We start from the raw sequence: 69,044 nt of genomic DNA, 5'->3' as shown, positions 1-69,044 counted from the left end.
CTCCCTTACTCTTAATACCACTGCCATCCTGGTTCGTAGCCTCGTCACCTCCTGCCTGGGCTACTGCAACTCCCTCCTCCTTGGCCTCACCCACAAATCTCTCCATAAGCTCCAACTGGTCCAGAATTCAGATGCCCGCATCATCACCAGAACCGCATCACTCCTGTCCTGCAACAGCTCCACTGGCTCACGCTCAAACCCAATTACAAAATCCTTCTGCTCACATTCAAAGCCATCCATAATCTTGCATCACCACATCTCTCGGATCTTCTCCATGTTGCTGCTCCCCCCTCGCTCCCTCAGATCTTCCTCCTTCATTCACCCGATTGTCCCCTCCTTCAAGTCCACACTCAAAACCCACCTGTTTAAAATAGACTTGCCTTTTCCATCTGATTCAATTGCACTGTCCTATTTTAACCTGTTTTATGTTGTATTCTTGTAATTGTATATACTTTTATGGTTCTTTTTGTTTGTTTTTGTTATTTGGTGTCTACTTTTATTTATTATAAGGTGTCCTTGGGTGACAGAAAGGCACCTATGAAATAAACGTATTATTGTTATTTCTATGAAGGCTCCACCTCACAACTTACAGGACTTAACAGACCTGCTGCTATTGCCAGATATAATGGCACTCCTTCAGAGGTCTAGTGGAGTCCATGCCTGGGCGGGTCAGGACTATGGTCATAATGTTATGGCTGTGTACAAAACTTTTAGAAAGTATAATTCGATGGTTTTTATGATTGCAGAGCAGAGGCAGAATCCCAAAAACAGTCCATGTCAACATGGTTTTTATTAGCCAGCTATTAACAAAAAACTACATATATGTGATTCAATATGATGCCCAATTAACATACAAACAACGTACAGAGAACGTTCTGATAAAGAGCACTGAGAGTCGTGTTCGAGCAAATCATGCAGATTAATGACAGCATGCACAGTCGACGATCCTGCAGTTGATCAAAGAAGTTACATGACATAGGCGTACAAAGCGTTACACCAATTATATATAAATACACAAAAACAAGAAGAGGTTAATATAAGTTTCCTGTATAAAATATAAATATTAAGTCTGCTCATTTCATACGGTTTAAAAAATTACACCATCCGATATGCTGCTTCCAAGCGTTTCCGTGCTACAGTGATGACAATAATAACATTTCTACATCTCTAACTTTGTAACGTGGTGGTAAAGGGGAATCCCGCTGCTGTATATAACCGACTGGAGGACAGTTGTTCCATCCAGATCTGTTTGCATCACTGATCCAGATAGTTGCTGTCGGGGCTGCCGGGCCGATAGTGGCGCTGGCAGAACTCCCTGATCCGACTGCAAGCCTCCAGCATCATCTCCTCTGGCACCGTCACCACAATGCGAAAGAAGTTGGGATACTCGAACGCCTGGGAGAGGACAGAGGTATTTAGTTTATTTTGAAGTTAACCATGTAGACAGATGTTGAGACTAATGGGTAAATGAGACGGTGTCTTACTGAAGCAGGAAGACAGAAGACGGACTGCTCGGTCACCAGGCTCTCAGTGAAGTCCACGTCGTTCTTATAGTCTGGGAAGTGATCTATGTCAATACCCACCTGGACATGGATGAAGAAGGCAAAGATTAGAGGCAGCTTCAATTTGTTTTATAACATCAAAAAGATTTTATTAATGTGGCAATGAACTTTGGCCGTTGGACTTTTGGCCAATGGACATTGGCTGATCAGGTTTCAGCTCAGTTTCTAACACCAGCATGCAGTAAATGGCTGATACTTGGTTACCATCTAAAGTAGTCATGAAACGACTCTTGTCCAATCAGATTATCGGTCTGAACTAACTGTTGTATGAAGACATATACATAAACAACGACTACACTGCAGTATATTGAGTATTTATTGGAATTAATCAATGATGCCCTGAGAATTAAAGTGTCCATCAACCGAATCTAAAATCTCTCGCAACTTAATAGCACCTTTCAGTGGAGCCTCAAAATAAACTACACACACACACACACACACACACTTCTTGTACTCACCATGAGGTACATGGCCCCTGAAGGCATGACGGGGTTCAGGCCGGGGATGGTGGACAGCTCGTTGAAACAAATCTCTGAGTTGGACTGAAGAAGAAAGAGATAAACCCTCCGATCAGTCTCATGTGATTCAGAATACAAGTACATAAAACAAGTAAGAGATGTTAGAGAAGAGAACTGAAGACACATCATGAAATAGTAAAATAAAAAGACAGTAAGAAGATATATATATATATATATATGTCATCATCCTCCCGTTTACCTTGAGAAAGCTGATCGTTTTGTTGTAAAAGCTTTGAGGTGTGTTGTTGAGGATGCTCTCCAGGGCTCCCTGGATGATGCTGCAGGCTCCAAGAATACGTTGGCTCAGTTTCACCAGACCCTGTCGAATCTTCAGAGGACATTAGGTAAATGTAACAGTGATCTATCAGAGTCTCTGTTAAAAGAATGCACAAAAGAAAAAAAACAAAAAAAGAACATACCTCAGATCCAAATAAATCATTCCTGTCATGGATGAGGATCCACCCCATCCTCCAGCCGGGGACCAGCCAGCGTTTAGCCAAGCCGCCGCAGGAAAGGATGGGAACATCAGTGCTGAGAGACGCCATGGATGGACAACTGCAACCTGGGAAAACCTGAAACACAGGAGCAGGAACGAAATGAAGTCCAGATGACAGAATGGTCACGGCTAAAGCAAGTTTTTGCTGCCTTTGAATGGAACTCACATTCAACTGGAGGCAATATTTACAACATGGAAAGTGGAGTACTGTATAATAATCAAGTCTAAAAGGTCGAGAGCAGACAACAAAAAAATCCAACTGTGTAGTGCCAAGTTTATGTCACAAGAACGGCATTAAATCACTTTTCAGCAGAACAAACTGTGAACGCAACATCATCATGCCACTCTTCATGTCTATCTTCAGCTGTTACTGAAATAAACATCAAAAACATTACATTTACTGACGGTTTTGCAGAGAAACACTTTTATTTTACAGATGTTCTTGTAATTATAACGATCAAACACCTTCGATAAAGTGACTTCGACTGATCTCGGGGAAAGAAAGTTTCAACCTCAAGAGAGCAGCTTTGCAAAAAAACAAAACGCTGCATTATGTTTGATGTCATGACAAAAGTTTGATAAGTTTGTATCCAGAATTACAATTAGAATATAAAACTAAAAAGATTTACATTAAAACCACAAAGAAAAATGTGTTTATATATAAATATAACAAGCTACATAGTTAATTACAGAGTATCATTGTCCGTTTACATAAATGTGTATGTAATTTAAGAAAGCAGATAATATACTATATAAATAATATCATAAATTTTCATTATGTTCTCATTTAATACTGATCGTGTTCTCAGTCTTTATCGAATTTCCGTGACAATTACAAAAACGAGAAATAGCTGACAGGCATAATGCTAAAAACAACTGTTAATTTACAGATTAAAATGAGTTTTGTAAACAATTTTAAATAACCGAAAAACGCCTTTAATAGTTAAATAAAGTTCTGACTAAAGCAGATGGAAGGTTCACTTCCCATCATGAGTATCAGACCTTTTAAGTACCTTAACAAATGTGATTTACGGGTTATCGCTTTTATAATAAATAACCCCAAAGGAAGCCTGGATGATTTATCCTGGAGATGAGGTGGAAACCATTGTAAAGAACATGAGTAGAGACAGGGGTAGCTTGGGGGGGGGAGGCGGGCCAGGCGCATAAAGGAGAGGCTGATCGTACAGTAACCACAGTTCGATACGCTCCACCCACAGAAAGCTGGTTCAAATTAAAATGACACATTATCTTTGACGATGGAGGGAGCTGCCCCGCTTCCCATTGGCCAGACGGTACAGTATGTCTGCATGGCATTCCAATATTTTTTTGTGGCTGACTCCACCACCACTCCGAGTAGGATTGCAGAAGTTCAGAGAAAATGTATATGTAAATTATATATGTAAATTATATTATATGAAGTTTGTTGTTTAATAGTGTTTCATGATACTTAAAATTTTACTTTACAGCTCAGGTCATCTGTGCTGACGCGCTATAAAAACTTGATTTACAGCTGAGGGTGTTCTGGAGGCGAGGGACAGGGGATAACGCCCCAACGACTGTGCCCCCACACCTCTCCAGACATGGCCCCTTCTAAAAGAAAGGCCTCCCTACCACACCCCTCCAATCCGAGCTCTCCAACCACCTCAACACGCCCCCCTCATTCCTCCAGTTTCAACTGCCAGAACCCGACATCTGCATTAATTGCAAACACATGTACGCAAGACAAAAAAGTGCAAAGTCATTCTGGTCTGCTTGTGCTTAATGTGAAGTGGTCAGATGATGGTGGTGCTGCTGCTGCTGGTGGTGGTTGGGAAGGGGAGGGTGGATGCACCCAATAACCCCCAGAACTTTTCCACTCAAGCCTTCCATCGTCGCTCTTCGTCTTTCTCGTCTTAATAAACCTCATACTTTGATAAATTTGTCAAGTTTAAAGAAGAAGAAAGACTGAGATGATGATAGTGATGATGATGCTTCACCATGATCTGTGTTTAACGCCTTACCATGTGGAAAACTACTGCACAAGACGATTCAACTCTTACCTTATTGGCACTGACAAACAACATTCAGGCCGCCTGTGAGTGTGTGTGTGTGTGTGTCTGCCTACATGTTTGCATGACCTTCAACTAAAGTTTGACCAGTTCAGACTCCATCAAGGCCGACAATGATGCCAACGCTTTAGAAAAGTGCTGCCAAAGCTGTTCTGGTGATGGTCAACATTTGAATTCTTTCTTATTTGTTTGTTTAAAGGGTCGACTCGCCAACTGTCTCTCACTTCTGCCTCTGATTTCAGTCTCCATCTCGATCTTAGATGGAGATAAAATATGGTTCTCTCTAGAACCTAGAAAATGACTCCAGTATCTGGACCAACGATGACAAAAAGTCACTTTTGAGGTATTTATTTAGAGTCTGCACAGCTTCAGAGACCAACAGGGATTAATGTTACACTACCAAGGTGATTTACAGACTTTCCTGATGGAAAGATTGCCAAGTAGCGAACCTAAGTAGCTCTGCCAATGGTGTACTGTAGCTATTGACAGCTCCGGGATGTCAGGAGCCAAACCCGGCATGAAAACTGCCTCGGTAAACTACTGCATTCCCTGCAAGACTGGCCACCGCTGGTTTCAGAGGTTGTGTTTGGTCATTGGTCAATCAGCTTACTCACAAAACTTCACATGAATAATGGGCATGAAGTTGCTGCAGAGCTCAGGAGATGCACCAATCTAACTTCCCATCGCTGCATGATGCTCCTTTTAGATAATTGTAATATTTTGAGAAATAAGTCAGAATATTAGAAGAAAGTCTTGATATTAGAATCATAAAATCATCTCATGTGACAAAACTCATGTCCACTGCTTCCAGTTGCTACACTTTCCTGGTTCTAGGTCCTCAGTCAGGCCTGAATATTGGATGGTGTCCACCCACCATCCAGAACCAGGGCGAATACCAAATAAAACAAAACCTCTGCTGTTACAGACGGCCAAGAGCACCTGCCAACTTTTGCTACACGACTTGTGTTGCCGTGTAATTGAACTCACCATGTCGCTGTAGATTTCATCAGCCAGAATGGGAACGCAGTGTCTGGAGGCCACTGAGAAAAACGAGAACAAGATGAGGCAAAATGAGTTTATGTAATTGTCCAGATGTTTGCCTGCAAACCCGAAGCTTCTGAGGAGTTTAACTCTTTGTCCAACTAAAAGCTGCAGCTCACCCTTGATGATCTTCTGGAGGTGTTCCTTGCTGTAGACGGAGCCACACGGGTTGGACGGGTTGGTAACGATAAGACAGGATGTCCTCTCGTCAATCAGGCTCTCCAGGTGTTGCAGGTCAACCTCCCATGACTTCTCCGGCTGTGAATCAAAGATGTAAGATGATTAATATCATGATTAATATGTGCACCACTAAAGAAAATATAATCATTTCCATCTTACAAGTCCTCTGAACAATCCTCCTTTATTCTTTGAAATGATGTTGAAACCTTTCCTTTGTACTGTCTGCGTCATTCCACTGACCTGTGGTCAGTTGAATATGTGAAACGCATCTTTATTCAGGAGAGAGATGATCTCGTTTTTATTAAAATGACAACGCTCATCATACTGATGTACCAGACTGTGCTTAGCTTTGTTTGTATTGATTGTTGCAGAAACGTTTGCGATCTGCTTTCAATCTGCGGCGCTGTGGAGCTCATCCTGAACCAATAACTGCAAATAGCTACACTCCTGCTGCTCTAATGACACTTTTCAAAGGTCCGGTGTGAAGGATTTAGTGACATCTAGAGGTGAGGCTGCAGATTGCAAGCAACTGTAACCAACCCTCGCCTCACCTTCTCTTTACTGGAGTGAAGGAGAAACTACGATGGCTGCAAAACTCATGAAAAATGTGAAAATCCCTATATAGTTTGTCTATTCTGGGCTACTGTAGAAGCAGCAGACTCAGTAGAAGAACATATATGATGTTTGTGGGTAACAAAAACATAAATAGTCTTATTTTCATGTGATTATACACTAATGGAAACATAATATTCAATCTTCTGTTGTTACACACCTGGGTTAATTCCAAATGCACAACATGAGGAGGAGAAATCTTGAACATGAAACATTTTACACTTGGAGAACTTTCCAAGAGCCAAGCAGTCCATGGACAAGGAAACAGACACCATGTGAAGTGGGTTAAGGTTAGACCTGGATGCCATGTTCTAAGACGGTGCAAAGACCTTCTAGGTTCCCAAGACTTTTGCATTTTTGATGATAAAATAACCATTGATGCTTAGTTATCTTTGCAGTGAACACTCAGAAATCAATTTTTTTAGCAAGGATTCAGTTTGAAAGGTTAATTTCTGTGTTTAGTGGTGGCGGCACCCCTTTCTTCTTACCAGCAAGTTGTAGAGTTTGACCTCGATGCCCATGGAGACAGCCAGGGTCTTATATAAAGAGAAGCCCGGGCACGGGACCAGGATGTTGTCCCCTGGGTTGCACAGAACACTGATAGCCAGGTCAATGGCCTGACTGCAGCCACTGGTCAAAATCACATCCTGGAAGGGAGCAAGGGTGGACTTCAGTTCAGAGATGCCTAAAACATACATCCATGCTAACCCTACAGTTTGATCTAACAGATACATAAAAACATATACTTAAAGGTAGCACTGCAGGCATTGCACCAATGAAATAGTGTATGAAGAATGAGCACCTCTGCCTCCAGTGGAGCCTCGGGGCAGCTGTAAAAGTTGGCGACCGCCTGCCGACTCTTCAGGTAACCTGCAAATGACCACCAAAACATCTCACCTTAATGCGTCTTTTAAAAGCTGACATGAAATGACATCTCTATCCTTTATCCTGGTTTGTGTGACTCACCGACAGACGGAGCGTAGCCGTTGAATTTTTGCGAGTCTATGGCATCTTTCATGGCCTGAAGCACGGTATTGTCTGTAGGCAGGTTTCCAAACACAGTGGGATCCCCTGAGGAACAAACGTCATCCAAATGAACGAACCATTGATCAAACAGTGTGAAAAAAGCTAATATTTAATGAATTTAACTCTATGCAGACGTGAACATATAGAAGGAAGACTGTCATGCTGCTTGTTGTTTATGGTTTAATGAATCTAAGTTGTCTCACCGATGGAGAGGGCGATCATGGGTTTATCGGGGTTCGGGGTGAGCTTCATCCCATCCACGATGGCCCTGATGGGATTAAGCGTGTTCTTGGACATCTCTGATGGCTTCACCTCCCACCTCTGCCTGCGGCTCTTGGCTTTGGCCGGATACAAACTGCCATTCACGCTGACGTGGTGGATGCTGTTCCCGTGTACTCCCTTCCCATTGGTACTATTCAGGGTTTTGGCATTGACGGTGGTTTTCCCGTGGACTCCATTCCCGTTCATCTGCACCAAGTACGACTTGTTATCCATCCTGGAACTGATGAGGATGACGGACAGAAAGTTTCAGAGCAGAAATATCTTTCCACTGATGGAAAGTATATTTACTCAATACTGCAACAATTCAGTGGGAAATGTATTTATTTATTTTTTTACTCATCTTATAAACATAATTAATTATTAAAGATTACAGGCATGCAACACTAAACAAAATACTCAAAGTTAGATCCCTGACGACCACCTACAACTTTAGCATGTTAATCCATGTTAATAAAACATGATTAAAAGACACACACATCCCAGTTCACTCACAGAGTGCTGGTTCAAAAAAACAAAACATAGTCAGACTTGAAGAAAGAGCTTCAAACATCGAGAGAGAAATACATTTTGTTCCAACACGAGCTGAGACAATAACAGCCTATAAAACGTCAAGGTGGTCATTCTGCATAATGAGTACTTTTACTTTTGACACCTTCGAGGTACAGTACTTGATGTACTTTTAGTACTTTAAAGTAAAATCCTTGTAAATTTTTCTATAGTACAGTAATGCTTCTTTTACTTAAGTAAACATTGTAACACTGTTTTTTTAGAGTACAATATTGCTACTTTTACATCAATAAATATTTTTGTGTTCTTTTTTTTTTTTTACAGTGCAGGATTGCTACTTTTACTTTAGTAGTTGATTTAAAATGTGTCTTTCAACAGTGTAAATACCGGCCTCAACTGCAACTGCAAAAATAAAAACTGCATCACAATTGTTTGGGGGTTTTTTTCTACATAAAAAGTAAAACTGAAAATACTTGTTTAATAATTCTGATAAATTCTCTAAATGTTTAATTTTATTTTGAAACTTTGAACAGACAGACGAAATTCAACGGAGTCTGTCAATACATGATTTTAGAAAGAAAAAAAAGACTAAAATTTAAACTCATTAACATAAATAATGACGTGCAAAAAATATATAATATAATATAATATCCAAAACATCAATAAAACAGATGAAAAACGTCTTAAATATCACGTTAAATATCAGATCATTAATTGAAATGATAAAACTTTAAATATATGTGTTTGCATACTTACCTCCTTAAATATTCAACAGAGAGTCTGTGTCCAAAAAGCTGCAGCGCAGGTTAATAACTTACATAAACTGGACAGTTTGAGATGCTTTATGCAGGTTTTATAGCAGGACTGCCAAAAATGGGTGTTGAGCCCAGCCCATATTTCCATTGGTGGAGGATGAGGGTCGTGCCATGACTCCATTCTTACATCACTAACCAGAACCAGACCACCGCAAAGCATGAACAGAGGAGATCACCGGCGGGACGTGTCACGCGTCACATGAGCAGACAGGTTAACGCAGCTGCAGGGACGAGGTTACATAAACATTTAACTAGTATGTGCAAATTTCCTTTGCTTAACACAATTACATATAGATTACACAGAGAAGATGCAAATACTTCTTGTACTTCAGTATTTATACTTCACTAACTACAATGTACACACAGGCACAGCAGGGAAACATATGATGAACCCCACAGCTCCTCCACATAAAACTCCATACTATACATTTTATACTTTATTTTTATTGTTCTTGTCCACGTGCACCATGAGCTGCTGTAACAATACATTTCCTCAGTGTGGATCAATGAATCTTGTCTGATGATGCCATGTTCAGCTCTCAACTACATTTAATTAGTTCCACTTCAATCAAATCACTGACAGTATGAATGAACCTCAAAATGTACGGGGCTTAATCCTGCATAACTTTAAGCCTTAATATAATGTGAACAGGTGAGTTGTATATAAATTCACCCTTATATATATTCACAGTTGTCATGAACGGGGAAATTAGCTACAGAGACCAAAACTGTTTTTTGTACCAGGCTGTAAACATGTTTATTTCTGCTGTGAAGTTGGACATTTGGACATGGGGACTTATGGAGACTGGCTCACTTCTGGAGCCAGCCTCAAGTGGACGTTAGAGGAACTGCAGTTTTTGGCATTTTGGCATTGGCTTCACTTTACAGACACTGAGGTTGCCTCATAGGCATAGAGCTAAGTAGCTATGTGAGCCATTAAAGGGTCACATAGGAATTACAGAATCTAATATTCATAACTCTGTTTTCATTACCTTTGAATGAGAGAGAGGGAACAAATGAATGGACAAACTAAACTCCAGAGAGAGAGAGAGAGAGACTGATTATAGCTGCTTTAATGTTTTTGTTACGTCAGCTATGAAAAAAAAAAGATTAAACTCTATTAACATATTTTATAAAATCAGATTTTGTCTTAAATAACTGGATGTAAAAATCAAAACAAGTGAAAAGTGACGTCACAAAATCGGAACAAAACAAAAAGTTACTCATTCATGAATCGTGTGTGTAGTGTATGTAATAACTGGGCCAACAAAACATGTTGTGATTTCAAGTGTTTAAGCAGACTGTTCAGCCACGTTGCGTAAAATCAATATGTCACATGGAGTAAAATAAAAAACAAAAAACAAAAAACTGGAAACGTCAAACGTTTCCCATTTCCTTCAGTTTGTGATAATGTGCAGCTCGACCGGCAGGCAGTGACGGCGGGGGGCAGGGGGGTCTGTCAAATATTTGTGAAAAACTACTACTTACATAAGGACCAGTCAGTTACTTCATTTTACGACCCCTTTGAAAGAAATAATGCCAGTGAAGGAGGGAGGAAGTTTTCTGAGAGCGACTCAGAGAAAACGGAGCAAGCATGAAAGTCGGAAAAAAAAGATGGACTTTGGTATAAAATGTAAGAAATCAAACAAAAATTTAAAAACAACAACAATAGATTTACTCGATAACATTGTTTATATCATGCACAGAAAATTACTTTTAAAAGGACAAATAAATTGCTTGTTTTTTTCCTAATTAAGAAGACAAAGAAGATGAAGAACAAAAGAGCTTTAAATTGTTGTGAGAAGATGTTTTAGATGCTTGTTGACCTCAACTTTCCTCCAAAAAACTGCTGAGTCATTGTCTGGTGCTCCATCAGAGAGGGTGGGAGGCCACTCGGATTCATAAATCTGCTCGTTGGGGGAGTGAACATGCATGCTCTGCAGAAAAGAAGTCAAAGCTTCGACTTTGACGTTGTAGACAAATGATCTGCTTTTTACTGATTGTAATCTGGAGGTTTAATGAGCTGCTGTTGTCAGATCACCTACTGTCAAACATGGCATTGAGCAAGAACCACCAACAACACTAGTGGAGTTCAGAGAGCCAGCAGGGCGGCACCCAGTCTGAGAATGGGACGCATGTATAGAAACAAAGAAATCAAGCCAATCATCTGAAACATAAAAACAATATTTGATGTTATATTACAGGTGAAGTCATGACGATAATGTTCTTGAAAGCCGGTTCACGGTGACGATGCTGAGATGCTGATGTTTACAGGGTAGTGTTTAACTGCACATAAGTAATGTCCACCAACTGCATTACTTGTACTAATACTCACGCTGTGTACACACTTAGAACTACTGTGTATATCTCGAACTGATTATCTCGTTATCATAGATCCCGTCAGTCTGTGGGATATATTAGGCAGCAAGTGAACATTTTGTTCTTAAAGTTGATGTTAGGAGCAGAAAAAAATGGGCAAACGTCATGTGACTGGGTCAGAACATCTTGAAAAACTGCAGCTCTCGTGGGGTCAGTACCTATCTTAAGTGGTCCAAGGAAAGCAGTGAACCGGTGTTAGGATCATGTGTGGCCGAGGCTCATTGATTCACATGGGTGAAGGTGGGCCTCAGTGCTGTTTTGATAGAGAGGCGTCAGAACACACAGTACATCACAGTTTGTTTGCGTATAGGGTTGCATAGCGGTAGACCAGACAGGGTGTCCGTGTTCTCCGTGTGAGCATCTGAACTGGACCACAGAGCGATGGAAGAAACACACACATGACACCAGGTTGCACTATGGGAAGAAGGCAAGCCGACAATGTGATACTGGGTGATGTTCTGCTTAGAAGACCTCTGGTTCTGCCATTCATGTTGACGCTACTTTGACACGTACTGACCTAAGCACTGTTGGAGATCTTGGAAACAGTATTCCTTGATTACCTCGTTCGGCATAATGCGCCCTGCCACAAAGCAAAAAATGGTTCAGGAATAGTTTGAGGAACACAACAACAAGTTTGAAGACTTGGCCTCCAAATTCCCTAGATCTCGATCCAATCGAGTATCTGTAGCATGTGCTGGACAAACATGGTCTTTGGAGTCCTACCTCCCAACTTACAGGGCCTAACGGATCTGCCGCTAACATCTAAACATCTACAGATAGAGTTAAATGTTAAGTGTCACTAAAAAAATCTTCACAGCGGATTTAAAAACAAACGAGAAAACAAACAGTGTTACTTCATGAGCACATGCAACATCACATGCATCTAATACGAGGAAAAACATTCACAGCCAGGTACAATAAATAGACATGACCCTTCAAAGGAAACTCCACCATAAAACAGAATAACCAGTATAATTAATAGCAAGTAATATTAATTATAGACTGTTGGATGTAATGTCTCAAATAGAAATGTTCCCACAGAGCCACTTATCACTATTATTGATTCAAGCTCAACGCCATGACTTGTTGCTGGTTTATTAGCTTTATTGTCTTAAATACTGCAAATGTCTTCATATAAATTCAGTTTTTGGGTGGATTTTCTTTTAATAGACTTATATAATGACTCAGAATACACTTTGACACTTTGTACTCTGCCTTTTAAACAGCGCTGTATCTCCGTGCCAAGAGCCATGGTCATTCTGTCTCTCTGCAAACTGATGACATCTGTGTACAAACAAATTACCCGTGACACGGACGCCATGAATGAATCACAAGGAAGCACGTTAAATAAATACGAGGAAAGAACACAACAGCCCCTGTGAAGTGAAGCCAATGCTGAATGCTAAAAACTGCAGTTCCTCAAACGTCCACTTGAGGCTGGCTCCAGAAGTGAGTCAGTCTCCATAAGTCCCCATGTTAAAAACTTCACAGCAGAAATAAACATGTTTACAGCCTGGTACAAAAAACAGTTTTGGTCTCTGTAGCTAATTTCCCCGTTCATGACAACTGTACTGAGGGTGAATTTATATACAACTCACCTGTTCACATTATGTTAAGGCTTAAAGTTATGCAGGATTAAGAGCGTGGATGCTTTGATTGACGGGTATGTGTCGTTACTGTAATGTGTTTGTGCCCAACCTCCCCCTTTCTAACACAAGATATCAGATATCAGATATCTTTTGTGTTTAAAATTGTAATGTCCAGACTTAACTTTGCACCTAGATACAAGACCCTGCAGGATACCCCAGGTGTAAAACGCATCCGATCAGAACCAGAGCTGGGTGAGCGGGCAATGTAACAGGGCTCAGCAGCCTCTAAGGACTTTAAGTAGTTGGTGAGATCTTGGTGAAATAAAAGGCTGTTGTTGACCTTGCTTGATGTTTGGCTGTTAGCAAAGTTTTTAATCATAAGTAATCTAATTATAACAAATACTTGTGTACAGTTGACTATATTTACCACAGTGGGATTACACTCTTAAACTACGGGCAACAAATCACAACAAATACTGATTTATACGTGATGCTGCAGAGCCGGGGTCCCCTGTAGTTTGCACCCTGTATTTCAGCATCTTTCTATCACAGTAATGTAACAAAAACATAGGTTTGGATCGAAGATTGGGTTCTGAAAGTCTTTCAGAACCCAATCTGGTATCTGGTAACTGATTAATTCCAATCAGTTTGGGTTACAGTCCTTCCATTGAACACCAGTGTACTGTTGCTTTACGTTCTCAAACCTTCTAATACACCGAAAAAATGTTTGGAGGCAGAATATACACAGTGATTCCTCATGTATAGAGCTACTGTACTATGTAGAAGTAGAAAGATCTAGGCTACGGTCATGTGAGGTTATCTTCAACAACTTCATCTCTCGACTGCAGGAATCTTGTTTCAACGCCAGGTTCCATTTTTCATGATCATGGACGCAATGTGGAGCTCATTACACTACTTTCACAGGAGAGGGAGGAATTCATTTCAAACTACTAAACTCACTTGAAACTCAATCACGCCCCAGATCTCCATTTGTCTGATAAGAAAACCTTTAAAAGGTGAAACAAAAATAATAAAATTTAAGCTCCTAGTCAAGTCTGTTATAACACCCAGAAGCTTTCTGTCCAGGATATATCATTCAAGGTCACAGTTACTGATCAATCCTCAGGTCAACAGCCAGTAACCTGACTGGCCAGTGTCCTCATTTTACCTCATCTACAAAGGCCCCATCTACTATTCCCCCCAACATCACTGTGTAAATACACAAATGCAAACAGCGGGGGGTTACTGCAGACCCCGATGCTGACCCTTAGTGATAACGAATGCTTGACCATCATGCAGACGGTTGGTGCCGGGTCATGCCACTGGACATCCTGCAAGCTGAATTAAACTGGTTGACTCAGGGGACAGTGGGCAGCCCATCGGTTGTGGGTCCATGTATGCCTAACATCATATGACAATTTAATTTTGCTTTACACAAACTCACAACACAACTTTGATTTGGAAAAAACTACAAAATAAACGTCTCTTTATAACACTGTTAAATGGTTTTCTGAGCTTGTAGCACAGCTGATCTGATTTTGGTGTTTCTCAAGACTCAGAAAATATGAAGTTGGACATTTTAACATGGTGGCTTATAAAAACGGACTCATTCTGGAGCCAGCCTCACGTGGAGGTTTGAGGAACTGCAGCTTTTGGCTTCACCTCACAGTTCACAGAGATTGCTGCTTGCAGTTGCTCTTGGAAGGTGGTGAAAAGTTTCATCCTCTGGATACGAATGCCTGCATAAAAATTCATAACATATCACGGCTCTGTTGAGAACTCCACCGGGTTATTTATTTATTCTGATTCGTCATACAGAAACCAGTTACAAAGCTGAGACTGAGAACAGATGTGCGTCAAAGACCTTTCTACATTCACAAACTGCGGTTTTATCTGTGTATTTCCAATGAAAACAGTTGACTGTTGCAACTGGGAAGTTGTTGGAAGATGCTAAAATGCTTCGTAGAGCGAGTAGAGCCATCGGTTTGCCGACCCCTTACACATTACACAAAGTGATTCGACCAATTAAAATATTTAGGAGTGCAGCTACACATTGCGACCGGTAAAACCTCCACAGTCAGCCTGAAATATCTCTGAAACTGATCTAAATCTAAACTCTGATACTCCAAATCTGAATCTAGCTCACAATTTAAGCTGCAAAATAGAGACACGAATATAAGAGTAGTTTATTTTGGATTGTGTCCGATGGTTTGAGAGAGAAAGCTTTAGTTGAGAAACACAGAGAGTGAATGAGAGTGAGCGAGCGATGACCTCGATAAAGTCGTTTAATCAGTTAAACTCTTAGCTGCCTCATGTATGCCTTAGTGGCTGCTACGAAAACCTGAATGTAGCAACAATAAATACACCTGTATTAAAAACAGACAGATAAAATGGGCAGGCCGATAGATCAGACCGATATTATTATAGATAGGTCATAAGATCATGTATTTATCAGGCTCCTTGCAGCTTCATACTCTAAAAGAAGTCTTTTCTTTGTAAACCACGGTTTATAGTTAGGATCGCAAACGAGCGAGTCCTCGCTGTCGCCGCTTGAAGAATGACTGGAGTAAAGAGCGTTCAGATCAAAAGACGAGTCTCCTTCGTCGTTCTCCTTCCCGTCATCGTTGTTGTCATCAGGCTCTACATATCTGGCTGAACATCTCCCGTTGCTCATTCGGAAACACTCCTGAACACTGAGCCTGGTGAGACTCACGCAAGGCTGTAGCAGCTTGGACTGCAGCAGCAGAGTCTGACAAGGTGTCGATAACCTCATTCGGGTTCTTCGGGCCCTGCTGGTCTCAGACCTGACAGCCGTGCAATTAGAGTTTGAGGTGAAGGAGATGATGGTGGAGTATGGCTGATCAGTTTGAGGACTGATGGAGCTCTGAGGGACAACTTGTTGAGATGATTTAACAGTAGTCAGATTAGTAGTCCAGATTGAAGATACAGTAGAGGTAGAAACATCCTGTGTAGGAGGCCCAAAGATGTTGAGGTCATCGGGCATGGGCGAACAACTTGTCTGGAAGGTAGTTGGGGCTGTTTTGAACTGCTCAGCTGATGGGAATCCATCCAGAGCCTGTGACTGTCTGGTGGAAGTACAACCCCGTCTGAACTTCCTTGACAGTCTGGATATACACTTTGGTGCTGGTGGCTGACAGCTGGTAGAGGCAGATTCACCCTGATCTAAAGGAGCTGTTTGCAGTTGGTGTGTTGCGTTTGGGGGATTTGTCGGGACGGTGGTTTCTGGTTGATCGAATGTGGAGTCTTTCAGCATTGCCGGCAGTATGGCATTGTTTGTTGAGGTACGGTGGTGTGGAGAGACTTGAGGTGTGGAAGCAGAAGCTGCTGGTTTCTTACTAGTGAAGTTATTTGGAGATGCTTGATGATACATCCCACCGATGGAGCGAATGTCTATCAGTCGGACCAGAGGCGACAACACGGCTGGCAGTGGAGTGTCTTGGGCTGAAGAGGGTTGAGGTAGTGGTTCCTGTTGTGAGGTACTGCTTGTTAATCCAGATGATCCAGAGCTCAGTTTATCTTCAGGGTCTTCTTGTTGTTCACATCCTTTGGGTGCATTTTGCTGGGCAGATAAAGATGGAATGAGGTCAGAAGGGGTGATGTCCTGGGATGATGAAGTAATGGATGAGGACGACTGGAACAGCAGTGGAGATGAAGAAACAGTGGCCTGAAGCAGCAACTCTTCAGAGCACTCGTCAGGACATTCCTGCAGGATGGTCTTCACCCAACGTTGGTGTTTAGAGCAGAACTGAGGAGATGAAGTCACCTCGTCAACACTTTCACTGCTTCTCCGACTGACTTCCTCCTTTTCTCTGTCGTCCTCCTCCATTTGTTGAGGTCTCCGAACATCTGAGTCACTCTCCAACAAAACGTCTCTGTCAGCCTCCTCTTGTCTTCTAAAAACCGTTGGCTGAAGCTCTCGAGGAGCTTCTGTTGACTTAAAGAGAGCTTTAGAAGAGCTGCTGTGCACAACAGACTTTGAGGATGACTGAGGAACTCTGCCCAGACTACAGGAAGCAACATCTGGAGGCACAAAAAGACGTTTCGATTAACAAATGTGTAATACACGATGGGCTAGATGAAAACATTGCCGCCTTTGGTGTAAAGAAGAGAGTTACTATTTGATCTCAGTCTGTACTACGTTACGTTCACCAGAATCCTTTAACTGCCAGAAAGACCATCACTGTCTTATTGAACGTTCATACTAAACTGTACCGAATGTCTTTGTGTTAAAAAATATAAAAAATAGTTGCTAATGTGTGTGTTGGGATGTGTTTCTTACCACAGTGCAGCAGTTTCTTCAGAGTCATCATTACGGTCATGGGATCTTTGGTTATTACCCCCAACAACAGCTTCTCTTCTTCAGTCACAGGAGATCCTTTCTTTAGTATCTAGTTGGTGTATCACAAAAATACAATCAGTTTCTTTATACATGAAATGTGTCTCCTCCATCTACAGTCAGCATTTAGAGTCTCATTGACCAATGAAGAGATCTTTTGTGACATCATGTATGCAGGATGGATAGTTCCTTGAAATACAAGACAAGCCTGAATACAGTAAAGTTTTCATTTTTGATACAACTGAGAGATTTGACTAAAATCATGTTTCAAGAGAAGTGCAGGAGCATCAAACACACCTCATCAATGCAGGTATCTCCCGGTAAGACAGTCTCCAGCTTGTACAGATACTGAAGGAGCCGATCTTCAACTTTCTGGGCATAATGTTCACCGTACTGCTCCTCCATGTGATTCTGAAAGACAGCAAACATTTAATATTCCACCTGGAAACAAACCCTCAGCCAGATCTTCTTGAAATGTGCATACAGTGGTCGTAAATTTTGAGTTTAATTAAAGCAAAGCACATTATGAAACAGAGCCTGAGGTTGTGTGTTTAGTGTAATCAAAGATCAATTGTGGATCAGCTTTCCAGAAAAGCATGTTTTCTTTTTCCACAGCGCCGCTCTCCCTTTGTCTGTTTGCAAACTTTAATACCCAGAGCTGCGGACGTTTCTAGGAAAAAGTTTTTGCCAAATTCCACTAGAGCACGCTCAAAACTGCTTTGAACAATTTTTTACTGCCCGCAGAGATTTGGGTTAATTCCATCTGGCTATAGGTCACAAGAGGACGAAATAATGCAATCATCATATCATGTTTTTGGTGGTCTTAGACAGAGCTACATTTCTTTGGGTGTGTAGATCTATAGTGTCCCCTGCTGGATAGAAAAGGGCAAAACAGTGTGCAGCCTACACGCATGTAATAGCATCATCCTCTTACAATCACAGTTAAATTACACAGTCAAGAGCTGCTCCCCTGCTCACTAAGGTCGGCAGATTCAAAACTTTTGAGGAGGAAAGATTGAAGACAGTTTTCCGTGATAAAACTCAACACAGACCTGCAATCAATCATCTGGAGCACAAATTTTGTCCCAAAAGATTGTGAGCTCAGAGCACCGGTTAGTGTTTGCACCACAGGTGTTTCAGACCACTGGTAAGAAGAAGAAGAGGAGGATTACAGGAAAGCTGATGGGGGGCTAAACTGGGTGCTCGTGTAGGACAACTGGCAGTTTCTCCGACTCTTATAAGACAACACGGTGAAGTAAACTAACCGTAATGTAATCTTGAAGTTTGTCCTTGTCCATAGCAAGTCTTTGTGCCAGAGCTTTGAAGTCCAGATGGTTTTTCCTCATTAAGAACATTTCATGTTGGTTCTGTGCAAAAGAGAAACATCAGTAAGATTTTTATGTTTCAAAGTTTTAAAAAATAGGAGATGGACACATGTTGGACGCTTACACAGTGGTCTTGGTACTGAGGGAGTTTACTTGGGAAGAACTGGTTGATTTTAAACACAGTATCAATCATTCCTCTGCCCTGCTTCAGCATCCACATAATGACCTGGAAGGAGAGAGCGACGATTAGAGAAACAGAGAGCGGAAGATAAACAATAAAAACATCATATTCACGTGATACACCACTCGTTTCCATACCATGGTCTTGAGGCCAAACATGATCTTCATGTGTTTGATGGGAGCCACCAGTCTGGGCAGAAGTCTGTAAGTGTTTTCCAAAAAGACCAGCGCTGCCTCAAAGCGCTCCATATCTCTGTTCTTCACGGTGGAATAAACCCGAGCTGAGGCCACGCGCAGCCTCCACGACTCTTCAAGGCTCAGAGGCTGGGAGTCCATTTCAGGCCAAGAGGAAAGGTCCGCAACTGTAAAGAACCACAAAGTTATCAAAAAGGTTGGGATGATACTACATGCCTCAAACTGAGTTTATATTAAAAAAGGCATTCATAAAGCTTTGAGCTCAATATTCACTGAAGATGGAGACATTTTGCTTTTGAAACAGAGGAAGGATACAAAGCTGCTGCAGACCTTTAGAGGGACAAGTAAAAGAACTAATCACTAGAAAGTGAAAGTGGTTAAGTCCAGTACGACCAACACTGGTCTTTGGTATGATCTTCTTTGAGGACTTAAAGGGAAAAATTCTACCAAATTTGGAATAAATGGATCAAACTTATAATCCCTACATGAGCAGACTTTCTATAACTCCACGCTATATATAATAGAAATGTAAGCTCTCTTTGGTTCTATTGTATATAGTTACTCTTTAATATACTTGTGTGATGGATATAAATGTGAGAAAGATGAAGCTGGAAACTATGAGTAGATTTAAGTACATGTAAATAAATAAATGTACATGTATGCATATAAAATTTGGGAAAGGAGTTTATGTATAAATAGCAAGAGTTGCTGTATATTTTGTATACTTGCCATTTTCTGATAAAAAATACAACATAATAATAATAAAATAAACATCAATAAAATTGAGCTTGCAGTCTGCAAAAGCTCGACAGTTTGCATTTGAATGATACAAAATAACTTTAACTTAATGTTAAAATACAAAAGGTAAAGCACAGAGTAGTTATAGCAAAGTCATAAAAATATATTGATTATTATTAACTGCAAAACGTCTTAGTATAAGTGACCTGTCTGTCACCACAATAAGAGCATATTAATGAATTAATCACATATATTCGTATGCACTCTGAGCATGTATATTAGTACACAATTAAACTTTGTTGTGTCATTTTAGCACAATAAAATACACACAAAAAAATGATTTTCTACAATTTAATCACAGCTAAAATGAGTTCAACTCAAATAAGATTTTTAAAAAAGTTGTTGAGTAAACTAACCTGTGTGAATCTCCATCAGTCTGTGCGCCCACACATGCTCAATGATCCACAGAGGTAACTTTGGGAAGCTTTGTAAACACCGATGCAGCTGCAGCTCGTCTCCCTCCATCCGGCGCTCGGTGCTCGGGTCACTGCAGGCCGACAGCACCGAGCATCAAGCCGGCTGGAACTTTTTAAACTCCCGGGCCACCTACCTACATACCCGGCTCAGCTGGACATGTACCGGCTTGTTCCGGAAGTTTTGACAGAAACTACTTCCATGTCAAACTCATTGGTTGTCTTCAAAAGAAACTATACTTTACTATACTAACACGTGTATGCTTTTATTGTGAAAATCCCCGTGCAGCCTGACTTTGTTGACCCTGGAAGTAGTTTGTCAGAGGCGTCTCTTTCCTTCTGTTTTCACCTTGTTTGGTCCTTTTCCGTTAGTATGGAGACGTACACTTTACCATAAGGTAACCGACACGTCTTTAAATGTAAATCATACACTTAATCAGCATAATTAGTCACGTATTTTTAATATAAATGCAGCTACATGCCGCCGACCTCTCTTTGTACCATGCTGTGGTAGCTATTGAATGTGCGCGCATGTTGTGTATCACCTGCCCGGCCCGTCGGCGGGCGGTGTTTGCTGTGCTACTCAGATTAAACACATATGTATATATTATGTTAAACAACAACGATACATCTGATTTAAAAAAAATGAATTAAATATACTGATGGAGTCTCCAGTTAAAATGTTTAGACTGTCTCGGACACGGAGAGTCTAACAGCAGCTACTTGTGGGAAGTTAAGTTATTTTTAGGGAGTCGGATTATTCGACTCACCAAGAAGAGTCGACTCTTTCGGCTCTCAAACGGCTCTTCATGTTACCACTTAATAATAATTCAGCCACATTCAGCCCTGTTTTGATTTGTATGTGTACACATATATCATGTATATATTCAATACATCCTTTTTGTACTAAAGTCAGCTGCTACTGGTCGCCGCTAAAACAAAACTGAAAACCAAAGGTGACCGAGACTCTGTAGCGGCGGCCGCAAGGCTCTGGAATAACTGATCTGCTGGATCATTTAAGGTTTTTAAATCCTCCCTAAAAACCCACATTTTCTCCCTGGCTTTTAACCAAATTTAAATATCTTAGCATTTATCTTAACCTTTTGTAATTATGGTATTATATGTATTAACCCGTACAGCACACAGTTGTTTTTAAATGTGCTTTATAAATAAAGTTTGAGTTGAGTTGAAAGTACTCAAAACTAAAAACTACATTTTCTAATATCAATAAATTGCATTTACAGACCCTTGTAACTCTCTGAAACCACCCAATGTAAAACCACTCTGCTGCACAAAGCAGATAGAAACACCTATAAAAACTTTTTTAAAAGGACAGCTATTAACTGTTGGATGTATAGTTCTCTTATGTCTGTGAAGGTTGTTTGTGGATCCTGCTTGATACGACAAATGCTGCTTCTTTGTATCTCACGTACCGGAGCCGGCTCTTTGAACCGGCTCGTTCATGACCGACACATCACTAGTTAACAGAGAGCTAGCGGCTTAGAGAGGCAGAGCTAGAGTGTATGAAACCATGGAAGTATCTCTGTGATGTACGTGGCATCGGGTCTTTAAATACTTGCATTAACCAAATGTCCTCTTGTATGATTTTCTTACAGCACAGCGCCCCCTACGTGTGACACATCACCCCAACTGCAGCTCCACCATGATCACAAAATCATGCGTGTCCCTGCTCCAGCTCTCCAGGATGGGGTTCAGGCTTTGTGCCCGTGCCCCCCGCTCTTGCAGTGCCGGGGTCTTAACCTCCTCCACTCGTCCCCCTCATATCTCACCCCTCTGGCCTGTACCCTGCGGTCACTCTTACTCCACTCAAGTCAAGGTGCGCTCCTATCTTCAGTACATGAAACACAAGATCAAACCCCCTCCCAGTCCTCCGTACTGTCATGTATGCCAGGTGGGGGACCCAGTGCTGCGTTCACAGGCAGCCGCTGTTGACCCTGCAGCTATAACAGGCCCCGAGGTCCAAAAGGTCATCGACAATATGGTGAAAGTGATGCGGAAATTTGAGTGCGTGGGAATGAGCGCGCCTCAGGTCGGGGTGCCGCTCCGTATCCTGGCTCTGGAATATCCCCAGAAGATGTTGGAAGAGAGTTCCCCTGCGGCGAGGGAGGTCCGCGGTCTTTCCGTCCAGCCTTTGAGGATCTTTGTCAACCCGCGGCTGAGAGTCCTGGATGGACGGACTGTGCTTTTCCAAGAGGCCTGCGAGAGCATCACGGGATTCTCTGCCACAGTTCCACGCTACCTGTCTGTGGAAGTGTCAGGTACGTAGGTTTTACGTTGTATCATTACAACAGTGCCTTTCAAATGGCGGGGTCAAACTACACAATATTAGTCATACATTTTTCCTGGGTAGTATCCAAGACTACACACCAAATCTTACCGGGAAGGAGGCATTAGGGTTCGAGTATGCTAATAAATTTCTGTATATTTTTCTCACCCCTTCACTCCGCAGGTCTAAACGAGAAGGGCGAAGCAGTCACGTGGCAAGCCAGCGGTTGGCCAGCTCGTATCCTCCAGCACGAGATGGACCACCTGGACGGGGTCCTCTATATCGACCGCATGGACAGCAAGACCTTCATCAACATCAAGTGGCCGTCTTACAACGAATAGAAGATCGTCGGGATGGGCCGAAGGCTTTTACATTTGCTTTGGACACGTAAAAATCTTTGGGAGTTTGGTTTCTGAATCTGAATTTGTGGAATTTGTGATGGGTAATAACCCCAAATACAAGCAAAGTGAATCACCAACGAGTCTGCTCTACTTCGGAAAGGGTGTTATCACTTTTTGTTCAACTCCTGTAAAAACATTTAAACGTAAATTATCTTGAAAATTGTCACTAGTTTTGAAAAAATTGATAAATCCACGTGAACTGAATGAAGTTTGGACTCGAGACGTGTCTGGGACTTGAGCAGACACGACCGGCTCGTCCCCCCTCGTTTGCACTCTGGGTTCATGTTTCTACATGTCAAGCTCTTGAACTTTCACGTCCCGTGACCAATGTTTGTTTGTGTTATTAAAATATGAATCATAATTCTGGATTTTTGTGTCATTTGTTTGGCAGTTTTGTCAGGTAAGATATATTCAAAAACACCAAATGTCTTAAACTAATTGAAGTTCGGTGGTGGGTTTGATCTCAGTACTACCATCGTAAACTTCCAAATTTCAAATTTTATTCAAGATTTTCCAGATTAAAAGTCATAAAAACCGTTTGAGATCATCCACTGCAGTTCTTAAAAAGGCTTTTCTTTTGTGAGAAGGTTAAAGTTTGACACGTTCTCATCTACATGTACATTATTTCTATGTTACTTCACTAAAGAAACCTGGGTAATAGTTGAATTTTCAGAGTAAAAGTCCAGTTTATATAACACTAAATAAATGAATTAATCTATAGTCCCAGTAATGTAAACATGTTTATTTCTGCTGTTTTAACATGGGGACTTATGGAGACTGACTCACATCTGGAGCCAGCCTCAAGTGGACGTTAGAGGAACTGCAGCTTTTGGCACTTTCCTGTGTTGCTTCACTTTATAGCCACGGACGTTGACGCTTGGTTTTAAACTGTTGGTTGGACAAAAACAAACAATTTAAACACGTCAAATTAGCTTCTGAGAAATTGAAATGCCTGTTGTTACCATTTTTTGACATTTCATTCATAATACCAGTAATCAGAAAATACACAAAGAGAATGTCAAATACTCAAAGACAAGTTTAGACGTTGACCTTTTTTTTTTTTTACTCCAGTCTGTGCAGACAACAAATACAGATGGAGACAGACCTCCTTGTGCGTCACGTTAAAACGACGTTTAAGTGACAAACGAGCACAAATATAATCACGACTTCAAGTCTGAACAGTACACAATATTTAAGAAATGTTGTTAATGGTGAACATGGCCACGTACAGAATAACTCGTAATGCTTTCGTCTTAGAAATACGACCAGAATAAAAAAAAAAAACTTGAAGCGCTGTGTGAAGGCAACATTTGAATTTCTCATTCATATTTTTCAATAATGTCAATTCTGTTTTCCGATACGCAGATTATTTAAGGCACTGTCACTTTGCTCGTTGTGCCTCGTTAGTGCAATATTTTCCCCACAACACAAATCACACAGAGGACCCCTGGTCAAAAGTTTTGCCACAGACGCACATGACAGGACTTCTATACCAACAATTCCTACAATACTCGTTTCCGCAATATCTGCACAGAACCAGAGGCTTTCTGGAGCACTTCCTCCCGCATGAGCACACTCCCAGAGGCTTGATGTCGTGGTGGCTTTGGCAGAACTCGATGCCTCTGCAGGAACCGGAGTGGAAGACGCCACAGCTGAGACACGCGACCTGAGGGTCCAGCTGGGTGAGGTCGCAGCAGTCATGGTAGGTGATCGGATGATGAAGAGATGGACTTATTGATTTGGGGTCGTCGTGCAGAACTAAGGAGGACATCGCCGCGCTGCTGCCGCTGGTGAGAGTCGGCGATGTGTTCACGTCGCTCGGCCTGAAGCTTCCAAGCGGCGGCGACACTGCTCGCTCCTCTTCTGTCGTATTGTCATAGCGTACCACATAGTGGTTCTCATAGCAATGGCTGAGCAAGGCACAGGTGATATTGTGCAAAATGTTGCAATCAGTGCAGAGTTTAAGACTAACATGAGGAGTCTGGAGACATCCGCACAAATGATAGGCGTTGGCCTGGAGCCCCAGTGCTTCTTCCTGCAGACTGAGCGTCTGAGAGTCCCCCTGGTCAAACGTGGACTCTTCACAGGCTGACCTGCCTGAGGAGCTCCTGGTGGCCTCCGACTCCAGAGGCGACGTCTTGGTCAGCTGGTAATTGAATGTCGAGATGCAGACGTCCTCTCTGGTGGTCGAGGAGGACAACGAAGTCACTCCGTTGCTGTGCGCTTTGGCGGCTTGGGGTGACGGAGTCCCCCAGGTTAAAGAGCGAGGACCTTCGTCATCATTGGCGACCACCACCTTCTGCCCGCCATTAACCTGGTCGTCTGTGTACAGATCTTCCTCCACGTCTCCATCAAACGGCTTCATCGGTGGCTTGTGAACTTCCAAGGCCTTCTTGGTGTTTTCCAGGGCGACCTGTTGAAATGAACAGGCAGTGAGTTTATCAACCGTTCTTGGTGATGCTTTATTGGTACCGACTGAAATGTGTCTCCTGGACGACATACCTGCAGGCTGCTTCCTCGCTGCCTTTCCCTCACCACGCTCAGCTCCCACTGCGCCTCACCGGCGTGCTTCCCCAGAGCCGTCAGCAGGAGGTGACACTCGCAGCGAGCCAGGAAGAAGGCACACGACAGGCGCAGGAGGTCGCCCGGAGAGGGCGAAGGGCCGGCTCTGGACGACTGGAGGCGAAGCTGCTCTTGGCGAGACGAGCCGGGCTGGTATCCCAGCAGGCCGAACAGTTTCTCGATCTGCGGCATCGACAGCACCGGTTTGATGTAGTGGGTGAACATACCGGAGTACATCTGTGACGAGAGAAGAAACAGTAAAACGAGTGAGCGTTTAACCAGCGTGAGAGAATACAAAAGACAGAAATTCTTTGTCAGCCAACCTTGACAACTTTGTACTCCTCCCTCCAGGGACCGAGGTAAAGGTTCAAGGCCGCTTGCTCGACAACCTCAAAAGCTTTGGCCAGGCCTTGAAGCCCTCCTCTGGCTTTGACTCGTCCGGCGCCGGCTGCTGCAGCTTTGAGCGACTCCTCCATCACCCTCAGTGGATCCAGACCCAGGCAGTGCGTCTCCTGAGCGTCTCCGTCCAACAGCAGCTCCTCCACGTCCTTCCACAGCTCCTCATCTTGACACACCAGGCTGGAGCCTCGTCCCACGATCTGCTGCTCCAAACTGTGATTGTAGGCGGTCACTAGATCTGTGGCTATCTGCCTGGAGAGGCTCATCTCTTTCATTCAGCTGAGAGGGAGACAAACAGGACACGAAATGAAGGACGGGGTTCATGAAAAGCAGAGATGATGACGATGAATTTAATATTTTAAAACAACACTTGACTCCTACTCTAAGACATTTAAAAAAATCTTTAGCTGACACTTATTTACACCCATAAATATCATGTTGGAGGTTTTCATACAGGCAATGAACGACTTTGTACCAGGCTGTAAACACGAACGGTCAAAAATTAAGAAAAACCCCGAGCATGGGGACACCTAAACATTTATATCTGAGGAATATAGGGTATGATTTACATCCCTTTGTCTGCTGCAGGTATCTGCGCCGACGCCCTTGGGTGTGTTTTACACCTGGGGGATCCTGCAGCGTCTTGTATCTAAGTGGCAGAATTGTGACATTCGGACAATTCATTACGTGTCCGTAAAAGCCCATGACAGTGTAAAGAACGGACATCACATGCATGACGAAAAACTGGAAAAGACGGATCATCTACAGGCCGAATGTCTCTCAAACAAGGCATCCGTAACAGCACCTACCTGTCCATGCTCTTAATCCTGCATAACTTTAAGCCTTAATATAATGTGAACAGGTGAGTTGTATATAAATTCACCCTCAGTACAGTTGTCATGAACGGGGAAATTAGCTACAGAGACCAAAACTGTTTTTTGTACCAGGCTGTAAACATGTTTATTTCTGCTGTGAAGTTGGACATTTGAACATGGGGACTTATGGAGACGTGACCGGCTCGTTTGCACTCCGGTTCATGTTTCTACATGTCAAAGCTGTTGAACTTTCACATGTCCCCGTGACCAGAATTTGTTTGCAGTTTTGTCAGGTAAGATATATTTCAAAACACTAAATGTCTTTTCTGTGGCCGGTTTGATCTCAGTGCTACCTACCCGAAATCCGAAAGACTTGAGTAGACACGACCGGCTCGTCCCCCTCGTTTGCACTCTGGGTTCATGTTTCTACATGTCAAAGCTCTTGAATTTTCACGTCTCGTGACCAATATTTGTTTGTGTTATTAAAACGTGAATCATAAATCTGGATTTTTGTGTCATTTGTTTGGCAGTTTTGTCAGATATATTCAAAAACACCAAATGTCTTAAACTAAATGAAGTTCGGTGGTGGGTTTGATCTCAGTGCTACAATCGTAAACGTCCAAATTTCAAGTTTCATTCAAGATTTTTCAGATTAAAAGTCATAAAAACCACTGCAGTTTTTTTAAAAAGGCATATCTTTTGTGAAAAGGTTAAAGTTTGACACGTTCTCATCTACATAAGTCCCCATGTGCTTCCTGTCCTTTATAGAATTGATTTTAAACTTTTAACATTTGTTTTTAAAGCTCTTACCGGCCTCGGCCCTTCATATTTATCTGAGCTTTTAACTGTCCACAATCCTGCTAGAGTTCTGAGGTCTAAAGATCAACTGTCGCTGGAAGTGCCCAGGTCAAAATATAAACACTGGGGTGACCGAGCGTTTTCCGTTGCCGTCCCCAGGCTCTGGAATAACCTCCCCATCGAGATGCGTCTTGTTTCTGACCTGGGCCTTTTTAATTCCAAGCTAAAAAAACACTTATTTAGGATGGCTTTTAACACCCAGTAGTATGATGACACTTTTATCATTTCTTATTCGATTTTGTTGCATTTTATTGTTTTTATTTTTTTTTTTTTTTACCTATTGTTCTCGTTATTTATTATCTACTGTAAAGCACTTTGGTACACCGAAAGGACTGTTGTAAAGGGCTGTATAAATAAAGTACATTTACATTTACATTTACATCTACATGTACAACATTTCTATGTTACTTCACCAAAGAAACTGGGTAATAGTTGAGTTTTCAGAATAAAAGTCCAGTTTATATCACAGTAAATAAATGAATTAATCTATGTTATGTTTATTTCTGCTGTTTTAACATGGAGCCAGCCTTGACAGACAGGTATGTAAATAATATTTTGACCACTACAGGTGATCTCACCTAAAACTACATTTATCTCACACAATCTGCATATTTGATTTGATCAGCTGTAATTTGTTTTTGGGTGTAAACAAGCTTCATTACTGTATAAAACCGAAAGTGAAACTTGTGAACTCAAACATGCATCATACTGAAACTCACTGACAAACTGTGAAATGTTGATTTTAAAACATGAAGTCAGTAAACAAACAGATAGCATTAGCCACTTTAGCTCGGTTACCTGTTACTGTTTTGGTCTTTTTTTTTTAATTCAAACCTTTAAAAATATCATTAACATCAGCTGTTTATAAACTCTGCTGTTATTATTTAAACTAAACAAGAAGTTGTCAGCGTTAAAAAACGTCACGTTAACGGTGAAAACCGCCAACCGGGAGAAACACCAACTTTCAGGCCGTCCGTGGTGGATGTGTGTGCGGGGAAAGCCCCAAGGAAGTGACACCCAAACATCACCAACAGGTTAAAAAACAGGAAGATTTAAGTCGTTTGAGCATGAGCCGATTTAAAGAGGGGCTCTTTGAGATTCGGAAAATGTCGTTTGTGTCGTTTGAAGTGTCGCGATATTTAAGAAATCGATGAGTTAGTGTTAAATCAGCTGATTTGTAAATGAGGTTTGGTCGGAGTTAAAAAGAAAGCTAGCGTTAGCTCGAAAGTTTGACCCTAAAAACGGGCTTTGGCTGACAAACACTCACCTGTGCCCGTCACTTATTATTCACACGCTTATGGACTGATCGTGTAAAACATCTCCGACCACACAGTCGCCTCCGATAGCCTCCGATAGCCGCCGATAGTCGCCGACAGTCGCCCCGATTGTCCGGGTTAAAGTAAACATTATCACGTGGCACGGGGTTTCCCAGCTCCGGAGCGGGGTGCGCCTGGTTAGGCGTGTCAGGGCGCGCCGCGGGAGAGGAGTCCTGCGGCGGGCAGATTAACTTTAAAATTAAATGTTGCATCGAAAAAAATGCATTAAAGGTGTGTTGAGCCGCATTTTGTAATAAAGCCGCATTTTGTAATAAACTGCCCCAACGCATTTTGTAATAAATTTTGCCGCATTTTGTAATAAGTTATTACATTTTGACAAGATTATTACAAAATGCACATGCAACTTTTTTATTTTCTAGGAAATGTAATAACATGGTGCATTATGTAATAACAATTCTAAAGCATAGTTTATTTGTTTGTTAATTGTATTTTATTTTACTTTAAAGTATTTGTAAAAGCTAGGCCTATTATTAGTATCACTGTATTAGCCCAGTATCAGTACACTATTCAAAGGTTGCATTAACAGAGAATATTATGTGAATTGCAGATTTTTTGCATTTGGTAATGATCTTGTCAAAATGTAATAACTTATTACAAAATGCGGCTTTATTACAAAATGAAATGAAAAAGTTATTACATTTTGGACGTTTATTACAAAATGCGGCTCAACAAGGTGAGATAAAAAAAAAACAGAAACGGTGCTTTGACGACCTGTTTGAGTGAGGGGAGTCTACTTTACAGCCACTAGATGGCACATGGCACACACTTTAACAGCCTCTATTAGCAGATTGTGTTGTTTTAATCACGCACACAATCCTGGGGTGAACCTCTTTTATATACCTGCAAGGCGTGGCTTCGGTGACACCGGCAGAAAAAAGGAGGGGCCCACTTGAGTTCACTTTAAAGCATCCTGTGCCGGCTAAGATGCTGTGCACAAGTGCGCGCAGCTTCACCTCCATCCTCCTTCATCCTTCATCCATCAGCAGCAGCAGCAAGCCAGCATGTCAAACTCGGATAGGGTCGTGTTAGCCCTCGGAGGAGCGGGGACAGTGGGCTCTGGGATAGTTAAAGCTCTGCTGGATAAAGGTAAGCTGCAGGGTGCCACAAGCAAACTTCAGCCAAGAGGAGATATGTGCGTAAAAATGGTTTTACGCACAGGTTTCTGGTGCGCATTTTACGCATTTGGACATATATGAACTATAGAGTAGACATTTTATGTCTATTTTAGTGTTTCATGAGTATTTAATGTTTATTAATCCGAGCTGATGGCGCGTCTGCGTGCGTAATAAGTTTGTACATTTACGCGTTTATCCAGACAGATCCAATAATCTGCACTGTTTGGTCAGAAATGTTTAAGGATCCCGCCAGAAAACAGTTCAGCTGTTCACAACATTATTGTAGCATGAAATCCAAAATAGTTTGATGAAGATATTTTAAGGTTTATCTGAATCTTTAGTTCAGAACTGTTGTGCAGCCTTAAAAATACTTATTATTGCAATATGAGCCAAATCTTTAAAGAAACCTTTGGATGAGGGATACAAAATATATATGAGATGTTTAAAATAAAGTTAAAAAAAAAGTCACATTTTATGTTTGTTTGGACACATTTTATTTGCTTATTTTTTTATTTCTGGTTTTAACTCTGTGAAGCATGTAGGGCTGCATGTTTGCATTAAAGGTGCTATATGAATACATAAAGTTAAGTTTGGAAGTAATATTATGAAGTTAGTTTAGACCTGCTCTGTATGAAAGCATCCTGACATGACTTATGTTGTGATTCGGCAATATAAAAGATGGAATATTATATTAGACAGCAAAAAATTAACCTTAAAAAAAAGTAAATATAAAGTGTTTTATGTGTTGTTTATTGTAAAATTCATAGTCGGAGGCTGCTCTGCATTAACCAGTGAAGAAGAAAGACCAGGACTCTGGATTTCCATCACATTTGAGCTTTGAACATAAAGTCATAAACATAAACCATCTGCTGCTCGGTCACACTTATCCTTCTGATGACCTTGACAGACAGATTAGGACAAGAGTGTGTCTGCGAGTGAATGTTCATTTTCATGTGAGAGGGATTAGTCTGACTGTATCCGTGTTGAAGGTGCCGTTTGTTTGTGGATTAATGTTGTATCTGATGTTTGTGTGTGAAGGTTTTAAAGTCGCAGTGATCTCCAGGGACAACAGCCGGCTGGAGAGACTCAAATCATTCGTCTCCCCCAAAACAAAGGATAACCTCACCACTATAGTGGGGAATGTGGGTGAGTCGGGTTCAGCTTCCATCAAACTCTCCACGGTAAAACAGTAAAAGACCGTAAAATGTGAAAATGTGACTGTTTTTACTGCACATTTAATGGTAAAACCTTAATTTAAACACAGTTTTAAGAGATTTTACATAGAATAAAGTAGCATTTTAAATGACAACAACGTCATTTGATTGCAAAACCTCTATTTTTTACAGCATTCATATGATAATGTGCATGTTATTTATGGACCAACAGAGAAAATCTTGTATTTATATGGTAAAATATGGAATAAAGTGCTAAACTTAAACCATAAAATCAACAGTACTAATATCCTTTTATCGTAATATTAGAAATGGTTGTACTGTATATGTTTTTACCATAAAAACAACATTTTTTTGTTGTTTTTTTACTGAGTCTGAGACTTTATGCAGGCTGTATGTATTGAAAAGAATCTGTAGCAGCCCCTAGAGGCTGTGAAGTTCATTACACTGATACACATTTGATGAATTCAACTGTCCCAGAACAGAAGAAGATGATTTCAATGTTGTTCGCTGAGTCTTACGAGGAGTAAAGTACGTGATCCCAACACTGTGAGGTTTAGCAGGTGTTATGTTCATCATACATACATATTATTTTATCTCTGGTCGTCAGGCGTCGTGATGAGATGAAACTATGAGGAAAATAAAGGATGGAAACAGTCACAGATATTTCTCATTGTGCCATTTTAAAGTCTCTCAAGCTAGTGTCTGTCATCAAATCAAATAAATCACTGAGTTATATCACACTGTCCATGTTAAAACACATCTACAGACATTATACACAATATTAAACAAATTAAAGACAGTAAACACAAGTTACATGCAGAATTAAGATTATTTTGAGTCTTTCCTCTGCGTCCATAGTTGGTTTTCTTACCCATAAAAAATGACGCAAGCTCAAATAATTATGTACTGTACAACAGAAACATAGACAAATAGGTGAAATCTGTCTCAAGGACAGATTTGGTTTGTTAGCATGTTAATATTTGCTAAATACATTGAATGGCGTGCAGAGGAATCTATTTTTAAAAATCAGCCTGCTACATGGTCACGATTATAAATGTAGCACACACATACATCCATGAATAGTTGACCTAAAATGTGCCGGTTAGACAGTAAGTGGAGAAAAATGAATGGTCCAAAAACTCTGTAATCTTGAGAAATATTAGAAACACAGATGTGGATCAGGAGATGTCCTTCAGCACCAAATTAGGTCTGGTTCTGATGGTGATGGTTGTACTTGGAGAGCCTAATGTTTTCTCAGGTGGTACATGGTGTAAAAGGTTTGAGAAACACATTGCAGCAGAGTCTGATGGAAAAGTTCAGCCAGTTTTTGCAGGTTTTTGATGTATTGTTGACCGGATTGTGGTGCTAGATGAAAAGTGAGTTATTAAAATCCATCCGAAAGTTATTGAGGCTGAAACAAAAGTGTAAAGTCATAAGATCAACAATGTCAGCCCTATGAAGGTGAACTGGCACCTTTGAGCCGGGTCCCAACAGATCGAGGATGCTGTCAGGTGGATCTGAGAGCCTTTCCTGTCCTGAATCCGTCTCTCTGTTCCAGGGTCAGAGGAGGGAGCGGAGGAGGCGAAGCAGGCCTTGCTGAAGGAGGTGGGGAAGGTGACAGACATTGTCTCCTCTCTGGGCTTCAGTTGGTGGCAGGGGGGACCCCCGCACACCCAGTCTCTCAAAGACTTGAACTGGGTGAGCACACACACATAAACTAGATAAATATCTATCTAGAGACTTTTCCTCCATTACAAGAATGAAATTCAGATTTTTGTCTGATGATTTCATCTCCTGTCAACTCCCCAGGTAACTGAGACTTTACTCTTCAGCACATTTGTGTCATGGAAGGCCTTCTTCCCCTTGGTGAGGGATGACTCCAGCCGTACCTACACCTTCATAACAGGTGACTTCTTCAGCCTTTTATTTCTACTAATTGCACAGCCTCTGTCAGACGTACATTACATGCTGCCTGTCTTTCAGCCTCTTGTTTTATCAAGTTATCGCCAACGACTAAAAGTCAAGCCCAGATTTACTCGTCTGGCAGCTTCACAAAAAGCGAAGCTGCCAGACTTCTTAGTTTCCTCTGTCAATGTCCTCTTCAGTCTTTTCTCCCCTGCCAAGGCTGATGAGTCCGGTTACATTGCTGGCTTGCACAGCTCCTGTTCTGGCACTACACTAGCTCTGCTCCTAAACAGTATTACCCCAACCCCGGGCCTTAAAACCCCCTCTTCCTGGTGGTCGAAAAACATAGTACACACACAGTAACACTGATTACTGAAACCACACAATCAATTAAACCGGCCATGCTCTTAATTCTGCATAACTTTAAGCCTTAATATAATTTAGTACAGGTGAGTTCAGGTCATGAGCCTGTCATGAACAGGCAAATTAGCTACAGAGACGTGAACGTTCGAGGTACTGCAGTTTTTGGCACTTTTCTTGGTTTCTTTTGGATGTCTCTTGGTGTTTATATAACTCTATAAACTCTGCCACTATGTTCCACAGGAGGAGCAGGTGAGAAGTTGCTGATGCCTGGTACTGGCTTCCTGACAATAGGAGCTGCCAGCACTCTGGCCTTCTGCCAGGTGCTACGAGAGGAGTACCCCGAGGTGCCGTGCAAACTCAACCAGGTAAGACTTCGATGGGATTATACAGCAAGACTTAAGTGAACAAAGCACCAAAGCTGATATAGGATTTCTACCTGACCTCAGTCTCATAGCCTCAGATTGTTCAGCTCAGCTGGAGGTTATAAAAGAGATCCTTCAGGTTATAACAAGATCCTTTCCTGACCTTTTTCTTTTCCAATTCATGTTCTGCTGACCTTCTCCTCTTTGGCTTTGAGAAGAGTTCAATCTAGGGCTTAGTTGTAGATCCACAAAAGTCCAGTTGCCCCTGATTTAACTCTTCTCAAAGAGAGATAGATGACCAACTGTCCTCTTTGGCTGTTTCTCTTCTTGACATTGCAATTACACATTAGCATATGCCAGATTCACATCCCTGTTCCCCATTTACAGAGCTAGGTCTAGCAGACCATGATAAAAGTAGTAACTGAAAGCAGAACCATTTACTTCTTCTACCAACCTCATGGTGATCACTCTCTCTCTTCCTTCATTAATTGATCCTGGCAGGTGAAGATCAACGCAGGTGTAGCTGCTCCAGAGCGCATGGCACCGGGCTTCCTGAGCCACCTGGACCTGGGCGAGGCTGTTGCCACCATTGTGGAGAGACGGAACGCCTCTCACCACGTCTTTACCATCAACAGCCCTGCAGACTTAAAAACTGTCATTCTGGAGAAGAACCTTTAGACATTGGAAACCCTTCCTCCAGTTCTACCAGGGACACATCTATACTCCCTCTGCTACTACTCTTACTGAACACTCCAGAAACACATTTACAATGTCTTTAGTTCGTTTGTTTTCCTCTCCCACAACTCTAAACCCCATCCATGCACAACTTTATGTGAACTGGCTGTTGTTTAAACTAATAGTGTATATTCTGCCGCCTGTTCTCAGACTGCTAGCTACTGTTTTCTTTGCATGTGCTATTGTGTGACATGTCTATAAAAACACAGGATTAGTAACTCTCACCTTTTTATTGTTGCCTGCTTCTGTACAAATATTGTCCCACAGTTTTTGGTCTGTCTTCTACATCATTGGAAGACATGACGCCCAATATAACCCAGAGGTTTGCACATGGATCTGCTTCAAGCTTGGCGTAATGTGCAAAATGGGTAAACAGCAAGGTAGAAAGACGACGTTTAGGACTGAGATATTAGGGATGTAGATGGAAAGGAATTTATATGTTGAGGATTTTTGAGTCCTGAGATGTTGCAGTCTTTAAGAATAGACTTGAGACATTCTAGACTTTGAGATGTTAAGGACCTGACATGTTAGGAGATGCTTATAACCTTCTGTGTTGGGGATACTGAAATGTTACGGAAATCATGTGCCACCTGCCACAGCTAGCTAGCTTCAATCCTGATCCGAATGGCAAGACTTAAAGAGCGAAGCCTCCACTGGCTGCTTTTAAAACCTCTCTACAAGTTGTTGCTTAAGCTGTTGCTTCTGTGGAGACACGGGGGTGAAAATTTCAAATCCTGCATTCATTTCAGATAATCTGACAAGCACTTTGTTGAAGCATACCGACTCCTTAAAGGTCTGGGTATGCTTGAAATTAAGAATTTTACGTTCAAGAAGTTGTGTGAAGAATTATAAAAGAGAGCTCAAATTGTACTTATAAGATCAGTTTGATGGTCGATACAGATAGAAGCACTTTGTTTGAGGCATACTGACCCCTTACAGATGAAGGCCATGGCTCATTGACATGGCGTGATTAGGAAAATGTCTAAACCTGACTGATTATGGATACAGAGGTTATACCACATGGTTTGGTCCATTTTGAATAAAAACTGAAGCTTAAATATGCAGCATTTCGCTTTTAAATAAACAAGATATGTTTTACATTATGGATCCTGTGTGTTCATTGATCTCAGTTCAACCTTTACTGTTGTGTACAGGAAGTATTTGCTGCAGTATTTGTCTTTTTAGCAATGTCAAGGACGAGGTTAATCGCCTCTCAAATAATACAGAGCGGAGTGGGTTGACCTTTGGGGTTGGGCGGGTTTGACACACCCCCCTAGCGTGACTATCTGTCCCGTTCACAAGCATCAGCACCGACCCCCTACAAGCCCCTTTATGTACAACCCATTATTTAGGGCGGCATGTCCCTTAGATAAACTGAACATAAATCTGGAGGCCACAGCAGACTCCACGATTAGAGGGGGGCATTGTTGTTGTGTATCCTGTCTTGTTAACCTAAATGCTCCCACAGTTAATTTGTCATGGCCTATAAAGATGCTCACACTAAAGACCTGGACTACATTTGGCCCCTTGGGACAATGATAGCTGGGACTGGATAAGAAAGCATTGTGGGGAAAGCCAGAGTAGTAGTGCGGGTGGGGGGTGGTCATAGTTTTTTAGCTTTGAACTTGTCGGCTGACAGCTCAATTAGGCCAAATTATAATTAAACCACAAGGGAGAGCCCATTGGGCCCCACTTTCTCTTCCTCTTCCCTCTCCTCCTCTTTCTCCCTTCCTTTCTCTGCGCCTGAAAAGGACAGAAACGGTCAAGCACACCCAAACAAACAGCCATGTTCGCCCTCGACGATGACTCATCTCATTCTAATAGGAAAAGAAAACTGGCTTTTGTTTAAGGGGCCACGGTTTTCTAAATGACTTCCAATAGAACGAGGATCGGTCGGAACAGAAATGTGGGTGGACAGATTCAATGCAATGGAAGAAGGATGAATGAAACATGGGATTTTATGTAGGAACAGAGTCCTGCTAGGAACCTTCTACACCACCATGTACACCACTCTGACTCAACTTGTATCATTCAACAACTACAGGATGGATTGCCATGAAATTTGGTATCAAACATCCACGGTGCCCAGAGGATACATTGCTATGACTATGGTGATCCTCTGATTTTACCTGTAGCGCCACAAGCAGGTCAAAGTACAGCCTGACAGAGCCACTAGTATGTGGACTCTTAAAGGACCAGATTGTGGGATTTAGTAGCATCCAGCAGTGAAGTTGCAGATTGTAACCAACTCCCCATCATGCTTCCATTCCAAGTGTCTAGGAAAAAGTCTCCAGTCCAGTTTTTGTTTGTCGGTTTAGAGCTGCGGTAGAAACCTGGCAGACTCTGTGGAAGAGGAAAACCTGACGAGAGCTGCTCATAGCTGGCAAGTTCGGTTAGTTATGTTTAGTTAGCTCTACCAGCTAGACTACCAGCAACAGAATTTAGGGGTGTAGTTACATTTTAAATCTTTTACACTGGACCTTTAATTCTTGTTTAAACTAGAAGTGACGCATTGTAAGATTTAGTCTACCGTTGTAGAACCAAATAAAAAAACGATCATGGCATTGTGGTAAACCGACCAGAAACCTTCAATCCACTTTGGATGAATACCATATTTCATTTTAGAAAAAAGCAGCACAGGGAAAGTGGTGAGATGAGGGTAATTGCACAGACAGACTGTGGATCAGAGTGGATCAATTTTGGCCCATTTGACCCAAATGATGAAGACATCTGTTGGCGGTTTTAGTCCTGCCCTGTTACCTGATAAGAGCACTGATGGGAGGACGAGGGATGAAGAGCAGCTCAGTTCAGAGGTGGATGTCAAGTCGCTCCTCTGCTTTTGATTAAAAACTGGAGTGGCTGAGACGAGAGGGGATTAAAAAGTTTAAACCAGATGGAAAACACAAGCCATGACTTGGCACTATGGTGCTCTGCATTTCGTGAGAGAGCGGCGGGACCTCACCAAAGCAGCGTCGAAGCTTTTGGTTTGTGAAAAAAGTCACACGGGCTGACTGACAGTTTAGTTCGAGAGGCAGGGCAGCTATGAAGACAGGAGATTGTGTGTGGTCCCCTGTGAAATATCATCTTTCTTTAGTCAGTGCATTGTGGAAAAGACATCTATTTAATAACAGCTGCCTGCATTGCTTGTTGCTTTCGAGATGATTGATATAGGCTTACACACTCCAGAGGCTTGTGTCATATCAGCGGCCAGGTTTGAGGTCAGGGAACCAGAGTCAGAACTCCTCGAGTCACGCTATTTCCGCCAGGGTGTGACCCACCACACTAAACGGGACATATAGTCACTCAGTCACGCATGCTGCAGTAAAACACACTTATAAACACAGACGTGTGCCAGCACGTCACACAGGGTAACTCAATTATGAACTAATTGGTCCAGAATGTTGGTTTGTAAAGTGCCAAAGCGTGACAACAGAGGAGAGTTTTTATGATAGCTGACATGTTTTCTAAAACTTTTGGGGTGATAACTTGGGGTCACATCAGCATCAACAGTTTGTGACAAAGATGAACTGCAAGTAGTTCACAAACATTTACTGCTGTTATGAAAACGATCAGCTGCTGTCAGTAATCAACACGCAACCATTAATCAAACTAACATCTAACAGTCAGACAACCTTATCATACTTAACAGTTATTGGATGTTTCTGTAGCGTTGACAAAACTTTAAAAAATAAACATATTATCATTTTGAATTAAACTAAAGCTCCCTGCACTGAAACCAAACTCGCTCTAAGAAATTTGACGTTCGAACAATTCATTACATGTCCGTAAAAGCCCATGACAGTAAAAAGAAGAGCCTCTTCTGCCTCCTGGCTAATCTAAAAACTGGAAAAGATGGATCATCTACGGGCCGAATGACACCTTGTCTCTCAAACAAGGCTTCCGTAACAGCACCTACCTGTCCACGCTCTTAATCCTGCATAACTTTAAGCCTTAATATAAGAAACAGGTGAGTTGTATATAAATTCACCCTCAGTACAGTTGTCATGAACGGGGAAATTAGCTACAGAGACCAAAACAGTTTTTTGTACCAGGCTGTAAACATGTTTATTTCTGCTGTGAAGTTGGACATTTGGACATGGCGACTTATGGAGACTGACTCACTTCTGGAGCCAGCCTCAAGTGGACGTTTGAGGAACTGCAGTTTTTGGCACTTCAGCATCGGCTTCACTTCACAGCCACGGAGGTAGAAATATGACCAATTGAACAATTCCTTTCGTGTCCGTAGAAACACCCTCGGAATCTCTCTCGAAATACGAGATAAAGGACGTCATATGTCAACAGACTTCTTGTCAATTTGGCAACTCCACAACTCACCACCAGTGTTAATTTAGTGTGAGACGACCGTAGGAATGAGGTCATTAAAATAAGAGCTAGTTGGTGGATCAGATACAAGGTGAATTAAACAAAGTTATTTAGTTTTAGTTTAGGTGTTTTATCAATAAATGGTATAGATGACCTTAAATATTGGGTCAATCTATACCATAAGTATTGGAAAGTAAGGTCTGGACTTAGTGGCATCTTGTAGTTGTTGAGTTTAATCTTGAAGCAGAAGGCGACGACCCCACTGACCCTATCGGTTCAGTTGGTATGGGGGCGCCAAGGTAAGTGAGCCAGAAAGGGACAAGAAGAACAGAGAGACAGAGAAAGAACATTCGCGGAGGGAAAGAGAGAGGCATGCTGGGTGGTGTTGTGGCTTCTGGTCGTGTTCTGACTGATTCAGAGTGGCATGTTGTTTTTTCTTCTGCTGCTATTCAGCCATGTGCCCATCACAGCCTCCTGCATCGACCCGGCATCATCCCCACACAGACACCCAAACAACTGACAGTCCAATAGAAAAACAAAGAAAAACATCAGTTCCTGTTAGTATTTGGTGTCGAGACATTGGGGACTGTTTTTTTCGTTTGTTTGTCTCTGCTGGACATTTGGTGGAAACCAGTTCAAGATTTTTACAGTTCTTTTGTCTCAGTAAAGAAGAGCAGACATCCTGTATGCTATCATATATAGACTTATGGTATAATGGTAATGCTGTGGTAGCAATTTCTCCTCCATGCTTCACGGTGGGAACCACACATGTAGATGCCATTTGTTCAACTTCTCCCCATCTCGCAAAGACAATGGTTTGAACCAACAATCTTAAAAAGTTGGACTCATCAGACCAAAGTCCAGATTTCCACTGGTCTAATGTCAATTCTTTCTCTAGGTCTCACCCCTACAAGAGTAGTGAGAAACTTAGGAGTTACGATGATGACCAACTAACCTTCTTCCATCAGAAAACTCAACATGCTACCCGACTCTTGATACAGGTTGTGGTCATCGCACGTCTCGATTACAGTACCACCCAGCTGATGGACCGCCAAGCCTGCACAGCGAAACCTTTTCAGATGATCCATAACGTGATGGCGCGTCTGATCTCATTACCCCGCCCCCACATTAAATTCAAATCTCTAATGCCGACTACAAGTCTCCGGTTCTGCACCCACCTACTTGAACGTCCTCATACAGACATATGTTACCCGTACGCTCAGGACGATCCAAACTTTTCTCGTCTGTTGTTCCCCGTTGGTGGAACGTCCTACCAGTTCCTACCAGATCAGGGGCGTCACTCTCTACCTTCAAAAACTTCCTGAAGACCTCCAGCTCTGCAGAGAGGACCTCCTCTCCAACACTACCAACAACTGGACATGATACATCTGTCCCCGTCTACAACTGTCACTGTACTTATTGCACCAGCATGTCCCACCATCAGGATACTCCAATGCGCACTGTGACTGACAGTGTGAACCAAAGAAAATCCACGTCACGTTATCAATATTATAGTAATTATTGTGGGTTTATTAAGATTAGATACCTCAGTATGTTGAAACTGCTTCGTCAAACAGACGGCGAGTACCACAACATACATTAAACATCTCTTTATTGACGCATCTTTCAAGCACACAGTTCATCGTTCCAACTTTTCACAGTAAAACTCTTGTAATTCACATTCAGTTCTCAAAAGCTCTGCAAAATATACAATAAGTCATTTACATAGATGTAAAAAGATCATAACATCCTGCCTTTTATTAGATACACATTTAATACAACGACCAATCTGTTTTTGTTGTTAATGTCACAAAATATAAGTAGCAGTAATAAATCAAAAACAGTTCTTTAACCATTTCTTTCACATCTTTTGGACTCACACAGAATAAAAATTAAATTATACATTCAAAAGACAAGTTATAAAATGATACATAAGGTGAGTCTGAGCTCGACACGTCTTCAAAACACAAACCAAAGAATAGTTTTTGCATATTGTAGCACATTTATTATGTCATGTTACCGAAGCAAGGCATGATTAACAATGATTAACAATGCTTTTTATCTTCTGGGAGTCGTCGGTTTTCCATTCAGTCCAGTGCGTCAGAAAAAAATAGACCCAAAGACCCGAGCCCTGCTTGACATTGAGATGTTAATCACATCTCTTTCAGTCAGCACAAGAATGTGCCACAACTGCTCACTTTCAAAGTTTCCAATTGTGACCTAAAAATGCAACAACTTGAATGGGAATTTATAGAATTTTTACACCATGGGAGAAAAAAAAAAAAAAAAAAATCAAATTCCTTTAGGTAAACATCCACTCTGATCTCTGCAAGTATTTAAAACCTTTGTAGAAAAGTATTTTTTTCTTTTAAAAAAACATCAGTAAAGATCCCTTTAATACCTCGCATCTAATATTTTCTAAGCGCCACACAAGTTCAACCACTGCAGAGTCAATCTCTAAACCTGCCGGTCCTGTCCTGCAGTGTTGCGTTCAGAAATGGAGCTTTCCTTTGGAGAGTTTGAAATTTTAAAAAAAAGGGAAGGGAAGTGTATGCAGACAAACGAGGACGCAAGTCGTTAACTTTGTGTCCTAAAAAAAAAAAAAAAAATGCTCACATCTACCTGCAGTCTCCATGGCTTGGCTTAACTCGACACTCACTCACTCACTAACAAACAAACAAAGTACTACAGTATTACTACCTACATTAAGTACTACCTAAGCATGTTCCTGTAAATTAAACGTGGTAACATGCAAACAGTGACACAGCAGTTATTCCTGCCCATTCATCCAGTGTCTAACATTGTCCCTGTCTCCTTCCTGAAGGCAATGAACTCAGCGTAACCTCCCCTCGAACGCGTCAACATCCCAAAGTGCAAAAAGTTTTTTAAAGTCAGTCTGTGGATGGATTCTGCCACCCAAAAAAACCCCCACCCCAGAACCTGAAATGTGATTTACAGAAATATTCTCTCATTAGTAAACCATGCTGCAGGTTTTCTTCCTCGGTGAGCGTTCATACTCATACATCAGTGGCATCACTTTAAAAAGCTCCCCAACACAACTCCACCCTCGATCACATGCAACAGTCCCTTTTTGATGGTCTATCCTCGGAGCTCCGTTTGGCTCCCTGCAGGATCTGGTTAGAAATGACTCGTAGGCACTCGTTCAGTCCTCTGTTGGAAACAGAGCGAAAGGAAGTCCTTCTTCTAAACATACTGTATACGTCTGCATGTGCGTATGAGATAACATGCGTCTGCGCGCTGAGGCAGGAAGCTCGAGCTTCAGCAGGAAATATGGGATGAACCGCCGGGAGTGTCTCTCGTGACCGCAGCAGCAACCTACAACATGAAACGGAGAACGTCATTCCCTGCACGGGTGAAACATTTTAAGAAATGATGTGCTCATGTCTGAGATTTTTTTACCTTAAATTCCACCTGGCGCTCTGATGAGGAGCGTTTCAGAAGCGTTCTGCTGCCAGACTTTCTTAACTTGTTCAGATTTTGTTCCATGAGTAAAGTTTAGTACTTTGTTTAAATGTTTATCTGTTTTAAGGGTCTTTTATTCTGAAAGTCGACCCGTTTCTCTATGCTGCTTGGGTCTGACTTCCTGTCCGTTCCATCTGCTTTGTGCTGTTTGACACGGCGTCCATGTTGCAGCGGTGGGATTTAGGTGTAAAGCTCTAGCAAGGAGCAACCAATTAGACATGAATAAGGTCGCGTAAGGGTGAACACATTTAAAGTCACACATGTAAAACAGCTGTCCACGCTTTGTATAAACCTGACTTGTCTGTCCCTCCAGATGAGCGACAGCCCTGTGGAGCTCAGCGACGTTAAATCTGTCCGTGGGAGTTTTTTGGGGGATGATGCTATTTGAGGATGTCACATTTAATAACCTGCAGTGTCGCCGCGCCTCGTCCTGCCGAGCAGCAGTGGAAACGTTACCGTGGGCGCCAGACGAGCCGTTCAGAGACACATCAGTCTAATTCACTCAGACGGTTTCACGGTTCAGATCCGTAAACTGAGACACGGATCATCACGTCAATCACACCGTTTACTAATAGCTCGGAGTGCTTCCTGTTTGATACAGTCTATGACTGATTACTGTACAAAAGCACAACTTTATTCAGTGATTTTGGTGGAACTGGATCAGATTTTATACACAAAACATTTGCTGCCTTTAACAGGCAACAGAACCGGGTTTAGAAGCCGGACTGGACCGGGTTCAAGCACAGTCTTTGAGACCAACAGGGAATAATGTGACAGTACCGAGATGATTTACAGACTTTCCTGATGGTCAACTGTGTGGCTGACTGAACCGACTCAGCCGCAGGATGCAAGGAGCCAAACCCAACAAGAAAACCACCTCGGTAGGCTACTGTGAAGTTGTGGTCGGTTCTGGGTCTGGCCGTGTTTAAATTTGGGGTTTCTGGCTATGAAACACAAATTCGCTTTCCTCTATTCGGCCTTGACATCATGCAACAGGTTTGCGTACTAAATTCCGCACTTATGTCATTTAAAAAGTTTTAAAGGCTCCAATTTTGGCGCCTGTCCAGTCAAATAGTTTGGTTTCTGTGCGGTCTGAGGTGACATTGTTGTTTTAAATCATTTTAATTTCATATATTAGAGTTTTTATCACAGCCATAAAGATTTTTTTGATTTATATTTTCACAAAAAAACCTAAAACAAAAAGAAAATCAGAGCATCAAGTCTGGACGTTACCTTTTTCATATAACTTTGACTGCAGGGAGTTGAGTTCCTCCTGTGTGCAATGACTCAACGTAGGCCAAGGCGCTCTGCATGGAGGTCAGACAGTAGCCTTCCTCTCCTATCAAATACCTGAAAGAGAGAACACCTGTTAGCCGGAGACATCATGATAAATATGTTGGTGACCTTATTAACTTTAAGGTCAAAGGAAGCGATGAGAAGTCAAATCGGGACACAAACGACTCTGACATAACTGAGCAAAACAGGCGTAACTCCCCACAAAAATCCCAAACATCCAAACAGACCAGAGCTCCAATTTATTAATTTAGCTGAAACCACCACATCAGCTTTAACCCGTCGTGATCTCTGCTCACCCTTGACCACAGCAGTTAGTCAAAGAGATCCGTCTTTATCTTCATGTCTGAGGCCGTCTTTCATTTATTAAAGAGTGGGCAGTGTGAGGAGGGAGGGTGGAGATGGATGGAGGGGCGGTATATGAGAAGGACAGGTGATGAGGGAAGGTCGCTTTAACCAACGAGAGCGAGACACAAAACCCGACTGCAGCCAGGACAGAGTGAGAGGCTGAGAGAGGAAAGGAGATGAGGCTGCTGAGCCCAGTTACATTGCCTACTTGCCCAACTCCTGTTCTGGCACAACACCGGCTCTGCTCACAGTCAGCAGTCCCTGTAAACCTCCTCTTCTTCTTCCTGGTGGTCCAAAACCCCTGTGGTACAAACACCGGGCAGGGCATCCTGACAAACTGAGCTAACAGCAGCTACAGCAGTTTACTTCTCTGACCATCAGGAAACTCTGTAAATCACAGAGAGTTGAGGCAAACATTTTCTCCATAAAATATGATCCAGTGCCGTAAAGCGTTACGTACTTCTCCCGACCCGGAGCCCAAAGTTACATAGTGTGAGAGCCGACGTACGAATAACGGAGACAACACTAGAGCGCCGTAAACAAAATGGATAATGAACCATAAATAACCTTGATCACATGTTTTAAAACCCGACCATAATATCCCATAAATAAATTCTTAAATCGCAAAACGTTCTGTTAAAGGAATATTCCCATCAACAAATTGAACACTGACACGCACATTTTTTTAAACCACTTGTTCAATCAAAGTCTAATTAAAATGTTTTTCACGATATCAAATGAAACCAACCACCAATCATGAATTTAAGACCTCCACAAACTAGAGGGTGATATTTCCTGGAAGGATATCTGGGAAAAACAAAGTCAGCCCAACTGAAGCAATTGGAAATGCTTCACAGATTATATTACAGCCTGTCACAGCTACATAAAATGGACAAAAGTAAATATATAAACTGTGGCGCTGCTGAATGAACCCTGCTCCATCTGTTGTGGCACTGCAATAAAATCAAAAATCTTTGGTTTGGCGTAACGACGCAAGCGATGGGCCACACACAAATGTCGCCAAACAAACAACATCGAAAACATGATCAAATTATTCATGTGTACAGAGGAAGTGGATCAAAATAAAAGCATTGGAGTTAAATGGTCTTCAGCTCACACTTGTTGGGGGTTTGCAGGTGTGCGCCATCTTAAATCAGTGCTCTAAAACACATGCCACTAAGGCTGAATACATGTAGGCAAACACCAAGATAAGCCGTCAAGTAGTTGGGGAGGGCCGGTGGTCTTAAGTTGAGATACGCCATCGTACTGAGTATCATTGCGTGTGAGTTCAGACCACACCCAGGAGGTCTACTATAAAAACAGTGGGCTGTAAAAACCAGCTGGTTAGATCGGCAGTGGCCGAGGAATGTCGGGATATTTGGGATTTGGTTTTTCCTTCTCTATAAAAATACAAATAAAGTCCCAGTTGATGTTTATACAGTTCAGTGGTGTGGAAGGGTTCAAGTGGAGAGAGTGGTGCAGCCAAAAGTGTTTAAAATGATTGGCAGAGTCAGCTGTCAGTCAACGTTTATAAGATCTTAAATCAAAGTATATAATGTCATCACTACAGTCACTGTATAAACCCTCAAAAAAAACACAACAACATTAAGACAGTTCAGTTAAGTAGTATATCAAAATAAAAGCATCTTCTGCTTTCTCCCTGATAAAATATCCTCTGTAGACCGATCTTTATTTTAACAGTCTAACTCCTGTTGATGCTACACTGACTTGTAAAGTACCACGAAGAGTTTTCAGGGTATGCTGATGGGGAGTGGAGCCAGTGTCATGCCAGAACTGGAGCTGGAGTAGTTTATAATAAGTGTGATACCACATTGGTCATATTTCATTCATAATTTCCAGACCATAGTCACGGGATGAACAACTTATCTACTTTCCTCTCTCACTCTGTCTGTTTGTGTTAATTTTGATGTGCAGGACGAGAGATGAACAGGATGGGAGAGGAGGATGGAAAAAAAAGACACACTCAAACTAATGGCAGAGGAATTTAAGAGCTGGAAAGATCGTGAAGAATGCAACGCTGTCACACAATGAATGTACAAAAACCCAGAGAGTCTACAAGGACTTATGTTTGAGCAGGACACTGTGGATTCTCTGGCTGTCGTTTTATTTGAGAAACACTTCTTGTTGTCGCCACCCAATCCAACGGCACCCGAGGCTCAACGTTCTCTGGTTATGTTGTCACTTGGCTGTCGTATCAAACAAAAATGATACTGGTGGAAAGGGAGTGTAACTGTTGCTGATTGTAACAAGACCATTTGCAAACTTCTTCCTCGACATGCGGGGAAGCTGTGCAGGTAGAAAAACCTACTCAAGACAGATGTGTGTGTGTGATCAAAAAGGTCATTCAGCGTCTACTTTTTCCATCACGATGACTCACCCTTCGTGAATGAACTCCTCCAGAGCAGCACATTCAGACACCAGCTGAGGACACTGGCACCGCAGAGCCACGAAGGACAGGATGGGCAACAGGTCGTCTGCACCGCTGTCACACGAGACGAGAGGGGAGAACAAGCAGGAAAGGAAAACAAAAGTAAATAAATAGAGTGACATTTACAGATTACGATGGCATGTGTGCTCCCCGAGGGACTGCAGGGGAAACTAAATCAAAAGTTGCTCTTAACGAGATGTGATTCAGGGATGGAAACGATAAAGCTCAGATCTGTTGGGAGGACAAATTGCAGCCTGGGAGATGATGACAGCCTGATAACATTTTCCTCGTGTGCAGACAGTGACCATTTGTTTATCGGGACTCACACGCAGGCTTAACTGCTTGCTTGCTAGTTTGCGTGAGAAGGTGGGTTGCTGGCCCTTGACTGACCCGGCCGCATGCAACTAGATATTCTCCTCCTTCAGGTTCTGGAAGGTGTGGACAGGCTCATGTAACCACAGAGCTGGACCTCCCACGCACACTCGCAACCCTGGATTGTAATCTTCTGAGTTCAGTACTGTAAACACGCAGATATCGATGGTCTCACATGAAAACTGGCGTCTCTGCATTCCAAGGACACAATGTGATCTTTCCACGTGCAGAAAAAAAAATGATTTCAGCGCAGATTAGGCTCCATTATGGGTTTGAAGTGCATTCCAACAGAACAGCAGAAATGAGGAGAGAGGGGGGAACAAAATCTGAATCGAGGGGATACAGTGGTGACCAATTTAGCAGCACAATAGGAGAGAGAAAAGAAAAGGGATGTGGACAAAAGCACACGAGAGAAACAAACGAGCTCCTGGTTGGTCGAGGACAAAGAACGGAGGGCAGCGAGTACAATAAAGTGTGTTTGTGTGTGTGTGTGAGGAATTAGAAACTCGAGTGTAAGGGGTCGCCGGAAACAATGCGGAGAGCTAAATATGCAACAAATATATATACACAATGGATGAATTCCTGCTGAAATATGATGAGCTTGCAACGTCAGCAGATCATTGCAGTCAGTTAGAAATCCACTGTGTGCGTGTTTCACAGAAAGGCAACCAGTATTTAGACGACTAAGAAAAGCAAGACGAGTACTGAGCTGCAATCAGGACAGAAAAAAAACACTGGCAGGCAGAAAAGTACACGGTCCAGATTTAGTCTCTTCAATCAGCTTTGAGTCACATGAAGTAGAGCTGCCAGTGGACATTTGATAGATCAGCCTGAGGAAGATCTCGAATGTCGAAATGTTGCTGTAAAACTATTTGTTTCTCCCCCTTTTTCTCTGGAGAGATGACGACTGTGAGGCGAGCGGCCATTATTTTCAAAGATGATTACAGAGTTGCACGTCAGGCACGATTGTTTTGTTGGACTTCAAAAGTATAAACAAGGAAAAAAAATTAATCGTCTTCTGAGGTTTGGCCATGTTTGAACTCGTGTTTCCAGGTAACAAAGCGAAGTTGTATATTTTAGCAAACTGAGAGTGAACACAAACATTCTTCAACTTTACAAGTTGTTTTGGGAAGAGTGCAAATATTTGAGAAGTGACTCAGCTCTCTGTGATTTACAGTTTCCTGATGGACAGTGAAGCTGCCAACTGTAGCTGCTGTTAGCTAATGTTTGGTCAGTTGTTTAGTTGGACTGGGAGCAGAGCCAGTGTTGTGCCAGAACAGGAGCTGGGCGAAAGGGCAATGTAAATCAGACTCAGCAGCCTTTATGGACATAATGACTGAGGCGAAGAGGACGTTGATGAAGGAAGCTAAGAAGAGAAAAGGGGAGAATGAACGAGCAAGAGTAAATGTGGGACTGACTTTTAGTGGTTGGTGAGAGCTTGGTGAAATAAAAGGCTGAAAGACAGACGCCGAGCTGGGCTGACTGCTGTTGGACTAGTCAGTGATATTAGCTGGATGCTTGAGTTGTTGACCTAATGAGGACTACACTCTGAAACTGAAGGCAACATCTTCTGTGGTTGTGCTAAGATCCGGGTCAAGTTTCCAGGTAACAAAAGGAAGTTGTATGTTTTAGCAAATTGAGAGTGAACACAAAACTCCGTGGATGTCACAAGTTGTTTTTTGGGGGGGTGGTGCAAAGCTTTGAGAAGTGCTGTGCCCTGGTCAACTCTTCTACTCTGCCGTCTCCGATCACTTCACACAAAACGGCGATACAAGATGACAGATATGGAGCAGAAGACGTCGCCTCAGCCAGTCTAAAAAAAAAAAAAAAACATGAGGGGATCCAGCAAAAGAGAAAACGGGACGAGGGAAAGAGGATGAAAAGATCCAGATAATGAACGTTTGTGGTTTCTACAACACACTAAACAAAGGATTTTTTTACAAGCATTAAAGATGAGCACATTCATTCATGATTTAAAAGCTGGTGACACATCCTGTGGGTTTCATGTCAGCGGCTTCAAGCCCTATTAAGTGTCTAACCAACACCCAGTTAATGCTGCTATTCTCAGACTCCACGCCCATCAGGGCTCCCAGTTTGTTTACTTCTGTGTTCACCGTCTCTGCTTGTACAATATCGCTGTTCAGTCCACTAACTTGCGCCGAGACTTAAATCTAGGCAGTGATGAGGTTGATTCTAAGTTTATTTGACCGTTTCAGTCAAACTTAGTCGACACAGAACAATTTAAAACCACAGTGCGCTGTATGTTCTTCTCTTCCTCGAGCCCCCTGTTGGCTCTGTTTCCAAACCCAGACAGGACGACCCACTTTTTGGGCTGGCCAGGAAGAGACTCTCTATAGGGGGGCAGGAGACCTATGAGAGCCCCCGCTGTGCCAGACTTAGCTGAGCACTGATGAGTCCTGACAGGGCAGAGAGTGCTTAAATGATGCTTGGGTACTTTTCACTGGACTTTCTCTCCCTCCTGATTGAGAAAGGGCTTTTATTTTGAAGTTTAAAGAAAGATCCAACTAAAACACAACCTCTGACAGTGTCTTATTTAGCTGTTTTGACATTTACAGCCTGAAGCGAGTGATGCGAAACTTGTGTCAGCTGATGATTTACTCACATGGCGGCTGTTTTGGGTGGAGAGTCCACCTCGTGCAGACACCTGTAATCCTCAGCGCAGGCACAGATCAGCCGTAACGTCCGAACTGGAACGAAACACAGCGATAACAATGTAATGTTAATGACTATTATAGACATACAAAGATGATGAAAATGATTTGCTTTCCTTTAATGGTGCATTAAATCGGCCGGAGGTTCACGGGATGGATGTTTTTAAAAAGGCAGATACAGCCACAATGAAAAGAGAGCCACAGATTTATCAACAATCCAAACAAACATACATCTCAGTACTGGAAACAAATTCAGATTTCAGGAACTGCAAGAAAATTCTCTAAATGAGATAGTGCAGCCTCAACCATCAGCTGGTGCCAGAAATTATGAGTTTAGGCGTTCCTTCTCGTGTTCTTACAGCCCCATTGTATAACTCTCTCTTCTCTCTTAAGCTAAGGTTTTAGACAATGTTGATGCTACACTGACTCAGGTGAACGGTGTCTCTGTCATTCGTACGTCTGTTCTTACACTATGTAACTTTGGGCTCCGGGTCGGGAGAAGTACTCCTGAAATTTGCGGACAACACCACACTCACTGGACTCGTCTCTGATGGGGAAGGGTCTGCCTACAGGTTGGAGATTGACCATCTGGTGCAGCCAGGACAACTTGGAGCTCAGTTTCTCTAGAGACAGTTGAGATGGTTGTGGACTTCAGAAGGAACCCAGCGCCACCTGCCCCCATCACCCTGTGCGACTCCCCAGTTGACATCGTGTCTTTCTGCTTCCTGGGAACCAGCATCTCCAAGGACCTCAAGTGGGAGCTAAACATCAGGATGTGCACATTTCTGCACATAACTGTACAACTCTTTGTATTGTTTATATCTTTAGTACTTGATATTTAATCCTCTTTATATTCTTATGTTTTACTTAATGTTTGTTATGCACCTAAAACACCTCAACAAATTCCTTTCCTTGGCAATGAACACAATTCTAAATTCAATGCCTTTTAAGAAAAAGTCTCAAGTGGCGAGGATGAGAGTCAGCACCAAGTCTGAGGTCATATAACTCTGCTGGAAAAGGGTGGATTGCCTCCTTCGGGTTGAATGAACACACGCCAAGAGAAGCCAAGTGGAATTAAGAAAAACCATAAAAATCAACACAATCTGACTCACCAATGCATTCCAACTTCCTCTGTGGACAGCTATCTGCAATGAGAAGCTTAAGCTCCTGAACAGCAGACTCGTAAGGGTAGGAACCTTGTAGCGTTTCTGGGTCTTTGGGGAAGAGTTTCATGGGAACACCGACGTCGCCAGGTGAGGCATCCTGGTACAGCTTCATACTCGCCTCAAAGGCCTGCTCCCTTTCCCTGTGGACCTTCCTGAGAAGACAAACACAAAAAGACCAGAGTGAAAACATGTCCAGTCAGTCGAGTAACAAATACAGAAAACAGCTCGACACATTTGTTTGAACTCTAGACGAGCTGGGAAGAGGCTGACATACTCAGAGCAGCACTGCCACACGCTGGTCGGAGAGAGGCTGTGAGCCAAAACCTAACTTTGCCTTCAAACTCAGGATGATTAGCAACTTTAATGATACTAACAATGACACCAATGCAACAATGAAATGATTCCTGGCAGCCCTCTTTGCTCTCTCTCTGACACAAAACAAATTAAACAAATTAAACTTCTGATCAACCGTTACACAGTTGATTAGAACAGTTACACAATGTTTCGTTTTGGTTTAAAATAAAAAGGTGATGATTCAGCTTTGGGATCATTCAAGGCTGTAGTTTGAGTCTGTGTTCCCCACAGTGGGTTTACACTCTGAAACCGGGAGCACTAAATCACAATGAACACACCAAACATAAGGATTTAAGCTGCACTACCTGAAGAGAGCCACAAGGGCGCTCCACAGGGGAGAGAAGAAGGCTTCCTCTATGCTGGCGAGGCACAGGTCTTTAGAGCTGGCTGTGTTTAGACACTCGAAGGAGAGCAAACACAGCGACAGAAGCTGATCTGAAACAAAAAGAAACGCCAACATTCGATATCAGACAGCTTTCGACACTTACAACAGCAGCAAGAAATTGTTCAAAGGTTTTGACACTTTCTACATGTGCAAGCGCAAACACCCTCCGTCATCGTGCTCACCAATTGCAATATGAATGTCCTTGACGACGACCTTCAGGTGTTCGGTTAGTGCTCTCATCTCCAGCTCCTGGATGTTTCCCTCATCCAGTGTCGAGGGATCACTGGTCAGCTCCAAATCCGAGCCTGTATCATCGGCGCTGCCATGGGGCGGGGCCCAATCCAGCTGGGTCAGGAACTGCTCCAGGTCTTCAAACGAGTTCTCCCGATCCGCCATCACCTGTGTGTTAAGCTCCTCCCCTTCCTCGTCATCGTAGTTTGTGTGGAGGTCATGAGAGAGTGAGGGGGAAGAGCCTGTGCTGAAGCTCTGGCCACCGATGCTGCTGCCTCCGGTCCTGGTCCTCCTCAGGGTCTCTGTTTGATCAATGCACAAACGAATAAGAGTTGATAAAGGTGAACCTAGTCTTTTCTTGATCAACCCACCTCACTAGACACCCGGCTGTGGCTCTTTACCTGGATGTAGGAGGTTGTGAGTGCTGCGAGAAGGCCTCAGCGGCAAGGCAGGACTCTGAGGGAGGCCTTTGCTGACGATGGGGTAGAGCCTGTTGTAAACTCGATACTGGTGTTTCCTCAGAAGTTTCACAACAGGGTGGTCAGACCGGCTGAGGAAACAGTGAAAATGTATAAATACATATTTGTGTGTGTGTGCATCTTGCGTCACACTAACTGGAGCAATCTCTGAAGATAACACAAAAGGAAACAAACAGTTCTGAACTGTGACGGAGCTTATGCAAGACAATCGAGCTCGACCTTTTGAACTCAGCAAAAAGTGTTGTGTGCCGATGTGACGGTCCAACGAAAATACTTCATTCAGGTTGGCTTCAAGTCCTAAATGTTGAGTGTGTGAATATGATGGTTGTATAAGCTGGTGTAGTGTTCCTGAGTAACATGGGGCTGAAATGCAGGCTCAGGATCAAGTTGTAACATTACAGGTGAGTTTTCAGGCATTAGTTGCAACATAAACAAAAAATATTCTGCGGAGAATCTACAAAGTGGATCACAGAGGGACACCCCACATTTAAACAGACAAATATGGCCATCACTGGATTTAAAATGCTCATGTTGTGGTCGGTTACCTGAGCAGACAGGAAACTAGACCTGACACTAATGTGACGTCGTCAGGATTCTTCTTCAAATTGGCTTTCCACAGTTTAGGCCAATCCTAAAGAGACAAACACAAATTACACATATAAATGACTTGTAATGATGATGGGCATGTCTCTGTCACGTCACGACTACTTGCAAACTTACATGATCTTGCTCATATTCCAGCACGTTGGCGTAGAGAACACGCTGCTCTTGCTCCTCTGCAGTTATTGCGCCTGACGCTGCGAATCTCCTGTTAAGACAGAATATTCACATACATCCATGTTTACAGGCACATAGTACTTTCTAAAGCTAAAATAACCGAAGAGCTCCAAGAACAACGAGAAGAAAACACTGAATGTGTCAAAAGACGAACTGTGATGAAAGATTAACAGGAAATGATCTGCTCTAAAATTCATCCAAACTTCCTGCAGCTATCGTGTTTTGGTTAGTTTTTCAGTTCATCAGCTGCTCTGTTCTGTTCTTGTTATACATTGACTCTATAAATGAAATATCCATGAAATGTCACTTAATCGGTTTGCTCAGTGATAGAAAAGAGATCGCTAAGGGGAAAAAAGTTGTGACCTAAAAGATAATCAACTCTTTCCAAGAACTTAGTGAGTGATTTACAATAAGATAATGACACTAATGGATAATGCAACAAGATCTTTAAGGAGCCTTTCAAGTGCACTTTGGAGCTCTAAAATGAAAAACATGTCAAATTAGACATGTCAATAGAGCAAACAACAAAGTCTAAGGCAAGTCAGCCACACTGCAAGCTTGAACTGTGAAAATTTGTGCTTCAGTGTCACGCACGTTTGTAAACAGACATGCCTCTATTCTAGGTGGTTAAAGACCGAAAGCAGCGGCTGGAGACGGTTCTTGGGTAAAAATCAGTGTGTTTGTGGATAATGGTGGTGTACCTGTTGGCCTCTTCCTGTAGTCTTAGTCTTCTTTCCTCCATCTTGCGCTGGAGCTAGTATTACAAACATTAAGGAAACTTCCAATCATCATCATCATCATCTTCAATCAAATCAGGGGAATTACAACTTTTGATCGTCAAACATGAACAAAACATGCTGTGAATATCAAATAAAGCCAAATATAGGTAGGTCATCCATCACCCACTCTCTATAATATCACAATTTTATGTTTGTTTGAGTCAGAAAAAGAATCGTTTATGAAGATCAACAAACGGAAAACGAGCCTTAAAGGTGCATACTAACATTTAAAAAGGTGGCAGTAGCTCAGTCCATAGGGACTTGGCTTGGGAAGCGGAGGATGGCCAGTTAAAGTTCAGTATGGACCAATAGGGCGGCTGATGAGCTGATGAGCAGTTGGCACCTTGAATGTCAGATAATGCCATCAGTGTATGAATGTGTGTGAATGAGATATGTCCTGTAAAGCGCTTTGAGCGGTCGGAAGTCTAGAAAGGCGCTACATAAGTACAGTCCATTTACCATTTACCAAAGTATGGAGGGTGGACTGGTGCCAGTTCACCTCCTGTGTGGCTGTATTTCAGGCCTATGTATGTAAAAACAGAATTTCCCCTTGAGGGATCAATAAAGTTTCTATTTTATTCTTAATTAATGTAAAATAGTGCATGGATGTAAAGGAGTATGCACATTCAAGCTGCCCCAGACTGAATAAACTCTTCTACAGGACGGGCTGTAAAACTACAGTTCCTCCTCTCTTTAAGCAGAGAAATTATGAAGGAGCAAAACCCAGTGTCCAATATTTTGTAAAAAAAAAAAAAGTTTTCTCTTTGCCTGGACTGCTTCTGAATAATGTTAACTTTCACCTCTAGTGATCTGGGAGCGTAAACGTTGCCAAATACCTCAAATACCTGAACAGATCCAACAGTCTCTTAAACGTTTGTTTAATGTTTGTCATCTGTCCATTCCTGCACACACCTCACCACCCCGACACACAGGATTTGGAAAGCTGGCAGGACAAATTAAGTCACATTAGATGTAGATTAATGTACCTCTATAAACACAATGGCAACTCAAGGATACAGCATCCTGTCTGGCTTTGGCGATGATGAGGTTCTCCATCATCTGCCTCTGGAGAGAGAGCGTCTACACCCGAAAGAAAAATCTTACATGATTAAATATGAACAAGCAGACAACACATGTATGTACAGGTGAAATCAAATGACATCTCAGCACAAACAAAGCTGTGTTAGAAATGTGAATTCCCATTTAAACCCTACAAAATAAATAAGTGTGTGTGCCCCTGCTTACAACACAAAAACAAAACATGACACCATCAAAACAACAACAACACCTACAGACTGAGTGCTGCTTACTTGTTTGGTTGGTGGTCGACATGCCAAACTTTAAAAACCTGTATTTTTTAAAAATACTTTTACGAAAACGTTAAATAAACGTTGGCGAACAGTTCCTCGCGAACCTTAAAGTGGTCTCGTGGACACGTTGCCCCCCCTCCCCTTTGAACAAACGTTAGGTCGCGAGAGAAAAACCGTTAATTTTCAAATTATAGTTCAGTTAGTTAGTTAACAGTTTAGCTGACGTGACTTTACCTTTACAAACGCCTTTAGCTTTCTCCAGTAAACACGGAGCTCCACTTGACGGCGAAACATTTTCCGTATCTGAGTGGTGAGTTAACATGAATTAAAAAAAAAAAAGTTTTAACGGTTATTAACCGTTGTAATTTAAAAAAAAAGTCTCAACGTCTGTCGCTTACCATCATTTTTTTTTTTTTTTTTACTCTTTCTGGTTTTCACCGCAGAGATGAGGAAAAAAGTTTCGTGTTTTGTAGCCGAGACGTTATCAGGTCTTAAATAGCGAGAGAGAGCGTTTACCTTTAACCCCGCACGCAGGTATTTATTTCATCATCATCATCGCTCGCGCGTAGACACGCCCCCCACTTTAAGTACCGCGCGCTGTAGCCGTTTGGCGGTAGCTCCAGCCGACGCCATTTTGGGTCAAGCTAAATCCCAGTCCCAAAGACTGAAACAAGCCACCAACAACAAGACGTCAATAAACTATTTAAAAATGCTTCAAGACACCTTCATGGACTTCAAAATATGACAAAAATAATACCAATTTATGCTGGAGGAAATGTAAGCAGATCGGGGACCGCACTCATATCTTTTGGGATTGCCCGATGTTGACTCCATTTTGGCAGCATTCTGAAAATTACATTACTGCTGAACCCATTACATTATATACTAGGTTTGAATCCAGGGGAGGATATAGGGAAGAGAAAGGCCCAACTATTACAGATTCTCCTACCAGTGGCGAGGAAAATGATAACCCCTCTACCTCCCACCCCTTCAACAATGGCGAGAGAGAGTAAAGAATGTGTATTTAATGGAAAAGATAACTGCAAAACTTCATGTACAAATGGATTTGTTTTTGCAAATCTCCTTAGATAGACAGAATATTCACATACATCCATGTTTACAGGCACATAGTACTTTCTAAAGCTAAAATAACCAAAGAGCTCCAAGAACAACGAGAAGAATACACTGAATGTGTCAAAAGACGCACTGTGATGAAGGATTAACAGGAAATGATCTGCTCTAAAATTCATCCGAACTTCCTGCAGTTATCGTGTTTTGGTTCATTTTTCAGTTCATCAGCTGCTCTGTTCTGTTCTTGTTATACATTGACTCTATAAATTAAAATATCCATAAAATGTCACTTACTTCGGTGTGCTCAGTGATAGAAAAGAGATCGCTAATGGGAAAAAAAGTTGCAACCTAGTGATCTAAATGATAATCAACTCTTTCCAAGAACTTAGTGAGTGATTTACAATAAGATAACGACACTAATGGATAATGAAACAAGATCTTTAAGGAGCCTTTCAAGTGCACTTTGGAGTTTTTGGTTTTGTGGGCCCCTGTCATTTCCCATTTTGGACGGCCAGACAGATAATTTGGTAACGGCTGGTCATAAGAAGCTATTTCAGTATTGTGTTTTTTGTTGTTTTGTGGAGGTCTCCTGCGGAAAGTACTTTCTCCCCCTTATTCTGGGATTAGTTTGGTGGGATGTCCATCTGTGTAGTTTGTCTTGATTTGGGATTGTAGGTATGCTGAGACACTAATTGTTCCTGGGTTGTTGTGTTTTTAGTGTAATGTTTTGTGTTGTTCTTTATATGCATAATTTTAAATAAAAGAATGTTCAAAAAAATAATAATTCTGCATAACTTTAAGCTTTAATATAATTCACTACGTTTGTACCAAGCTGTAAACATGTTTATTTCTGCTGTGGAAGTTGGACATTATGTCCAACAACAGGTCAAGTAGTTTATAACATAACAACAAACATAACCAAGTAGTTTTTCTGCCTAAACGAAGCAGCAACCTCCATGGCTGAGTAGGGATGGGAATCGACAAACCGGTTCTTGTTGAGAACCGGTTCCGTGTGTTTCGATTCCATGGAATCGTTTGGCAGTTCCGCAATCAGCAGATCAGCAGCAATCAGTAGTAAACAATGGCACCCACTCGGTTCAAACGCTCCGAAGTTTGGTTGCATTTTACCAAAAAAAGACGGCAACAGGGCGACTTGCAATCATTGCAAAGTGGAGATAAAAGCGTCGGGAGGGAACACGACGAACATGCAGAAACATTTGCGCACACAACACGCAATATTTTCAAATGAATGTCGTGTTTTTGACACGCTTCGGACTGGAGATGAATCTCAACCTAGCAGCAGCGGCAGCAGCCAGGCTATGATCACCTCTGCGGTTACTACGGAAGGTAATTACACATCGTTACTATTATCCAGGCTGTGGGCCTCTTTTGACCTCACTGTTGGTTTTGTAAGGTCGTGATACTTCTAACTAAACAAAGTTGATGCTGATGAAACTGTTTGTTCTCCATTTTTTTCCAAATGAGAATCGATAAAGAATCGAATCGTTAAGCAGAATCGCTAATGGAATCGGAATCGTAAAAATCTTATCAATTCCCATCCTTGAGAAATGAAGCCAACACAGAAGTGCCAAAAACTTCAGTTCCTCTTGTCGTCCACTTGAGGCTGGCTCCAGAAGTGAGTCAGTCTCCATAAGTCCCCATGTTCAAATGTCCAACTTCACAGCAGAAATAAACATGTTTACAGCCTGGTACAAAAAACAGTTTTGGTCTCTGTAGCCAATTTCCCCGTTCACGACAACTGTACTGAGGGTGAATTTATATACAACTCACCTGTTCAGATTATATTAAGGCTTAAAGTTATGCAGAATTAACACTGTGGACGCTTTGATTGACAGGTAGGTGCAGTTTCAGATGGCTTATTAGAGCATCCAGGTGTCATTTAGCCCACCAAGGATCCACGTACTTGCCAATATTTAGATTAGCTGTGGGGTACGACTTGGAAACACAACCAAGTACGCATATCAGGTGTGTTTGTAGGTAGCCTGTAGGATAAACTTCTGCCTCAATAGCTCCACAGATGGCTTCGATACACTGACACCAGCATCGAACAAAATCAAACTTCATGAAACTTGAGCGAGCCCTGGGCTCAAGTCAACAAAATACACACTTTCTCTCTCTCTCTTTCAAACACACACACACATACCAAAGACGTCTTCTGGTAGGCCTGACCAGGGGTGAGCCTTGCCAGACGAGCTTCATAATTGGCTTTCAACTTCTGGTTCAGACGCGACGCTTCTTCAATGGGTGTCAACTCCCTAGAGTGCACACACACACACACACTTTTATATTTTGTGATACAGACATTTCCATATTAGGTCAGATAAATCAGATTAAACTGATTTTAAAGCAGCAGGGTGTACGATTTAGTGGCATGTAGCAGTGTAGTCACTAGATTGCAACTCTTTGCCTCACCCTCTCCTTCTACAGTGGGCACATAACACACGTGAAAGTCTCTATCTAGAGCCAGAGTTCGGTTTGTCCATTCTAAAGTAACAAAAACAAACTGATTCTTACTTTCAGGTGATTAAACACGAATAAAAACAGATATATGGATATTATATTCTCTAAATGGAGCCTGTTAAATCTGACACACTGGAGCTTTAAGACGTTAAAAGTGTGTTTGGATCTATTCGAGCGGGTCGATCAGTTCAAAACGTCATGTGTTTAGTGGAAACAAGACATTGCCAGTTCTTGGAAATCTGCTGTGTTGTTCACTTCGGAGGATATCTGCCATTGATTGGTACTGGTATTTGCTTGCCTCCTTGATAAAAACCGGCTCCTTACTTTCTGCTTGTGTCCTGTGACTCCACTATTTGTAGTTTATGAAAGATTTCAGGAGGCAGAAAAGGGGAGAGCTCCCCGCCACCATCTGACAAAACCCTGCGGTGACCGGTCTTGATTGGGCTGGTTGTTTGATGCCTTGAGTCAGCAGGAGTGTCAGACGGCGGGGCTGTGAAGATAAAGAGATAGACCTAAGTGCTGATTGGCTCACAGGACATAATCATGTGGCTACACATTGGCTAGTTTAGATTTGTGACCCCTGGGGCAGGCTCCAAGTTAGCAGTGATTGCATGGTATGAAAGAGATTGAAAGGGGGTGTATTCACCAGTGCTTGAAGCAGTGGTGGCAGTCTGCGGTTCTGATTGGCCGGGTGAACAGGAGGTGGACGTAGAGACGGAGGCAGAGAGGTCAGGGTGGTCGGCGTTCTTCCCTATAAATGACTTGGCTCTCTCCAGACACTGCTCAGCTAGCCGCAACATCCGCTCCACCTCCATCGCCACCATGTCGCGGTCCTCTGAAGCCAGGACAGACAGAAAAAAGACAAAAAGATCACTCCTGGATGATTAATATGAGGCAGGTTTACTTTAATAAAAGAAGTCACATGACATCTGAGCGCAAAGCAATCAGCAACTGATTAGTTCAACTCTGGTTAGATTGACGACATCGGCAGCTTGTGAGGCGAGTCTGGACCGGTTCGAATGCAACATGTTCAAACTCCAGAGGATCTCTTGGTTAATTCTTTATCTCTGTATTTCATCTCAGAAAATATCAGGCTGTTCAGGGTCAGTTCACACGGGAGGTTTATTCTAGAAGATTATTTATTGTTGACTCTTGTCAAGTTAACTTGGTTTAAAACAGCCAAGCCAAGATTACAGAGTTTTTGAACCATTCGTTTTACCTCCACTAACTGTCTAACCGTCACATTTTAGCTCGTGGTTGTATGTGGGTGCTACATTTATGAACGTGACCATGCATAACAGAAACACCTCTCTGCATGATCCACAGTTTGATGAAGACCTCTGAAACAAAAACTTTATAACTTTCATAATGAGGCGGCAGTAGCTCCGTCCACAGGGACTTGGCTCGGGAACAGAAGGTATTGAACTCCTTAACTGCTCCCTGTGACGCTGTCACTCCATAGTTGCATGTCTATGAACCATTCATGTGTGTGTGTGTGTATTTTGAGCCTATATCTATAATTATAAATATACAACTGTGAACGTGTCTTATCATCAGACTCGGTCCGTTTACCAAAACACTTTGAAATCGATGAAGACAGAAAGATGATTTGTGATTCGACGCTGTAGTTCCCGTTGGCTGGCACCAGAGCAGCTTCAATGCTGCTAATGTAATTAGCCTCAGTGTCCCTCTAATTGAATCACATGTACAAATCAAGATCAGCTGAGAGAAAGGGGCAGCACAAAGGATACACTGGATACAATGTCTGAACATGGTAAATTGGAGATTTACACAGTCTCACTGCATTGTGTCTTCTGTTGGCATGTCCTGTCCCTACTTTTGACCTATTTTTTAGGGGGGTTTCTTTATCTGAATCATGGATCTAAAGTCAGAGGGTGTTGAACCTCCTTGAGGCTTAATGTGACTTGTAATTTTGGGCTATATATAAGCACATAAGAGCGAGTGATGCTGTGCTGAATGTAAACACGGTCCGGTCGAAGGCACAAAGCTGTAAGTGTGAATGTGAAAGTTAATTACAGCCGTGCTGATATTCAGAATAACAGCACGACTTGAGTCGTGTTATTGCTTTTATACAACATTTTTACAAGCACCATGTATTAGTTTACAGTAATAAGCAACAACAAATGATGATTTCTTTGCTTTATTAATCATTTTTTGGCTCTGTCAACACAAATCGTTCAGGATTTTTCTGAACAGTAGCTTTCTAGCTTTGATCTATAAGTCTACATGTTACCACAGCCCAGTCTATGTTAAAAGTTTTGAGACTTAGCCAAGTCTGAAAGCCCATGTTGTTTGTCTCACAGACACAGTTAGCTTCGTTTCTGCTCTTTATCTAATTATCTGATATCAAATGAGCACGCCTGGAGGTTCGTGCTGAAGTGTCTTTCCTTCCCTTCGTCCATCTGATCTAAATCATCTGATGTTCATCTGACAAATTAAGAACAGCTGTAAAGTGGAGTGATACATGTAGTTTACTCATATAACGACTCTTGCCAGGACAAACTAGAATGGAGTATTTCAGCGTTTCTCACACCTACATACCAAACGTGTATTACAAACATATAACCTAATTATGAGGCAGGTTTCATATTTGGATAAAGGCCCCTAAAGTGTTATTAATCTTTTTTGGATTAGTATGAAATGTCGCATTTATTAGACAGTAACAACAATTTGACCTTTCTTTACCCTGAACTTCTCATGCAGCGTCGTCAAGTTAAACAACATTCCTAGCAGCTGTTAAACTTGCTCCGAACTTGAACATGAGACCAACTATTCGGCTGGATGGCACAGCACAGTCCTCGATCGATCAGCCGCATGTTAGGCTTCCAACTCGTGTCGTTAACGGAGATACACTTACAGAACAAGTCTGCACAGTATGTAAGACTGAGTAAACACACTAAAGAAGAAAAACAATCATGAGGTTGGATATTGTAAACATACAGCAAACATGTTCATCATCAGTCACAGTATGTATACTTACTTTGGGACACAGCTTCCTCCAAAAGTGCGTGTGATATAAAGTTGATAGTCCGGAGGTATTCACAGTAAGCCTCCTGCAGAAAAACCACAAACATGTACAATCGTATTATTATTGTTATAGTATACAGTAAACATAATAATAATGATAAATGATAAATATATGCAGCACTAACTTTACATTTAAAGGTCCAGTGTTTCTTATTTGTGTGGCTTTATTTAAAGAACACAGCAGAAATTAAATAAAACACTCATAACTATGTTTTCATTAGTGTATAATCCCCTGAAAATATTAATCATTGTGTATTTTATAGAGAGGCCACTGTAGTTTTCCCTTTATGCTAGCACAGAAACTAACTTTGTTTCACACAAATAAAATATAAATAAAACATCGCCCAGACTGATGAAATGTTCAGCCCATCAATGTGATGTCAAATGATATTTTTAAAGTCCTAAATCGGATATACTTTATTGATCCCTAAAGGGAAATTCTTTTGTCGCAGCAGCATTACAAGTAACAAAACAGAACACACACTATATACAGACATGAGGTAAAAATCTGGTGACAACAACAGTAACAACAGTAAATATAATAAACTCTAAGGAGGAAGGACATATGGTTCTACCTATGAAAATATACACAAGAGAAATATACATATGGAAATGTAAATATACGTCCTCTCTTGTTATGGATTTTATTATTTTAAATGGCGGGATACATCAGCAGTTATGTAAGATTATTAAAATAAAATAAAAGTCTAAAATGAAAGAATATAGTTTATTATTAAGTGTTAGTACAGTATTAAAGGTGTAATAACAACCTAACTGACTTACTTTAAGTCTAAAATTAACCTATTATATTTCCTTTTATTATCATTACTTGTACAAGTCTTAAACAGTGATCTAACATTATTATAGTAGTATAAAATCAGAGAATAATGTTTATTATTAAGTGTTAAAGGTGGAATAACAAGCTAACTAACTTACTTTAAGTCTAAAATTAACCTAAATTAACTACACGAACAGTGAGTAGTCAGCACAGACAAATGTAAAGTTAATGCTGTATATATTTAGTGACAAACAAACATTAAACGTGAGTCCCACCAGGTGTGTTTACATGCTGCAGTGACAGGTTAGCTGGCTGACCTCCCCCCCACCTCCCCCCGTCTGTTTACATCCACCACACACGGTGTCTCCCGCGGGGTTAAACCGCTCCTGTTGCCGCTGGACTCGAACCTGTGTGACACGCTACCTTGTGTTTGTTCCCTCCGTCCAGCTGTATCGCCACTTTGGCCATTTTCATGGCGTTTTGAAGGGGCTTCGTCCCGCTGTCAGCTGTAGCCATGGTTGGTTTTAGTCCGACCGGGCGGAGACGGTAAAGAAATGAGACGCCTCCGCCCCTCTCGTGTCACGTGGTGGGCCAGAGCTTGACTGTCATTGGTTGGTTTTAGTCAGCGTGAGTGAGCGAGTGTGTTGGCTCCAACGGGAGAAGTGGACGAGAGTTCAGATTATGAGCGATTTTCTCACCTTAGAGTCAAAGAAGTAAATATTAAACTCATCATCTACACAGGCTGTATATCTTATGATCACTCTGACACCATAATAACGTTTTTAAACAGATAAATCAGGAGAAAATCTACTTTGTACGATAGCAAATATCGCGAGATTTGAGGGGGACACATATATTTCTGCCAAATTATCGGTTTATTGTCACCAAACATGATCAATAACAACTGAACTGAGAGATTAAAGATTGTCTGAACCGTGTCTGCTACAACAACACAATCTGTTTTCACCAAACCACACGACGGCTACGAAAACTTACAAACGAGATTTGGCGACCGGGAGAGAGAAAGAGAGAGAGAGGGGAGACCACGCCCACTCGGACAGGACGCGCATGCTCTCTTCCGTTTTAGAATTTTTGTAGTCCGGAAGCTGTAGTCTCCACTTCCTCCCCCTCTTTCTTCTTTGTGTTCAGTCATGACAGATTGTAAACATCCTCTAAATGTGTTTACTGCCCCCTGCTGCACACAGACAGCACATCCTGTTAAATCTAGAATAGAATAGAATAGAATAGAATAGAATAGAATACCTTTAAATGAGACTTTTATTTGGGAACTGTCTGTAAATAATAAAGTCTATATTGTATTATAGGTTAATTACTGTGGTATAGGTTAATTCTAAGGTATGTTTAAAGTTGGATCATAATCTATCTATCTATCTATCTATCTATCTATCTATCTATCTATCTATCTATCTATCTATCTATCAGTCTATCAGTTTATCATCTGATTGGTGGACGACCCAGCTCCACCTCCTGATCCACTTGTACCAAGGTGTACCCCGCCTCTCGTCCAATGAGAGCTAGGATCCGATCCAGCCTCCTGGGACACTGATAAGAATAAACAGTTACACGTTCTTTTCATGAATGCATTTATTAATTCCTTATTTGCTGAAAGCCATTTGCCGTACAGATTTTTTGTATGTAAAACAGTCTAAACAAGCAAAAATAAAATGAAAAAAAGAAACAGATATTTCCACCAAACACGCCTGAAATACCTGAAAAACAACGCAAAGCCTTTTGGAAAAGATGCTATCAGATGCAGATTGTTAACATCAGACTCATTTTTCAGGATTATTTCATCTCGTTAGCTTGCTGTTTCTCGAACGCTTTCTCCACCCAGGTCACGTTCTGGCTGACGCAGATCTTATTCCCTCTGGCAGTACTGACCCTGCAGAGAAAATCCAAAACAACAGAGTTAGGACTTTAAAATATCATTTGACATCACGGTCAACAGACTGAACACTTCATCTGATGTGTTTCTTTGAAATGTAGTATTCATTTATTCACTTTTTTTTCTCAATTCGTGTTTACAGTGACATAAAAAAGTGCGAGGATGAAGCACGGACGTACACAAATCCCTTTTCGCTGCATCTGCTGTGAGTCTTGACGATGGAGACGATTTGCTGCAGCGGTATCCTGTGCATGAAGAATTCGAAGCAGCACGTCGCAGGTGCTATTTCATTCACTGCAGCGGCTGAAAGACATACACCAAAAAATAAATAAATAAATGGTTTAGTTTGGTCCATAAAATGCTAAAAGAAAAAAAGGCCAATAGTGTTTCCCAAAGCCTGAAGTGACACCCACAACCCAAAGATATTTAGTTTATGTCACAGAGGACTGAAGAAACCAGAAAATATTCACATTTAAGGAGCTGAAATCAGAAAATCTGAACATTGTTCCTTAAAAAAAAAAGAATAAAAACAATTAATAAATCATCAGAATAGCTGTGTCTTAATTTATTAGCTGATATATTGGACCGGTTGTGGTGTTGGGTGTTGCTGTATACAGTCTTTACACTGAATCATGAGTGTGAAATGAGTCATTACTCGGATGCTTCAAGCACTAAAATAGCATGACAGACAGGATGACAGAAACTCTTAAGATGTGACTGTGGTTAATGCGTTAAAACAAGTCTTTGAGGCTTGTTTTTGTTTCATGCATCAGCCTGAAAGGACTTAAAAACATAAGAAACAATAAAGCAAAGTGTGTATAACCTTTAACCAGCATTCATCTGCTATAAAAACTTACAGCTCTACGTCTGTATTGAGCTGAATGAAATGTACAGTCAAATTTGTAAACCGAGACCAAGCCATGACCAAGACCAGGCTGTATGTGTAGGTGCTTCATCGAGTCACCTCATTAAGCGTTGCTTTTAAGTATTTACAAACTGATGTGTGTTTTGCAAATTTAATTCTTAGAGGAAGTCAGTTCAACAAATAAATCAGACAACCAAGTGATATCTTGGAACTTAAATCCAGAGTCTGCTTGTGAGACAGAGGTTTTTAAAAAAAAAAAGAGTACTACAACACAGATACAAGCACCAGATGATCCAACAGACAGTTCAGTGTGAGAATGAACTGAAGACAGAAGCAGGAATTTGTGTTTTTGTGTTCTAGACTGAGTAAATTTAAATCTATCTTTAAGCCAACAACATGATCCTGTAATGTCGCATATATAAATCTTGCAGATATTTTGCACAATACAGCTCTATACATAAAAAAATGCACATACATTTATATCTTCTAGTACTTTTACCTTTGTTATACTTGTTTACTTTATGTTTGCGAAGACAAATTGTGTTTGCAATAAACCTGATTCTGATTCAAATTCCCAAATGTTACTGAACAGTTAACTGTAACAGTGGAAACGTGACAGAGAGCCTTCACAGACTTCATGAATTACTCACGACTTCAGTATTTCTACTCCCAGTACTAAGATGACTAAGATTACATATCTGCATTCAGCAGAAACAGACATCATCAAAAGTCCTCAATGAATCAAAGGTGGCCAATAGTTTGATCACCAGACGCGTTAAAAGTTCCAAACTTATTATGATAAAACTACTTGTGTTAAACGTTCATACGTTTTTTATTGACTTTTTATTTTCTATAAGATTCATTGTTTTAATTTTCCTTGTAATTTAAATATTTGTATATATATTCTATGCGTGTGTAGCATGAAGGTGCCATCGTACATCAATGTTTTGTGAAATAACAATAAATTCTACCTTAAAATAACTAATAAAAGAGATGATCTCCAATCAGGTCAATAAACGGAGTGACAGACTTACGCATGGCAGTGCAGTAGTACACAGAGAGCAGCAGCAGGAGTCCTGCTGTGAAGGTGAGGGTCTTCATGATGTCTGAAGTGATGTTGCTGTGCTCACTGTGTGTGTGTGTGTGTGTGTGTGTCTTATAGCTTCTTATACGTTCACATGTCCGCATGAGTGTTGTCAATGTCAGGTAACAGGAAGTTTGAGTGGCACAGCAACACTGTTTTTTTTCCTGATCTGTCAGTGCAGAAACAGATCACTAATAAAAAAGGACAAACATCTATAACAGTGTGTCTTTTGGTTTTGAGGTCCTATACATGTATAGATTTACATTTACATCAAGTCATTTAGGTTCAGTATCTTGCCTAAGGACACTTCGACATGCAGACTGGAGGATCATCTGATTAGTGGACGACCCCGCTCTATCTCCTGAGCCACTAAATCTTGCACGCTTGGCTGAATGTTTTAGGTTTTTCTGCATTCCTGAATTAAATAAATGTTATATAATCACAAATTCTACATGCATACACTTTTTAAGACCAGGTTACCGTTACTGCCACGTCAAGATAAAGTCACACTTTTGCACCACAGACACCTGATGCTATCATGTTTAGTTAACACATCACAATTTTTTTCTGCAAGACCACACGGATCAATGCAGCAAAGTGTTCTGCAATAAGCGTTTTTTTTGTTTTTTTGCAAGTCACATTAAACCCTCGCTGATCTTATCGCAACTAGAAAACAGCTTGTGGTGCAACAGATGAGATCATTTGATTGCTTCGAGAGAGAAAAGGTGCTCCTTACAGCACGGCCACGAGCTGTGCACTTGCAAATGTGCAGATCTAATGATACACAGATCATTATCATTGATTACAGCGTGCACACAGCCAAGCTCAAATCACAAACTTGGTGTCAATGGAAAGTCTTCACACAAAAGACACCAGGTATTTGTGTATTGTTGTTATATTTTAGCCTCATAATAAATCCAGAGGTTTGGATCCAGGCAGCAGACTAATCTGCCCGATCTTTACAGGTCATGAAAAGTAGTTCCTCATTAAAAGTTCTAGGTATTTTAGGCGGATACACGGCTACAGTACATTTTAGGCAAACTCGACTCAAACTAGGTGTGATGTGAAAGGCCTTGCTTGCAGTTTTTTAGAATCTTTTAGCTCATTTTCTGGGGTTATGACCTAAACATTCAATGTAAGGTTCAGGCTCACTGCTCCAATTTAATCGTTTTGTTTTTCTCACCAGTCCAGCTTCAAATGGTAAACAGACAAAGCCTTTAGCTGCTAAAGAGACGTATGTGTTTCTCAGAAGTTGGTGAAGACAGACAATTCTTCAGCCTAATTAAATTCTATTTTAATAGAAGTTCTATTTCTAATTCAGATTCATCTTACGGGTTTAATTTTAATGTGTCTCAAGATGCAACTCGATACTCGAATTTCCCTCAGGATCGATAAAAGAGACAAAACATATCTAAAATAGACTGGACGTGTCAAATCTGTTGAATCTGTGTTCAATATGATTGACATGTATAGGAAAATAGGATGGAAACTAAATCAACAAATCTCTGTTATCAAGATTGTATTTCTTTAATTGAAGTTAACAAACAGTTGGCTGTTCTCTGATACAAAGTAACAACAATATAATTAATATAATCTAACCAGTATATTAGGTCATTTATTTGTATTGTTTCCAGTTTGCCTGCAAAACCAGGCATTGATTTATCACAGTATTATATAATAATACATCTTCAGGCCTGTAGGCCGCTGCCCTCAGTGTGGAGCTGTTCGTAGACATCCAGAGCCCACTGGAAGGTCTGAGAGTAGCAGATCTGTCGTCCTCTGATCGTCTCCACTCTGTGAAACGTACAGAAGAGAAAAATAAAATCAATACTTGTGATGATGAACTCAGTCGGCAGAGGCAGAACATCCTCTTTAACAATGTAGAATGCTACATGTATGGTTGAAGTGCTAAAAACTGCAGTTCCTCTAACGTCCACTTGAGGCTGGCTCCAGAAGTGAGTCAGTCTCCATAAGTCCCCATGTTCAAATGTCCAACTTCACAGCAGAAATAAACATGTTTACAGCCTGGTACAAAAAACAGTTTCGAGACTTCTCCGAGGGGTTGAAACCAAGTCAAGACCAAGACCACAGTCTACACATAGGTAGCTAATTTTTGATGAATGAAGAGATTTCTAAAGAGTTTTTGGTCCAGAGGCGGATTGTCACTTACCCTGAGCCAACATCTCTTTAAAGTGCCGATAAAAGTCTGACATGGTCCCATCTGTGTCAGTAAGCATTGTGTTGCCGAATTTACAGACTTTCAGATGCTGTTTTACAGATAAACTCTTTGTCGAACTTCTTCTGTCTCCTGAACTCACTTTCTCAGAGTTTTGGGTGAGGCGAGGCAGAGTAAGAGAGTTTTGAGACCGTGACTGATCTCAAATACTAACATTGACGGTCATACATGTAGCCAGTCCAGACCCTAACTTAGGTGCTACTAGTACTTCTTAACAATGATGTCCAGCAGGATCCAATAAAACTCACTTCCACCTTCTTTAGTTCATGTTTTAAAGGAGATCTTATACATCCTGTTTACTTACATGAATGCCGGATTTACACAGGAGCTGTGGGACTTGGTGATTTTGGACACGAGCCTCGACGGCAGACTTTTTGAGAAGAAGCTGTAGCAGCAGTTCGCAGGCGCCGTGCTGTAGTACAGAGCTTGAGCTGTGAGGAAGATAAATGTCTCGAGTTAGTGAGAAAACAAACATGAAACGAACAAACAGGATGAGACACAAACAGATCACTCACGC

General features: G+C 41.7%; 8 protein-coding genes across 11 annotated transcripts in view; 2 read left to right on the top strand and 6 right to left on the bottom strand.

Moving 5' to 3' along the window:
• Positions 1–771: 771 nt before the first annotated feature.
• On the bottom strand, positions 772–9,137 carry tat (tyrosine aminotransferase). The gene is made up of 12 exons (XM_019258193.2): positions 9,029–9,137; positions 7,687–7,985; positions 7,424–7,528; positions 7,260–7,327; positions 6,946–7,104; positions 5,785–5,923; positions 5,612–5,664; positions 2,500–2,652; positions 2,280–2,408; positions 2,021–2,104; positions 1,485–1,583; positions 772–1,395 (listed from the first exon to the last, which is right to left on the bottom strand). The coding sequence occupies exons 2-12, from the start codon at positions 7,976–7,978 to the stop codon at positions 1,255–1,257; spliced, it is 1,422 nt and encodes a 473-aa protein (XP_019113738.1). The 5' UTR covers positions 7,979–7,985; positions 9,029–9,137; the 3' UTR covers positions 772–1,254.
• A 5,688-nt stretch (positions 9,138–14,825) lies between these two features.
• LOC104938148 (TERF1-interacting nuclear factor 2) lies at positions 14,826–20,494 on the bottom strand. Its single transcript, XM_019258196.2, has 7 exons — positions 20,267–20,494; positions 19,056–19,279; positions 18,862–18,963; positions 18,678–18,779; positions 17,710–17,823; positions 17,356–17,464; positions 14,826–17,096 (listed from the first exon to the last, which is right to left on the bottom strand). Exons 1-7 carry the CDS (start codon positions 20,373–20,375, stop codon positions 15,496–15,498), a joined length of 2,361 nt encoding a protein of 786 aa, XP_019113741.2. The 5' UTR covers positions 20,376–20,494; the 3' UTR covers positions 14,826–15,495.
• Positions 20,495–20,591: 97 nt separating this feature from the next.
• Positions 20,592–23,372, top strand: pdf (peptide deformylase, mitochondrial). Its single transcript, XM_010754495.3, has 3 exons — positions 20,592–20,721; positions 21,940–22,602; positions 22,794–23,372. Exons 2-3 carry the CDS (start codon positions 21,987–21,989, stop codon positions 22,949–22,951), a joined length of 774 nt encoding a protein of 257 aa, XP_010752797.3. The 5' UTR covers positions 20,592–20,721; positions 21,940–21,986; the 3' UTR covers positions 22,952–23,372.
• A 680-nt stretch (positions 23,373–24,052) lies between these two features.
• Positions 24,053–29,096, bottom strand: spata2l (spermatogenesis associated 2-like). The gene is made up of 4 exons (XM_010754494.3): positions 28,913–29,096; positions 25,897–26,251; positions 25,514–25,810; positions 24,053–25,424 (listed from the first exon to the last, which is right to left on the bottom strand). The coding sequence occupies exons 2-4, from the start codon at positions 26,245–26,247 to the stop codon at positions 24,444–24,446; spliced, it is 1,629 nt and encodes a 542-aa protein (XP_010752796.3). The 5' UTR covers positions 26,248–26,251; positions 28,913–29,096; the 3' UTR covers positions 24,053–24,443.
• si:dkey-238o13.4 (hypothetical protein) lies at positions 28,241–35,737 on the top strand. Of its 2 annotated transcripts, XM_010754493.3 has the most exons (7): positions 28,242–28,679; positions 29,966–30,068; positions 31,136–31,243; positions 32,831–32,970; positions 33,082–33,178; positions 33,781–33,905; positions 34,404–35,737. In XM_010754493.3, exons 2-7 carry the CDS (start codon positions 29,984–29,986, stop codon positions 34,578–34,580), a joined length of 732 nt encoding a protein of 243 aa, XP_010752795.3. In that variant the 5' UTR covers positions 28,242–28,679; positions 29,966–29,983; the 3' UTR covers positions 34,581–35,737. The 2 variants fall into 2 exon arrangements, with proteins under 2 accessions (XP_027128571.1, XP_010752795.3); XM_027272770.1 differs by lacking the exon at positions 29,966–30,068 and having other exon boundaries at positions 28,241–28,679.
• Positions 35,738–40,555: 4,818 nt separating this feature from the next.
• Positions 40,556–63,066, bottom strand: vps9d1 (VPS9 domain containing 1). Of its 3 annotated transcripts, none has more exons than XM_010754491.3 (17): positions 62,860–63,058; positions 61,612–61,684; positions 59,257–59,445; positions 58,935–59,100; positions 58,294–58,405; positions 54,766–54,828; positions 53,671–53,723; positions 52,913–53,000; positions 52,738–52,823; positions 52,115–52,263; positions 51,665–52,015; positions 51,403–51,532; positions 50,690–50,895; positions 49,529–49,613; positions 46,483–46,587; positions 43,677–43,793; positions 40,556–42,296 (listed from the first exon to the last, which is right to left on the bottom strand). In XM_010754491.3, exons 1-16 carry the CDS (start codon positions 62,950–62,952, stop codon positions 43,682–43,684), a joined length of 2,061 nt encoding a protein of 686 aa, XP_010752793.3. In that variant the 5' UTR covers positions 62,953–63,058; the 3' UTR covers positions 40,556–42,296; positions 43,677–43,681. The 3 variants fall into 3 exon arrangements, with proteins under 3 accessions (XP_010752793.3, XP_027128345.1, XP_027128346.1); XM_027272544.1 differs by lacking the exon at positions 40,556–42,296 and adding an exon at positions 42,308–42,637 and having other exon boundaries at positions 62,860–63,060; XM_027272545.1 differs by lacking the exons at positions 40,556–42,296; positions 43,677–43,793; positions 46,483–46,587 and adding an exon at positions 48,358–48,718 and having other exon boundaries at positions 62,860–63,066.
• Positions 63,067–64,026: 960 nt separating this feature from the next.
• LOC104938140 (C-C motif chemokine 3) lies at positions 64,027–66,416 on the bottom strand. The gene is made up of 3 exons (XM_010754489.3): positions 66,242–66,416; positions 64,522–64,645; positions 64,027–64,339 (listed from the first exon to the last, which is right to left on the bottom strand). The coding sequence occupies exons 1-3, from the start codon at positions 66,393–66,395 to the stop codon at positions 64,243–64,245; spliced, it is 375 nt and encodes a 124-aa protein (XP_010752791.3). The 5' UTR covers positions 66,396–66,416; the 3' UTR covers positions 64,027–64,242.
• A 1,406-nt stretch (positions 66,417–67,822) lies between these two features.
• LOC109138316 (C-C motif chemokine 3) overlaps positions 67,823–69,044 on the bottom strand; it is a 1,762-nt gene continuing 540 nt past the window's right edge. Inside the window, exons 1-3 of the mRNA XM_019258204.2 lie at positions 69,043–69,044; positions 68,832–68,958; positions 67,823–68,085 (exon numbers count right to left, since the gene is read on the bottom strand). The exon at positions 69,043–69,044 is cut by the window's right edge and continues 540 nt beyond it. Of these exons, the coding sequence (XP_019113749.2) occupies positions 67,980–68,085; positions 68,832–68,958; positions 69,043–69,044 (235 nt within the window). The 3' untranslated portion in view covers positions 67,823–67,979. The remainder of the gene's footprint in view (positions 68,086–68,831; positions 68,959–69,042) is intronic.

This window comes from Larimichthys crocea, chromosome XXI (genome assembly GCF_000972845.2).
Source record: "Larimichthys crocea isolate SSNF chromosome XXI, L_crocea_2.0, whole genome shotgun sequence".
Lineage (NCBI taxonomy): Eukaryota > Metazoa > Chordata > Actinopteri > Sciaenidae > Larimichthys > Larimichthys crocea.
The sequence above is the reverse complement of the archived record's forward strand: the minus strand, read 5'-3'. Positions and strand labels throughout refer to the sequence as shown.

Coding starts and splice junctions, on each gene's coding strand:
- tat (XM_019258193.2), bottom strand. CDS start 7,978: ATGGATAACAAGTCGTACTTGGTGCAGATGAACGGGAATGGAGTCCAC. Junction 7,328..7,423: donor CGGCTACGCTCCGTCTGTCG/GTGAGTCACACA, acceptor GGTCATTTGCAG/GTTACCTGAAGAGTCGGCAG. Junction 5,665..5,784: donor CCTCCAGAAGATCATCAAGG/GTGAGCTGCAGC, acceptor CGTTTTTCTCAG/TGGCCTCCAGACACTGCGTT.
- LOC104938148 (XM_019258196.2), bottom strand. CDS start 20,375: ATGGAGGGAGACGAGCTGCAGCTGCATCGGTGTTTACAAAGCTTCCCA. Junction 17,824..18,677: donor AACTTCAAGATTACATTACG/GTTAGTTTACTT, acceptor GCTGTCTTTCAG/AATCACATGGAGGAGCAGTA. Junction 17,097..17,355: donor GAAGAAACTGCTGCACTGTG/GTAAGAAACACA, acceptor TTGTGCCTCCAG/ATGTTGCTTCCTGTAGTCTG.
- pdf (XM_010754495.3), top strand. CDS start 21,987: ATGATCACAAAATCATGCGTGTCCCTGCTCCAGCTCTCCAGGATGGGG. Junction 22,603..22,793: donor CCTGTCTGTGGAAGTGTCAG/GTACGTAGGTTT, acceptor TTCACTCCGCAG/GTCTAAACGAGAAGGGCGAA.
- spata2l (XM_010754494.3), bottom strand. CDS start 26,247: ATGAAAGAGATGAGCCTCTCCAGGCAGATAGCCACAGATCTAGTGACC. Junction 25,811..25,896: donor AGGAGTACAAAGTTGTCAAG/GTTGGCTGACAA, acceptor CTCTCGTCACAG/ATGTACTCCGGTATGTTCAC. Junction 25,425..25,513: donor AGCGAGGAAGCAGCCTGCAG/GTATGTCGTCCA, acceptor TCATTTCAACAG/GTCGCCCTGGAAAACACCAA.
- si:dkey-238o13.4 (XM_010754493.3), top strand. CDS start 29,984: ATGTCAAACTCGGATAGGGTCGTGTTAGCCCTCGGAGGAGCGGGGACA. Junction 30,069..31,135: donor TAAAGCTCTGCTGGATAAAG/GTAAGCTGCAGG, acceptor TTGTGTGTGAAG/GTTTTAAAGTCGCAGTGATC. Junction 32,971..33,081: donor CTCTCAAAGACTTGAACTGG/GTGAGCACACAC, acceptor TCAACTCCCCAG/GTAACTGAGACTTTACTCTT.
- vps9d1 (XM_027272544.1), bottom strand. CDS start 62,952: ATGGCTACAGCTGACAGCGGGACGAAGCCCCTTCAAAACGCCATGAAA. Junction 54,829..58,293: donor CCTACCAGAAGACGTCTTTG/GTATGTGTGTGT, acceptor TTTCGGGTGTAG/ACGCTCTCTCTCCAGAGGCA. Junction 43,794..46,482: donor GAGGAGTTCATTCACGAAGG/GTGAGTCATCGT, acceptor TCTCTCTTTCAG/GTATTTGATAGGAGAGGAAG.
- LOC104938140 (XM_010754489.3), bottom strand. CDS start 66,395: ATGCGGACATGTGAACGTATAAGAAGCTATAAGACACACACACACACA. Junction 64,646..66,241: donor GTACTACTGCACTGCCATGC/GTAAGTCTGTCA, acceptor TATGTCTTTCAG/CCGCTGCAGTGAATGAAATA. Junction 64,340..64,521: donor TGCAGCGAAAAGGGATTTGT/GTACGTCCGTGC, acceptor TTTTCTCTGCAG/GGTCAGTACTGCCAGAGGGA.